The 72,089-nt window shown below is 34.9% G+C and overlaps 1 protein-coding gene across 3 annotated transcripts; it reads right to left on the reverse strand.

The window, feature by feature from the left end:
- Positions 1 to 12,554: 12,554 nt before the first annotated feature.
- On the reverse strand, positions 12,555 to 46,798 carry LOC145693427 (uncharacterized). 3 transcript variants are annotated; one of them, XM_081769410.1, is made up of 3 exons: positions 46,756 to 46,798; positions 28,687 to 29,154; positions 12,555 to 14,481 (listed from the first exon to the last, which is right to left on the reverse strand). In XM_081769410.1, the coding sequence occupies exons 2-3, from the start codon at positions 29,061 to 29,063 to the stop codon at positions 12,840 to 12,842; spliced, it is 2,019 nt and encodes a 672-aa protein (XP_081625536.1). In that variant the 5' UTR covers positions 29,064 to 29,154; positions 46,756 to 46,798; the 3' UTR covers positions 12,555 to 12,839. The 3 variants fall into 3 exon arrangements, with proteins under 3 accessions (XP_081625536.1, XP_081625537.1, XP_081625538.1); XM_081769411.1 differs by having other exon boundaries at positions 46,632 to 46,762; XM_081769412.1 differs by lacking the exon at positions 12,555 to 14,481 and adding an exon at positions 14,579 to 15,241.
- Between the last annotated feature and the right edge of the window lie 25,291 nt (positions 46,799 to 72,089).

The raw sequence follows: 72,089 nt of genomic DNA on the forward strand, positions 1-72,089 counted from the left end.
AGAAAGTTTATGTACCACACCTCACAAAATACAAAATACGCACGTCTCAAGACTGTCAAAGACTAAAAGGGCTACCAGAAAAGAAACAGGACCAACTACTATATCACCCGGTGGGAGAGATAGCGACAACGTGGATGTATGATGAACTGGGGCCATTCCCAAGCAAAGAGGGACGAAATAAATACATATTAGTAGCCACAGAATTAGCTACACGTTATGTTATTGCAAAGACAGTGTACACTATAAGTACTGAAAATATACAGAAATTTTTAGAATATGACATCATTCTCAAATTCAGAGCATTTACAACACTATTGGGACCAACATCCAGTACATGGTGCGGTTCATTTGCAACATTTAGCACAGAAATACGATTTCATCTATAAATATTCGCCAGCATATAATCATGCTTCGATAGAATTAATAGAGCAAACCAACAAAATTATAAAAATTCTCAATTTTTGTACAAGAACACCATACAGATTGGGAGAAGTGGCTGCCACACGTTATTTTTTGCATTAATACTTACTTACAAGGTGGGACCAAATATTCAGCAAGCTTCTTATTTTTTGGATACGAACCTAGGATCCTGACAGAATGCACGCTAGAATCTAAACAACACATACAAGTTGACTGGGATAAATTAGCAACCATTTGGAATAAAGTGCAAAATAACCTGGAACAGGTATATAACAAACAAAAGAAGTTTTACGATAAATAAAACTTCTTATAATCCAGGGGACCTTGTTTTAGTATATTACAATATAAGGAAGATCGGTTTACCTGATCACTTTACCATTCATTACGAAGGGCCAGTAAGAATTTTGGAGAAATTTAATCCAAATTTATATCGTGTGGAATTACCTCCTAAATTCAAGAAATTGCGGTGGACTGCTTGAAGCCATTCTACGAGGACCAAACAGAGGGAATACAAAATTAAGAAGACAGAGGCACAAATACAAGAAGAATATAACAAAATTCCAAGTACTTATCGGGAACTGAAGATAGACTACTAGCAGAAGAAACGAAAAAAGACAAAACAACAGAAAAGAAGCACCAACACTCATAATATCGCACTTCTTTATTTCAATTATAAACTGCGTCTCATTCTGTTATTTAACTTCACTACCTCAGTATTTCCACTCATCTAGTAAAATGTGAACTCAACATTTTTCTCTTTTTTTAGTTTATATGCAGGGTCGAAATTCAATACTCTCCTGTTTCTAACATTGCTTCTTCAATACGAAGTACATGATTGCTTATTACGTCACTTTTCTTTCCTATACAGGATGTTATTAAAATCAGGTTCATGACAAACATTATCCAGAGTGACTAAAAATTCACGATCTCTATTTTCTTCTTTTCTAATGAAAATTTTCCAAATTATAAACCAACAATTATCCTTTTCTTAATTCCAATAATAATTTATTTGTAACTCATCTATTGTAAGCCTCCTTACAAAACAAAAACTTAACTAATTGACTAAACATATATTTACCATTAGAAAGAATTAACTCACCGGCGACTACTACTAACCTTGAGACTCAACCAATAGACTACAAATACCGGATGTGACATAAACATAGATACCAATTTTAAACACTAATGAACTGGTATATATTTATTAATCACAGTGATGACACCTCTACCCGTCTGAGGGAAATAATAGTGACTACTTTGATCCTGCTTAGATGGATCCTGCTTAGTGTTATTATCATTACATATATACTATGTATAAATATTACAACAAAGTATCGTAGTGATTTTATATTGTATTATAGTGTCTAGTGTGTTATAGTGTCTCCAAATATATCGGTGTTGCAGTGCAACTAACATTCATACATGGGAAATGTGTAGCTTTTTCAAAAATAATCTTGCAGATTATTTTTTTCCAGTGTGGGGGTTGTAAGAATCCCACATCACGACAAAAGCACATGTTAATACAACACGTGTTATTGATTACAAACAATGAAGCCGACGAGAAATCAACACGGAAGACGAAAGGAGACGGACCTCAAGAAGAGCCTGAAGAGGACAAATAAAAGAGGAACCACCGAGGAACCTGGCATCAGTCGACCAACTGATCAACTAACCAGCACGTGGTCCGAGGTCGAAGTGGACTAGGGGTGCACCTTTCCTTAACCCGAGGTCGCATTGGACTAGGGATCCTCACTACAACCAAGCCTTACGAAGCTGCCTTGGGCTGAGAGGGCTTTCCCTCAAGACTCACCAAAACCTTTCAGGTGCCTTGGAGACTGCTTTGAGAGAAGGGGCACCGTGGAAAACACCAATCTCCCTTCATTGGTCAATAAGACGAAAGAAACTATTTACTATTTGTAATCAAAGACATTTTGTAATGAGCGATTTTGTAATAAAATTGGTGAAGGGAAAAGACTCGCCCAGACCGTCATTTAGTCTCTACCTATAAAGTCATTGCGATATATACAGTATATTACTTTCTTTCGACATATTAATTACTAATATTCCGAAACTTCCGAATATGTCAGAATATTCTGTAACTTACTTTTGTAAAACAGATACTATGATCTCAACTTCCCAAAATTGTTTTACTCACAGTTCAGAAATTCTCCAAGGAAAGACATAGTTAAATGTTTCTTGCTGTTTTACTGCAACCGCGATTATAAGTAATGATAATGATACCGAGTCTTCTTTGAAACTGAGGGCAAAACCTTCAAATTGAAAGGAAGCAGGATCTGGAATTCTAGAACAACAGAATATAAGAGTGTGAACTTACCAACACAACTTTTAAATATTGTAAATATTTGCATGCCATACCTTTGTACTGCGTTTGTACCGGTTTGTACCGTAAAAATTTTCGTATTTACCGGTCTCAAATTCGAAAAAATCGGAAAATAAAGTGGTCCTGCTAAGTTCACGTGAACATAGGAGGACCAGAATACAAATTTCTACAAATCTGAAGATATTTTGTGCGAATCGTTTCTACTACGTTTGTACCGTAAAAATTTACGTTTTTACCTGTCTCAAATTCGAAAAAATTGAAAAATAAAGTAGTCCTGCTGAGTTCACGTGTACATAAAGGGGCCAGTGATAAATTTCTACCAATTTGATTTTTTTCTGCATGAATCGTTTATACTGCGTTTGGCCCAGATTGTACCGTAAGAATTTTCGTTTGTTCCGGTTTCAAATTCGGGAAAATCGGAAAATAATGTGGTCCTGCTAAGTTTACTTGAGGATAGCAGGACTACTGACTAGTTTCCTCAAATTTTAAAAATACAAATATTCCAATAATAATTATATAAGAAGCCAATGGATACAGAACACAAAACAAACTTTATTTATATTGTAAATATAAGACCTGTTTCCACATCGACTATGATACTTAAAGTGCAAACAATATCTATGAACTAAAGTGAAGGGCTTATACACAATAAATAAAAGAAAGAAATTCACATCTAATAATCGATATAAATAGCAAGATAATAAACACTTAGATAGATCCTTTATGAACTGTATGGAACGTCATCCTATACGCACTAAAAGTACATGTGCTACTGATTCTGTATAGCATGCATTTAGTTCTCTATTGCGACATACAGAAGTTAAAGGAAGAAGTTGACAGTGTAACTCCAGATACAAATTCGGTTTCTATTATAAAACTAATGTCAACTAAGCTTGCTTGCAGAAACGTGTATAAGTTTATTAACAACGATTGCTAAAGAATATTTTGATACGGAAATTTTACAAGGCGGCATTTGCCTTGTCAATTGTGAAAGTATTGTTATAAATACACTAAAACAAATGTTTTATTACTTTCCATTCTGGACAAAAACAATAACTTGCAGTTCTCTCACTTGTACGGTACAATAATTATCAGATCGCATGTTTTAGTGCCAATAAATACTCACAATTAAAAACCCTAGACCTACCAACAGGGGCTGCTTTGTGCCCACCTCAGTATATATATATATATATATATATATATATATATATATATATATATATATATATATATATATACAGGGTTTGTCCGGAAAGTAATAGTACTGAGTCGATTTTAAAAAGAAAATATTGAGCCAATCCTTACAATTCTTTAAAAACTTTCAAAATAGGCACCTTCTGCGTCGATGCAGCGCTGCCAGCGCGATTTCCAAGCATTGAAGGCGTCACGGAAGTCATTCTCCGGAACAGCCTTGAAAGCCGCGGTGCAAGCTGCTTGGATCCCCTCTGTCGTCTCAAAATGCTTGCCTTTCATCGGGCGTTTCAGGCGAGGAAACAAAAAGAAGTCCGAGGGACCACATCTGGGCTGTAGGGCGGCTGCGGAAGCGTTGGGATGCCGGCCTTGGTCAGGTAGCTGTTCACAAGAAAGGCGGTGTGAGCCGGGGCGCTGTCGTGGTGCAGCTTCCAGTCGGCTCCGATGTCTGGTCGGACCCGATTGACCCTTCGTTTGAGTCTCTTGAGCACTTCCACGTAAAACTTGGCGTTGACGGTTTGTCCAGGAGGAACAAATTCATGGTGGACGATGCCTTTGATGTCAAAAAAGACAATGAGCATCGTTTTCACTTTGGATTTCTCATTCTTCCCTATTTTGGGCGAGGAGACGCCGGCGTGTGCCACTCGGAAGATTGCCTCTTTGTCTCGGGATCATACTCAAGGATCCATGATTCGTCACCTGTGATTACGTTTTTCAAAAATTGGGGGTCACTTTCACACATGTTCAAATTTTCTTGGCACAATTCCACTCGCCGCAATTTCTGGTCGTCAGTGAGCACTTTTGGGACAATCTTCGCGCACAACTTGCGCATGTTCAAATCACAACTTCATGAACCACAGTTTTTGGTAAATTTAACATCTGGGCAATTAAACGAATACTTAGTCGACGGTCTGAGTTCAAAACTTCACGCACACGAGTCACATTGTCGGTGTTTGTCGAAGTCGAAGGTCTTCCAGCACGGTCTTCATCGGCAACCTCTTCCCGGCCCTCCGAAAAGGCCTTGTACCACCGAAACACACAACTTCTTGCTAAAGCATCATCTGGGTAAGCCTGCTTGATCATATCAAACGTCTCTGTCGCAGATATACCGAGTTTAATACAGAATTTAATCGCGTACCTCTGCTCTAACGAACGCTGCATTTTCGGCTTGCACCACTCACAGAAACACGTCGCGCGAAAAAGCCTGTCCTGACTCTCCGTGTGCTCGGAGACAACTGACCAGCCGCTCGTTCGTTAGCTAGGAATGCCTTCTACCGGATCCAGTCGGTGCGCGCACGCTCCGAAGTACAGTCATGGCGGAATAAAATTAGTCCTATTACTCCCCGGACAAACCCTGTATATATATCATAGTTAGAGTGCCTCTTACAATTTGCTATTTAAGTTGATGGGCACAAAGTTGGTAGGAGAGGTGACTGATATTTAGTAGTGTTATTCCTAGATGGCAGTAGAATAAATAGCAGTATCTTGCCTTTACTTAATTTGGCGGTTAGTCTTATCCCGTGTACTGTTAATTTTGAGAGTTTCAGGTTAGTATATCTCATAAATTTACTATTTTAAGTTGGTGGGCACGAAGTAAAGCCTCCTCTCCTTTGATAGGAGATGTGACTGACCGTGTACTGCTCACGTTAATCCCTGTAGATTTTTGAGACAGTTTCTAATTCGTTTCTTTTGCAAGATATATTTAATCTTAACAGGTGGACACAAAATACCCTCCTCTTGGTAGTCCACGTTACCAAAATACCTAGGCTGTGCGAAGTTAAATCAATTAAGTATACACAGAGTAGAACAATGTCTAAGTAATCCGAACATAGGACATTATTTATTTATTAAAATACTACAGTACCAATTAAGAGCGGCCGAGCTCAAACCTCTGATTTACGGTTATTTGTGATTTCACGTTTATAACAAAGACAAATATTTTTAAAAGAGTGTACTTTAAATAAATTACTTAAAGAAATATTTTTCACAAAGTTTATCCTTTTAAATTATTGTTCAAGGCCTTTGCCTTTAATAAGCCTTCTCCGAAATAAATGCAAATGACTGTGCTGCCATCTTTGGAGCTCTTTTAAACTACGTTTATATGTTTGTGGCCAATCCTTTCGACAATGAGATCTCGGAAACTACAGGCTCTACAAAGATGACGCTTTCATTGATCGATTGCAAATTTCATGTAGATTGTCCAGCTCTAATTGAATATTTAAAAAACATGGGCACTATTTCCTTATTAGATTTGTACGGGTACATTGGAAGTGTTGAAATTAAAAAAACTAAAGCATCACATCCTAAGCATTATACATTCCAACACTACACTGTTGTATATAGGGGTTGTATATGTCTCAGGCGTGTTTCATGGCCAAATAATAATGAAAAAGGAAGGCTAACCATTTCTCCAGTCTAAGATGAACATTTTTTGGGGGGAGTGTTTTGCTCAATGAACACCATATATAACTGACATTATAATTAATTGTGTATGCAATGTATTTACTTATTACATACTGCATGCAAGAGGAAAAAAACACTGGTCATACATGAATTAGAAACTCCAACGGAAGCAGGCTCAAATCTTGCAAACGGTGCGATATTGAGAAAAAATAATCAAAAAAAGTCTCCCGTTTATGATACCCCTTGGCTTTTTTTAATCAATACGTCTTTCACTTGTGTCTGTAAAGTGAAATGTACAGATGTTGTGAGGAATGAGAAGGAGATTTTTTCTCATATGCGAATCATGCGCTGTGTAGAGAGCGCGGGTTCAGCTAGTGTGTTATAATTACAAACTTCATAGTGGTTGCGAGTGCGAGGGCTTACAGGGTATGAAAACGGTTTCATTTGAAACAAGTGTTCGTGCTCAATTATTCATTTATTGTTGCGCATACTTGACCAATCTATATTGTCCTACTTAAACAAGAACTTCCAAATATGTTTCATTTGAAAGACAAAAAATGTTGATTATTACAACAATTTTAAGCATGGTTATCGAAATTTTAGGATATATCTTATCTCTAATCCTAAATTCATGAAAATGCTTTTTGCAATTTTTCAGGACTTTAGGATTCAATATGTGTATGAAGTTCTTTTAAGCATCAGTCTTTTGTCTGTTTCCTGAAAAATCATTTCACTATTGTATTCACTAATGTTCAATAATTTTCGTTTTCTGAAATTGCTTTTAATATGGAATTTTATGCATTCACTGTATTGGCATATTGGACAAATGAAAAGTATTAGACAGTAAAAGTACGAGTAATTGATTCATCTTCTAAAATTCCAGCAAGTCTGCATTACGAATAATTCCAAAACTTTTTAGTTTTACTGAAGAAAAGAGTGAAATATCTTCCAATCTCTATTTCTGAACAATTTGTATATTTTATTTGCGGATGAATGTTAACAGATTTTGTGTATATGGTAATATCAATTCAGCGTTTCAATAGAATTAATAGTGTATATGCGGTGTTCAATTGGAAGTTGTAAGTGGTAGATATTCGCATTTTAAAAATACCCCTGGCAATTCTCTTAGATTTAAGGTTTATTTTATATATACTTTTAAAACACACACACACAAATGAAGTGAGATGAAATTTTTTGGGTGCACACATTCCTTTTATTCAAGTTTACAACTAACATTTGAGTTTAATGTGAATTCAAAAATATTTTCAATCAGAAATTAAATAGTTTTTCTTTACATTTAAAATTAGGAGAGCTAAGAAGTAGAATTTTTATTTTAGAGTATGATTAGACATTTTATAAACGGTAAACATGACATAAATGCTTACGTTAAAATACCTGTGAAACAAATAACTAATGTTTCTGCTGTAACAAAGATTATACAATATGTTTGCGTGAATTATGTTTTATGTATATTCTATTACGTTTTGTATGAATTTGGATTTTGAAGTAGTTTCTGAAGGTATGATAATTTTTTTTCTAAATTTTGCTGAACTCCGTTCTCTTTTTTATTCTTAATAGTAAATAGTTTACAAAACAGTTCACGTAACTGAAAATTTCTAGATGTATATTTATATTTTTTATTTGTTATATATGTATTTCGGTGTATTTTATGGTTATCTATTGTCTTCACTTTAAGTAAGACATACCATTTAACCATTTTAAATAGTCAATGTAAAATAGGTCTTATTTTTACAACGTACTCGCAAATAAAATTTGATTCGTGTTCTGTGACCGTTAAACTTTTGTATAATTATTATTAAAATTCACATATTCTCTAAAAGAAAGGAACTAGTCAATAGTCCTATGTTCATGTGAACTTAGCAGGATCACTTTATTTGTGGATTTTTTCCAATTTGAGACCGGTACAAACGAAAATGATTACGATATAATCAAGTACAAACGTTTCGTACAGAAAAATGTTCAGATTTGTAGAAATTTGTATTGTGGTCCTGCTATGTTCATGTGAACTTAGCAGGACCACATTATTTTTTGATTTCTTCGAATTTGAGGCCGGTACAAACAAAATTTTTTACGGTACAAACGCAGTACAAACGATCCGTACACAAAATCTACAATTTCTAGAAATTTGTATTGTGATCCTGCTATCTTCCACAGACTGGGAATGTGTCGCTAGTAAAGGAAAGATTAAAAAATTTGGTAATGGGGAGGGGACGAAAGGTAATATTTTCTTGATCAATGTTATGCTTATCTCATCTGCATCTATAGCAGTGGATTTTATCATCTTAATCGCTTTCATTACATCCTGTGAGGAAACATAAGTGAAAGAGAAAAAAAATTCTTCAAAACTACGGATTTGTCTAGTATTATCGGATCTTCCATTTATCTGTGATTTAGAAGTATATTCTAGAAAAATAATTAAGGTAATCGGCAGAGAAAGGAGCAACTACATCAGGCTGGCCTCTTTTACTGCTACGAATGCCAAGTGCCTTCAAATTTCTCCAAAGACTGGAGGGATTCTAATTTCGATCAAAGTGTAGGAAAATTTTAATTTCTCATTACCTACGGCTTGATTACATCTATTTCTGAGGATCCTATATTCCTCAAATTTGTCATTTGAGTTGGATAGATTTAATTTACGTGCTTTCTTAAATTTACTATACGCTCTGTTGCAGCAAGCCATGAAACTTCCAATTTCATCTGTAATCCAGGGCGAAGGAGAACGAAAAGCACGTCGTTTTTCTATCAAGGGTGCATGAATGTTTTGAAGATATAAAATTAACTCATTTAAATAAGATAGTTGGTCATCCACGGAAGGAAGAGAATTTACTAGATGCCAAGGCAATAACGCAGTATCACGCAAGAGTGCTTCATTACAAATATTGGCTTAATCTCTGCATAAAACAACTTTACGCTTGAATCTGGGAGTCTTTAATAGAATAGCAAAGTTAAGATCATGATGAGAAATGTCAGGTACTGAAAATTGACCGGAATGAAGAATTCTATCAACTATCAAGAATTTCCCCGAAATTAAAGAACTTTTCATGAATTTCTCTGACAGATTACCTAACATTTCCTAATTTTCTAGGTTTATTGGAACTCTGTTACAATTCTGCACACAAAAAGGCACTAGGTTTTTGAGTAATTACGTGAAGAAAAGGCAAGTACATCCAGAACAAGAAGGTGAATTTCTATTGTGAAATCTATGAAGCTATAATTCCATTTATACATTCCACACTGGTGCTTAAATTATCACAAAGGAAAGGAGATATACATTCAACAAAATATACACATACCGGTAAAATTGTCGTTCAAGAGACTAAAAATGTGCACCTCCAAATTATCAGTGAATTTTAACAATGATAATAATGGTAAGTATTTCTGGTCTTCACAACGGATGACAAATTTACAGAACTTGTATTATAATCTGAACTACCATACGTACTTAAGACAAACCGCGATTTTTGTAACTCTACACCATTTCCTTTCTCGTAGCATCCGGGATCAGAACTGTTGCTTTAGTTGGCTATAGCAAAATGGGAAACGTCAATTGAAACAAAGAACGCGTACTGTCACCACATGGAACTGGAATTTTGTCTTCCATCAGAAAAATTGAGAATGAAAGTATTTCATTTGTAACATAGTTGTCGATTTATGTGAAAAATGATGCTGCTGCCTCCATCAAATTGCACTTGTCATTTCCAATTGCCATTATCTCCATAAGCGACAAAAAATTACACTTTTAGCAGAAGACACGAGATTCTGAACATTTTGAAGAACGTAAACGTAGCTACTTTGTACTGACACTTGTGTGAGTTTAAATTTTTTGCCTTTCTAAAAGCGACATGATTAAATTGATCACAGTGTATATAGTGAAAACACACGTGAGGATTAAGCATACGTATTTAACGGTTTCAACACACTAAATCCTTAATAACTTACATATCATATGCTTACGACATATCGCTTGTAGCGCCAGTTACAACTTTGGAGTGGATACAATATATCGATAATGATACCAGCACAATCGAAAGTGTTGATTTCACTTTTGATCAGGGTGGAAGAAAATCATGATTTTTTTAAAAATCATTTTTGTTGATTTTTTTTATTTAAATCGATTTTTTTGATTTAAATCAAATCTTTCTCCTCGTAAATACAAGTCGCGAACTGAAGAAAAAACATTAGCAATTAGTATTAAATGCTAATTATGACATTTAAGTGAAAGTATTGGGGTTGAATTTTGAATTAATCCCCAGTCGTTAACCTATTTCAATCCCAAACAATGTTTCTTCAGCATTAAGGAAAAGTACAGCAACATTTATCAACATGACACTTATCTTTTCACGAAAGTTACTGATATTTCGCAGGGGCATATTATAAAAAATTGGAACTAGCTAGCGGCACGAAATACATATAAAGTACATAAATTTCGCCTACAATTAAGTAACTAACTCTATGGCCTATGGAACCCGGAGCTGCAATGTCACGTTTACAAAAGCTCTCCGTTGACTTCTATCCTTAGCCAACTGGATCCAATTTCTACTTTGTATTCCTATTTCTGCGAGATCCATCTTAATATGGCTTCCCATCTGCGCCTAAGTCTTCCTAATTATCTTTTTCCGATTGGTTTTCCAGTTAAGACTTTGAAAGCATTCCTACTTCCTTCTATCCTGGCTACATGACCTGCCCACCTAAGCCTCCTAAACTTGACGACCCAAACAATGTTGGGTAAACCGTATAAATTATGTAGTTCATCGTTATGAAGTTTCCGCCAATCCCCATTCCCGTTCCTCTTGGGTCCGAATATTCGTCTCCGGATCTTGTTCTAAAACACTTTCAGTCTGTTCTTCCCTCAGAGTAAGCGACCATATTTCGCAACCATACAGAGCAACAGACATGATTATCATTTTATATATTTTAAGCTTCAAATTTCTCGACAAAATTCGCGACGACAAAAGATTTTGAACTGATTAATGCCTCCTTTTAGTCGACATTTAATTTCTTCGTGAATAGGATTTTCGTCTGTTAATATTGATCCTAGATATTTGAAAGTATCCACTTTATCAAAAGTATTATTCGATATTTTAACGCATCCAAAATTTGCCGTATTATGATCCCGAGGAACTTCTATGTATTTAGTACATAAATTTCGCTTAGTTTTAATTTTTTATTATTTTTAGGAGAGGGGATTGGACCCCTTTAAATGCGCTCCTATTATCTGAAAACAAACAAATAGACGTGGACACAAGAGAATATTCGCTTTAAATGTCCATGGCGATTTCCCCGTTGGAATAGCTAACGATTTAATCCACCCTGCTTTTGATTACTAGCATAATCATGTGATTCAAACTTGGCATTATTCTAGCAATCTTTGTCACTATCTGGTTCCGCAAGAGGGTGGAATCAATATTTGAGAACTATCCGTAATAGTTGGCATCTCTACAATAAAGGAATAATTTTCAGCTCATGTACTCATTAAGGAGTGTTTCCGTGTATCTGTATTTTCGCATTTTATTGTAATAAAATTCTTGATATAACTTCAAGTGACTTGAACTTTTTTTTTTTTTTTTGCCAATATTTACGCTGTGATAACATGCTGACGGTTGTATTTTAAGATTTTCGTTCATACTAATGCATTATATAATAGTTCGAAGGAACTAACCAGGGTCACAATAGTTTATAAATGTACATTTAAAAAGTACACGTCACAAATTCAAACTCTTCCGCTATCATATACCTGTTCCTCGGTTTTCTGTTATTTTGTTTCCTAGTACTATCAATGATTATACCATTTATAGATTCTAAGTACTATTTTTGTTCATCTAAAATTTACAAACGATTAACTTCCTTGATTTTTCACTTATTTTCATATCTTAAGTAAATTAATTGACACATTTCGATGTGTTTCAGACTTACTAACAAACGTTCTGCGAAAGGAAAGTTTGAAATCAACGATAATCACACCTACACATAACTGCAAATACTTTTTCTTGTCTTACGTTTTAAACGAAACTATTTTTCACATTAGACAGGACAAAATGACTCTACATATAAATCAGATTAAACATGATCTTAAAACGGCATATCATTTGCGAAATTTTGCATACAAAATCGTGTGAATCACTGGTTCTAACCTAGTTTATAGAAAAAAATACATATAATTATGTGGACATGGCTCTTAAGAAAAAAATTTACCTAGAAATTATATTTAATACCTCCATCTATACACCTAACTATATTTTACAAAGAAAATATACACATATTTATAATTTCCACTTACAGCTTTAAAATACTTAATGCTCATATAGATTTTTTGAATTCAAAGAAAGGTTAAATTAGTTGAAACTCAAAAACTTCGATGTATATTTTTTTAAATATATTTTTTATTTCTGGACTTCTATACTCCAGTTTATTTTGTACCATTCGCAATTACTTTATGAAACTATATTAAACCATGGGTAACCTACTAAGTAAATTCTGATGCTATACCTCCTGACTTGCATCCATCATTGCATAAGATATGCGCTTGCAACATCTTTTTTTCAGTGAATGAAATCTTACACTCAGAACAAACATATTGTTTGAAGTGATGCAAGATATGTGAACTTAATATGTTTTTGGAGATGAATGATCTTCCACAAGTATCACAACAATATGGTTTTACTTTTGCATGAGTTAGTAAATGCATTTTCAAAGACTGGTGACGATGAAACATTTTTCCACACTCTTCGCAACAAAATGATTTTAAATTTAAGTGAAGGAGAACATGGTTTTTTAAGTTACTTTTGAGGCTAAATGTTTTGTTACATTCTGCACAAGAAAACTGTTCTACATTTCTGTGATTCGGTAAATTTCTTTTATTTCCAAGACTGGCCTCACTCTCTTTATAGTCTAAATGATCTCTTTTGTCGATAAAGCCACATTTATGTGCGTTCAATTGATATTTGTTACTAAACGACCCGCCGCAGTCACTGCACGAATATGGTTTCAGATGTGACGCTATGTGAGACATTAAAGAATATTTCCGTTTAAACGAACTTCCGCATTCATTACACCAATAATCTATTACATCCGAGTGGTTTACTAAATGCCTTTCAAACGAACTTTTGGCACTATAAGATCTTCCACACTGATCACAGAAATAAGGTTTCACAACAGCATGCGTTCCTAAGTGTCTTATCAGATCACGTTTGTCACTAAAAGATTTATTACAGTCGTTACAAGTATATCGTTTAACACCATCTGCTGCATGTTTCGATAGGATTTGTTGGTGTTGAAATGAACCTTTCTTACAAGAATACGGCCTTTCGCCAGTATGGATTAATAAATGTTTTCTCAAAGCACGTTTCGCTCGAAACGACAAATCACACTCCTCACATGAGTAGGGTTTCTCACTTTCATGGCTTCGAATATGTCTTTCTAAAAAACGCTTCTCATCAAATGAGCTACCACATTCCGCACAAGAGTATGGTAGAACAACATTATGTTTTAATAATAAATGGTTTTTCAAGTACCTTTTGTCAGAAAAACACACATCACAATTTTTACATGAATATGGTTTTATACCCCTGTGTAAAAGCAACATGTGCCGTCTCAAATAACGTAATTGAGAAAAGTAATTATCACATTCGTCGCAAGAATATTGCTTTATATCATTATGAGTGTACAAATGTCTTAATAGATTTCCGCGATTGCTGAACGTTGTGCCGCATATATTACAAGCTGTTTTACCTCGTTTCTCTTTTGTGTGAGAGAATACTCTTTTACCTGGTTGATTTGGAGCGGATGACTCACATATGTTATCTGAACACTGCTCCAATCTGTTACGGTTTGACGAAATTCTTGATGTCTTGAACTTGGAACTGAACAATGTGTTTCTATTTTCAGAAGACGGTTTCGCACACTTATTGCTGTAAGAATGCTTTTCTACGCAATCTACCTCAGTGAATGATTTGTCACACTTGTAAACACACATGTCAATATATTCATGTGTAAACAAGGGTTTGTTTAAAACAAGATCCGAAACTAATAAATCGATCGAATGTTCCATATTAGAAGCTTCTCCAAGTGTATTCCTAGGAGCATCATGAACGTATTCAACTTGATACCTAAGGAAGAAGGAAAACGATAACTAACATGTGTGAAAAACGAAAATATACTACTCAAGTCGTATTTTTAACGCTGAATAATATCTTAATATAAACTACCAGATATTCCCCAGAATAAAAGAAAATTACATGGAACGTAATAAAATATTCAAAACTAACTACTTTTCTCGTCATATATAAAAATATTACTACATACATAATAATATATCTTTAATATCAAATACAAACTGGCATGGTACATACGATAAATTTCCACATCCGTGTTTATTACATAATACTGTTTGATTTTTATAAATTAATTTTTGAAAGATCATTCAATAGTGGACACCTTTCGAAGGAATTGGAAACAAGTTACAGAACTTCTTCAGATCATGTGCACAGTTTGCGAAGTTTCCTGCCAAACGAATTTGTTATATGTGAACTTCCTGACATGAGTACAGAAGTGTAGGAGATGTAGTGGAATGGAGTAGCCATACTGTCTGAATATCTCATACACCTCTCCCAAAAGATAGTTCACCTGACACTATTAGAAAATCTTCTAATTCATCTTCAATTGACAAGTACAAACCAATGCATTTTGACATTATCGACAATATATCCCAAATCTATTCTAAGGGTAGAAGAATACTGAGTACACCATGATAACGTTCTTCTATTTATTAAAACAGGTAGGAGAGAAAGCTCTGTTTTGGACCTGATGAGCTGTACGCTTACTGATCAACTGGAGGAGTGGTGGCATCAGACGAAACTGCAAAAAATGCTAAAAAAGGAAAAACATACTATCTCTTAATTATTCTCATGTTACTATTATGACTCATATTTATCATGAGGCATTCTTTATGCAGTTTCATTTTCCGTAGTAAGGACACCTACTGCTGTATCGCAGTGTTGGGAATGCAAATATATAAACTAATATTCGTAACGCAAATATTTCTTATATTTCTAGATTTATGACTGACTACTTAATGTTTGTCTTCCAGTATGTAAAAAAAATTTCATACACTTCATCAACTAAGAATAGTAAACAACATGAAAACAATTATCTTAGATAACGCAAGTTGCATATGATTATAGATAATACCCGTCGTTTTACTAAAGGATATTCAAATTCATTTCGTGTTATTGCCCATGCATGCATCAGCAAATGTTGTTTGGGTCAATTTTCCACTAAAACTATTATTTTTTTCACCTTTACTACTCTTAGGGCCTGGATACAATTCTGGCACAAAATAATTGCACGAATAGTCTTTAACTCTTTTGATTAAAAATCTGTACAAATCTTGATAATTTCTCTTACGCTTAGTACTAAGCGTTGCATATCACTTGCACAATTTTTGGCAACGGTACTAGGAAAGAGGAATTATATTTTCGTTACAGAAATGGCTTGGGCTACAAAACTCGAATGATTCCTCCTTCAGCTCCATCATACTTACACATGCGTGAAGAACTAATAATCATCTTCAATAGCTAGTGACGAAGTATGATCGAATCCTAGGAAATTTTACTTCATTCGTATATGACAAAAAAAAAAAAAAAAATCAACGAATAATTACTGTTTTGTGAGTCTAGTATTTACCGAGAAATATTCAAGTTCTATGAAAAAATCAATTTATACCTGTAAGAGTTTAGCATTCTCCGAGAAAAATTAGCTTAAACACACATCGTCATTTGAAATATCGACTTGCCAGTTACAAAATATGATGAATTATGGTATTCATTTATTTTTCATAGCATTTTACATAAATCTGTAATACTTAGACAAATGCTTATACAAATTTGGCTGACTTCTTATATTATATCATTTAGTAAGAAATACCAGTAACATATTGATGTAACAATTCATCTCCTAACTGCAGACCAAATATATTTTAGTGCGTTAGCAATGAAAGCTACAAGATACCAGAATAATTTAAATAAATAGTTTTTATGCATATGTGTAGATGTATTATAAAAAAAGTTCAACCAATAAAAATGGATACGCCAGTAGCAGTATTCGAATAAGTACGAGGGTCACTACGAAAGTTTTAAATTACACATTGTTGTGGCACAGTATTTGAATTTCAACAATTAATTTGGTAGTGGTATCCAGAGCGAAGAAGCGAAATAAGCTTATCGACGTGGCCGTATCGCCTTCACTTGTTTGTTGATGTCAGCAATGTTCGGCTGTCTAGAATGGAACTCGGAAGGGAACATTTTCGGACAATGATCCTTTACGATTTCAAAAGTGGTTTGAACGAGACACAAAGCCTTGACCATTTGCAGGGGGCATTTGGGGACCTTGCTCCTTCCCGTGCTACAATTTTTCGGTGGTTTGGTGAATTCAGAAGAGGCCGGACATCGCTTAAAGATGAAGAGAGAGCTGGATGTCCGGCAACAGCTGTGTCAGATGTAAACATTGCCGCTGTGGAACAAATGATTCGAGAAAATTCTCGAACAACTTTCAAGGACATTGAATCTACAGTGAACATTGGATCGCCACCAGTAACAAAAATTCTTCATGATTATCTTCGGCTCAGGAAGTTTTCATCTCGTTGGGTGCTTCACATTTTGCTGAACAGCAGAAGCGCATGCGTGTGGAATGGTGTGAAGAAATGCTTGCAAGATTTGATGGAGGGAATACTCGACGCGTCTCTGATATTGTTACTGGTGATGAGACTTGGATCTATCAATTTGACTCTGAAAATAAACGCCAGTCAACAGTTTGGATCTTTCCAGACGAAAATCCACACACAAAAGTGAAGCGACCGCGAAGTGTGGGGAAGAAGATGGTCGCAACTTTCTTCTCCAAATCTGGCCATGTTGCAACTGTTCCACTTGAAGAACAAAGGACTGTTACTGCTCAGTGGTACACCACTATTTGCCTAACAAAAGTGTTCCAGAAGCTTCGGGAACAGCGTCCAAGAACTGGATTGCGTGGGATCCTGCTTCATCATGACAACGCGTCCGCACACACGGCCTACATCACAATTCAGTTTTTAGAATCTACCGAGGTCAAACTTATGACTCATCCGCCGTATAGCCCTGATCTGGCCCCGTGTGATTTTTTTTTCTGTTCCCCAGGATCGCATGCATGAGAAGAGATTTTGCAGCCCTGAAGAAGCTGTAGTGGCTTACGAGAATGAACTTTCAACACTTGAAGAAAAAGACTGACAACACTGCTTCCAAACGTGGTTTTCGAGGATGCAAAAGTGTGTACAGTGTAATGGTGAATACTTTGAGAAAATGTAAGTGTTAAATTGATTTTAAGTATGTAAGTTATTTCACATCTCAAAACTTTCGTAGTGACCCTCGTAGTAGCACTTCTGCTCAATGCAGTCACTATTTCCTTTAATTTTTTAAAAATACCTCCCATGTAAATTGTAGCTTCTTGATTTCGTTTTTGTCTTAATATCTGTTTTCTGTGAAACGGAAGTAAAGTTTCTGCAATGTCTTCATATAAAGCGAGGAAAATGGGTTACCTTGGCACGAAACGTATTGGCTACTCTAGATGATTTAGTTTTAGACCGTGAAAACTATTTCATAATTTTAACGTTACTCTGTACCTTCTACGATAATATGATCATTTTCAAAACATACTTTAAAAATTCTGATTTCCTTACCCCAGAAAAAAAATACTCAATACATTTATGTATATACACAGAGAAGAAAGAATCTTAAAATTGTCTTTGTATACTGTTAGATCATCGGAACAAGACATAATGATATTCATTTTGAAAGTTGATAATAAATAATGATAAATGAATGAATGAATAATGATAAATGAATGAGGAAGGCAATTAGCGACGAAGGAAATACGTTACGACTGTTATGTATTTACATGGGTGATTCTGTAGGAAACTTTAAAATAAAATACTAAACTCGAAGACAATTACAGAAGTTTACAAAGGAAGTAGATGAAGGTAAGTACATAAAACCTGGCAGTGATGTAAAATTACTGGATCAATTTCTGAGTGTAACAGTGAAAAATGTGGTAGAAAGGAAAGTTCGTAACACATTGGAACAAATAAGTGTATAGCAAGTTTAAATTAAAAAGAAAAAAGAAAATCAAGAACGTGCAGGAAACAGAAAACATTAAAAGTACGGACGAACAAAAAGTAGTTAAAAAGAAAATGGAAAAATTAAAAGTATATCCTAAAACTACTAAACAAAAAAGAATAGAAATAACCATGCAGAGGACAATTAGCAACGTAGAAAGAACAAGAAAAAGCCAATAGCGAGAAATGATAAAAAAAATACATCTTTAGTAATGAAAGAGTTACATCATCTAACAGAGAGAAAAATAAAGGTCAGTTTAGGGAAAGGGTAAAGATGTAAGAAGAATAAAATGACGAAATACTATACAAAAAATGAAAGAAAGAAAACAGAGATAAAAGAAAAGCAATATACAGTACAATTGAGAGAAACAAAAATCATAAAAAAAAGAGCTTAGCATAACGAAGAAGAAGGAAATCAATATTGCAGAAACTAGACAGAGGTAGGCATTAGATAATAGAGTATAGAAATACTACAAGAGGATGTACGATGAGTTGAGGATATAGAAAGAAAGAATAAGAGTAACAACATTAATGATAAATTGGAACAATGGATTAAGTATACGCAAAGATGGGAAAGCATTCTGACTACAAGAACTGCAAATGACGGAAGAAAGAAAAGCTAGAAGAGAGAATAATGATATAATACGATAAACTGTAATTCTCCGAAACTACAAGACACTAGAGCTTACATAAGAATTAAACTCCTACTTCTCCATTCTTAATCTCAATAATATCTCGGACTAATTACTCACAGTGTCTTGAGACAGTGTGACTGAAAAGTGATGAAAAGAATGCAAATCCAATTATTAAATGCTTAAGATATCATATTTTAATACAGCTAATTAACCTTCACTTAGTTGTTGGAAATGTGCTTGGGTGAGAGATATAGAATACAAAACAATCTGAAAAGACAATACTAAAACATACTCAAATTTTAGTTTCTAACCGCAGTGTTCAGAGCAAATTTTATACCTGGTATAAATCTAAGGAAACGAACAATTCTTTGCTACTTCTAGCTATTAAATGAAGTGAATGATGCCATGTTCAATTCTGAAACTCCTCTCATATAATTTGTTTGAATATGTTTCGCATGCTCTCTAGATTTCCTTGTCTTAGCACGAACACATTTCGTAATATAAGTTTACGACTTATCTCGATAATATAAACTTCATTTTTAGATGCAATTGACTTTAATCCACTCAATTCGGTGTCACTTTTTGTGTTCAAGTCGTTTAAAATATTTACTTCCATTAACAAGGTGCAAACTGTTTTAAGTAGGGATGTACCTGTTACACATACTGAAGAATCTGTGATTATGTTTACAAGTTTTCGTGTGTGTTCGGTTACTTGTCGGTTATTACAACTCGATCTCGTTCGTGCAGAGATTCAGTAAGTAAGTTGAAAGGAAGAGACGCCGTTTTTTTAAAAAGAGAATAGTTCCACTGAACAGTTTGTCTTCTATGGTACTGAAGTTCTTTGAAGGTGGTGGAACAAGTGTGGACTTAGAACAGAATAGAAGAGGATGCATCAGGAAGTAAAAGTGTATAAGGAAATACAGTATAAATCTGTATTTATACTGTCTCTGTAAGAAATAAGTCACAAGTGAGAGAACGTTTTATACAAGAAGATAGAAGACTAAGATATATCTATGTAGATAAAATTTAGTATGAACATTTTTTTTCCTTTTACCATAACTAGAACATAAATGTTGGTATCGTGTTACGTGTGGTATAACACCGCGGATACCCTGTTAATATTACCTGTTAATATTAAACATTGAACAGCCGTAAGTGAACACATGCTGTAGTGACATATTGAAAATATATTCTGGTTATGGGCCCAGTAAAATTATCGTGGACGGCTTTACTGGCGTGTTAAGTTTGTTCTGCAGATATACAGTGTTGAATTTACATACGAAGTGCAAGTTTATACTCAGTACTCAAGGTAAAAGTCGATGCACTGTAGTAGTTTTTTTTCTTGAGTGGTGGTAAAACGGTACTGTACAGAAATATGCTTTCTAGATAAGACAATTACTGTATTTAGAAATTAGTATTGTTTAGTAGTAGGCGCGAAAATGGATTTGTTGAAGAATATAAAACCATTAACAGGTGAGAAAGATTGGCCCGTATGGTAACGGAAGATCAGGGATTTGTTAGAATATCATGAAGGAACTCTTTAAAGTAATTGATTGCATATTACGGGACCCAGAAGCATTAGAAAAGGGTGCTTCGGAAGCTCAAAAGAAAAAATACAGGAAAAATTCCAGAATAAGAATCTGTTTTCAGTTTTAGCAGCTCAGGATAGAAATTTAATAGTAAGTTTATGTCCTCAGCTATGGAATGTTGCTTAACAGTAGACAATGAAGTGATTGTACAAGGAAAAAGGAATGTACAAGGCAATTATTCAAAGCTCAGTTTAACCTGTGGTCTTAGAAGACAATGCAGAAATAAATGTTGTATTTGTCGGACTGCTTTTTACAGTTATACCATTCACGGTGGTCAGGACAAACAGTATATTAAAGAGTTAATGAGAAGAGAACTGAATATTTGCGTAAAATATAACAGCATGTTGTATGAATCATGTGTATATGGGAAAGCACATAGCTTACTCTTTAGCAATCGAAAACCGTCATCAACAGTCGGAGATGTACTGTCGGCAGACGTAGGTAGGATTTTTCACGAATCGTTTCAAAAGTACAGATATTTTGTAATGTTTCGTGATGATTATGCGAAATATCGGTTTGGTGTATTTGTACATCAGAAATCTGAGGTAAATGAGGCATTGCGACAAGTATTAGCAAGTGCTAAAGCTGAAGGTCATGCCATTAAGGAATCTCTTAGAGATAATTGAGGAGAATTTGATAAAGCTGAAGTACATACAATACTGAAAGAGAACGGCATTTATCAAAGATTCACAGCTCCCTACACACCAGAGCAAAATTGTGGTAGCGAACGAGAAATGAGGACCATAGTAGAAATGGCAAGAACGTTTCTCTGTTCCAATCCAGAAGTACAATTTCCATCAGAAATGCGGGAAGTGCTCTGTGCATATTCCAGTACAAAGAAGAAGGAAAATGGACAAGAAGGCAAAACAAGGATACCTTATTGGATATAATGGAGATGAAGCATATCGTATTTGGATCAAAGATGAAAAGATAGTAGTAATATCTAGAGATGTTATCTTCAAAAGAGAATACAAATGAAGAAACTTCAAGAGAAGAAGTCCATCTTCGAAGAAGAGAAACTCAGATTGAAGATACTATAGAAGAAAAATCAGTATCTTCGTTTCAGGACAAAGAAATTCGAACTGAAGATGAGATCGATTCGCACTTACGTCCCACGTCCGGTAATGAAAAAGAAATCGTTACTCAAGAAACAGTACTTAGAGATCGTTCAGTTACGAAGGCCGGCAAAATATGATGATTTTGTGATGTCACTGAAAGAGATTTTCAGTGAAATAAACTATCCCACTTTCTATGATGAAGCCGTTCGAAGTAAAGAGAGTTTTGAATGGAAGAAAGCGATGGATAATGAGATGGAATCATTACAGGAGAATGAGACATGGGAATTACGTAACTTACCAGAAGGAAAGAAAACAATTCCTTGTAAATGGGTTTATAAAGTGAAGTCGCAACCAGATGGTAGAATTGTAAAATACATACCCAGATTAGTTGCGAAAGGATTTAGTCAAAAGCAGAACGTTGATTATAAACAGACGTTCAGTCCAGTAGCAAAACTTGGAACCATAAGAGCAATTTTAAGTGTAGTAGCCAATGAAGGTTTGCATTTATTACAATTTGACGTATCAACAGCCTTTTTATATGGAAAACTGGAGGAAAAGTTATATATGAAACAGCCAGAAGGGTATGAAGATGGATCAGAGAAAGTATGTAGGTTAAGAAGAAGCTTATACGGATTGAAACAAGCACCTCGTTGTTGGAATAAACGCTTTGGTGATTTTTTGCTCAATCAAGACTTCAAGAGGAGTGAAGCAGATCCATGCCTTTTTATTAGGGAAAGAAAGGAAGATAAAATACTTATTGCTTTGTATGTTGATGACGGATTAATTGCATTCTATGACAAGAAAGAGGTTGAAGAATTCATGATAGAACTGAAGAAAGGATTTAAAATAACTGTACAAGAAGCGAAATATTTCTCAGGACTAGAAATAAAGAAGTATAGAAATGGTAACATCATGATACATCAGAAGTCGTACACAAAGAAATTATTCCAAAAGTTTCATTTTGACTGATGTAGAACTGTGTCTACTCCGATTCCCAGAATGAAGACATCAGATGAAACAGAAACGGAAAACAAGACATATCCTTATCGTCAAGCAGTAGGTTGTATAATGTATTTGGTGTTAGGAACAAGGCTTGAGCCTATAGTGTAAGTGTATTGTCAAGAACTTTAGAACATCCTTCAGAGACAGATGTTATGAGGCTGAAGCGTGTATTTAGGTATTTAGCAGGAACTGTTGAATTACGAATTGTTTATTTGCACAATACGAATCCAGGGATATTAGAATGCTATAGTGATGATGATAATTCTGGATGTGAGAAGAAAAGAAAATCAATCACTGGTGTACTTGTACTATATTCAGGTGGAATTATTAGTTGGATAAGTCAAGGACAAAATATGGTGACGACAACTACTACTGAAGCGGAGCTAGTTGCAGCTACTGAAGCAGCAAAAGAAGTTATTTGGTTTAAACGTCTTTTTCAAGAAATCAGACAGTCACTGCAGATACCGGTAATACAAGTAGATAACAGCGCAGCTGTGAAATTTCCTGAAAACCCTGAATTTCAGAAGAGAACTAAACATATTCAGACGAAACAGTTCTTTATACGAGAGAAGGTTACATTAAATGAATTAGAAGTAAAACAAATTTCTACAGAGAAACAACTAGCCGATTTACTAACGAAACCACTTATGAAGAACCACTTAGTGTGTCTATGTAAACACATAGGACTAATGAACTAAGAAGTTATGAGTCGATGTACGTAGCTGTATATATTTTATTGTGTTCATTTGTATTTAGTTACTATTTCTTTTTCACAGAAAACTCGTCAACAAGGGAAAGTGTTACACATACTGAAGAATCTGTAATTATGTTTACGTGTGTTCGGTCAATATCGGAAGTTGTCGGTTATTACAACTCGATCTCGTTCGTGCCGAGATTCAATAAGTAAGTTGAAGGGAAGAGGCGCCACTTTTCTAAAAGAGAATAGTTCCATTGAACAGTTTGTCTTCTATGGTAGTGAAGTTCTTCGAAGATGGTGGAACAAGTGTGGACTTGGAACAGAATAGAAGAGGATGCATCAGGAAGTAAAAGTGTATAAAGAAATACAGTATAAATCTGTGCACAGGACTGTCTCTGTAAGAAGTCAGTCACGAGTGAGAGAAGTATTATACAAGAAGATAGAAGACCAAGACATATCTATGTAGATAAAATTTAGTATGAACAATTTTTTTCTTTTACCATAACTAGAACATATATGTTGGTATCTTGATACGTGTGGTATAACACCGCGAATACTCTGTTACTATTGAACATTGAACAGCCGTAAGTGAACACGTGCAGTAGTGTCATATTGACAACAGTACCGATAATACTTTTTCACCGATATCGATACAAAAGAGGCCGATACTGCCGATATTAATACCGATACTTTTGCACACATTTGTTATATATTGTCAGGAATTTTCAGAATGAAATGATAACACTGTAACAGGGTATATTAGATATAAGGCCAAAATTTGACATACAAAGACAAAAAGCAGAATTTCATATTAGGTTCCTCACAAAAAATATATTTCCTATATATTTAATCGACCTCACGTAAAATGAATTAAATAGCAGCAAATACTTATATACTGTAAACTTAATTCTGAGAGTCAGTGATTGATATTTAGAGTGTTAATGTACTTTGGCAGCTACATTGCATTTACTAGACTCTATTACATACACACAGTGGCGGCGACTGGACATTAAGTGTGGGAAGCAAAACATGATGTGAATATCTGTGTACCAATGTTAGTTTTCCCGGTTGTTTCTAACACTGTTTGACCAAACGTTGTATAATTAATAGGATACTATTTTTTCAGTTAAAATACCGTATATCGTATACCATACTTTATTAAGTAACTTGACAAGAGCAACTCAAGTAGATATTTTTAAACCCCTTTGTAATCTTAAACAACGAAGATCTAAGAAGAGATGTGATTCCTTGCTCATGAACGTTTTAAAATTCTGTCTGGAAAATTGTGTGATTTGGCCAGTGGCCAGTTAGTCAGTTGCCACCGGTCATTATTTGGTACCAAAATGTTCACCATCCTCTTAGGTATTGATCAACACCAACATAATCTTTCTATGACTTACCGTTCCCAAGATATTGGCCAAGAAAGTTCCGATTTCAGGAGAGTTAAGAAAGCATATCTCCGGAACGGTAGGTCATAGAGAGATGATATTGGTATTGATCAATACCTAAGAGAATGATGAACATTTTGTTAACAAATAGTAATTGGTGGCCACTGGTTATATCTACGGTGATAAAAAGTGACAGCTCAATATAGTTAATTCAACAGATTCCCGAATACACAGGTTCCAAATATGTAAATGCATTACCTATGGAATTTACTCAAATACATTTAACATACAATTTCATACAAATTTTGAAAAAAAATATATTTTTTTTTTCAATGTTCGTTCTGGCAATGCTCTTCCAGCATTCTCAACTGTCTGTTTCTTATTTTCTGTTCAAAGAAAGGACTTTCCTACGTCTGCGAAAACGGGATTGTTGTCTCTGCTATGAAAAAAAAAAAAAGAAAAAAGAAACATTTTTCTTTCACCATCAATTTATAACTGCGGAATATCATAAATGCTGTAGGCAAAACAATGAAAAAGATAGAAGCTTATTCTTATTACTCTTTTTAATAAATATTCCTTACTATTAGAAAGAAAAAAAGACATTTTATGAACTGTCAATTTTTGTAGAAGAATAACTTGTGAAAGACTTTTCTTGTTTTGCGTAATGTTTTCTTAATTTGTTTCAAAGTAGCTGACTAATATCGAGATCTTGTAAGAAGAAATGAAAGTACGCTGGAATTCTCCAAAAGCTTAATTTTTGAACCATTTTCCGTGGCAATTAAAACGCAATTCATGTAACTTTCTTAACTTCACGGGAACGCCACGGCAAATATTATATAGCACCATTTTTTCTATGTACCAGTAATATGTAAAAAAAAAAACTTTACATTTCCAAATGCAACTATATACATTAGGAGTTACTTCAAAAAGTGGGGAGCAACTGCCCTCTCCAGTCCCCTAATCGCTGCCCCTGCATACATATAATGCAAACTGATACTACCATTACAAATTTTTATGGTTTAAAAAATTATGCGTGATGAATCAGGTGTTGCTCTGTATACCATAAAAAAATAAGAGGGTTCCTTAAGCGAAGTCGAAAATGGTAAAACTATTTATGAACTTTAGAACTAATTGCTTTTAACCAGTAAGTAGGAGAAAATAATGACAAAGTAAGCGTCTTGTGGGTTTCTTTTATAGCATTTTCTTCTCAATCGAAGAAATCTCTTTTTCGTTTGGGACTCAAATGACGGGATTGTTATCCTGATCATGGGTGGCCGAAGAGGGTGGGCAGGATGAATCCCCCTCAGACTTACGAAAATGTGTACATAATATAACAAACCACGTATATTAAATATCAGACGTAATATAATATAGCAACCATGAAATGGGCCTACCCTAAAAAATTTTCTTCGGGCGCCCATGATCCTGACGTAGGATCTTTGGGATTTCTTCAGCACTATTTTGATAGGGGGGACTAAAAACATCAGTTGAGTACGAGCAGTGCAAATCAAGGCGTACACATCCATGAAGAAATCGATTGTACATTTGATAATATTTTAGATCAACTTTAAAAGAAATCGATGAAATATAAGAGTCACTGTTAATATTAAACAAATTGAAAATAGTTCGGAAAATGTATCGGTAAATATCGGCGTCCATTTGCCGATACCGATACTCTCAAAAGTGGCCGATATCACCGCTACCGATATATCGGTACGTCCCTAGTTTTAAGACTTATAAAGAGTAGTTTCGTGGTTATAATTTTGGTTTAGTAAGATATATAAAAGAAAAAATGAGCCACAGAACTGAATACAATTGATTAAGTTTAAGAGGAAAATTAATCAAATATCAACCATATTAGAAAGTGGTTGGTCATAAGTTACATATATCAGTGAAAATATAGGCACATAGATAGCGATGTGTATATAGAAGAATACAGAAAGAGAGAACAAACATTATGAGGCAGAGAAGAAAGAAGTAAGAACAAAACATTTAAGAATGAGCTCAAATAAACAACTAAGCAAGATCTCTGAAGAAAATGTATGGAAATGGCCATCATTTTGACTTCAGAGTGGAAGACATCTCAGAAAATATAATGGTAGCGAAACGAAACCAGAATTGAATATCTTGTATCTGAAAGACACGATTTAGTTTAACGTATAGCAAAGATAGAAGGTGAGTCAAAGCATGCATTAAGTATTTTTAAACGCGAAATCTAAACGATTGACAACCATTAGAACCCAACAAGACGAAACTGTCACCTAACAGATCCTGCCTTTGGGATAGAAATTCATAAGTAGTATAACACTCGACTGATTTCTATCTTTATGGCTGATTTCAAAAATAAAATGGAGGTTACAGAAACACTACTTCTATTATTGTATTGGATATACCACCTGGTATTGCACGGCAGAAATAATGTCTAGACACAATATTTGAAAATAAAGGACTTGGTAGAATAAATATGGAAGTTGCACCTACCAATTCTGGTGCAACTGATATGTGTAACGCCAAAGAAAATGAAAGACCGAGTAGAATAAATCACGTCCAGCAACCCCTGTCAAAAGGCAGAATTGAATGAAATAAATAACAATCAGCAACACTTCTGGTGTTCCTCTCTGAATTCCCGGTCCACCACAGTGTTTCTTCCAAGATTATAAGTTACATGTACGTCAACTTGCTTTTAGAAATGAGTTACATATTAGGTTTCATCTTCCTAACTTAAAAAATGTGCATTTTTTACACAAATTTGAAACTACATCTTTTCCTTTTATCACTCCCCCTTTAGGATACGAAACAAAAGAAGTTTATAGGCTATAGTTTATTTCGAAAAAAAAAAAAAAAAAAACACTTTGAAGTGTGCTAAATAAATAATACACATTTGTATACCGGACAAACACACAAACTTCCTTATATAGACTTTAAGAACAAAACTCCTTGTATGTAAAATAAACATAATTGACTATGATGCATTATGTAAATGTAGTTACAGAAAAAAATCTCTCAAGATACTTGCAAGACTGTAGAATGGAATAAAGGGACAAAATTTTATTATCGCCACAAGCAACTTACGTTTTCAACGGACATACAGCCAGTTTCCAGAATATATATATATATATTTCTTCTTAAACGTCCTAATTATATAAATATACTCTACGGCATTCGAAGATTCAATTTCGCATTCGCAAAGCTCTCCAACTATACTCTTGGCCAACTACATCTAGTTTTTACTTTGTGCCCTTCCATCTGTGCCTAGGTTTTCTTAATCATCATTCTCCGATTTGGATTCTAATTAAAATTCTGAAAGAATTCACACTTTCTTTCACTCTGGCTACCTGACCTGTCTACCTGAAGCTCTTAGACTTAATGACCTTAAATATCCGGTAAACAATATAAATTATGCAGTTCCTTATTTGGACGTTTCCAAAATTCTCCAATACCATCCATCTCCAGTCCCAATATTCGCTTTTCGATTTTACTTTTAAAATACTTTAGCGAATGAAAACAATCATTTTATAGCTTCTAGTAACAAGAACCAACAACGTATTTACTATATACAATATATAGTCAACGTAAATATTCATAAATATGCGACCGCACTAAACGTTCAGCACTGTAATACATTATACACGTATAAGACCTCGCACTACAGCAGTTGTCAAGGGAATATACAATTGAGAATACGATGTCATAAGGAAATATGTCCTCAGAACGAAGAATTTAAAAATCTGACATGTCGATCAGTTAAAAAATGTACTAAAATCTAATAATGAAAGACATAACCACGAGATAAAAATATTACCTTGGAATTTCACATCCATCTTTATTATTCGCATATTGAACAGTGGAACTGGAAAGTGGGTCATATAATTCACTATTATAGCCTTCTACTTTCAAATTACTTTTGAAGAATAACGCATTCATTTTGTTCTCATGTTCTATTTCCTGCTCTTCACCTTCTGATTTTACCGGCGAGGGAGGAGGTAAAATATTATATTCGGTTAGATATTTTATGTACGTTGGTAACTTCACCTCCTTTGTTTCGTTAGACACTGGTAATACAAACTCCTCTTTAAATGCATCTTTAGTACTACATTCCTTATCGCCAAATATGCAATCCACTTCGTCCTTCACAGAACAGGTTTTATCTTCCATTATGTTAATATCTTCTAGCAACATGAAACTGAGTTTATAGGTGATAGCATGTATACTTTATTAATCTGAGATTTTTATTCTTGTCATTTGGTTATATACTCTCGTGAAGCAGTACCTAAAAAGAAAAATAATTAAATGCTTTTCATAGGAACAAATAAGCTACACACTTAATAGATAAAATAGCATTAAGAAAGAAATTCGATAAAGGGAATACAAGTAATGCTTGGAACAATACACTTTAAATTTTAGACTTACCACAAAAATATATTTGGTTATTAAGTTACATAGAAAATTGTGACAGAACATGCGAAAGCCCTTTTGAATGTTATATCCTGAAGAATACTAATAGGACTCTTTAAACATACACATATTACATACGTATATACAGGGGATCGACAAAAATATGAAAACAGCTGGAATAAAACCGGTAGCCATTTTAAACACGATGTGCATTTGAATGGTAGATGTCTCTCTGGTAACCGGCACATACTGTGAAGTATACAACCTGGCCAATCGAACAGATGAGTCATTTACAGTTGAGCGACCGGTCCGAGCACGTCATCATGAATCATGTCTGAGCTGAGGTAGGTTCAAAGAGGGCAAACTATGGTGCGCGTATGGTAGGAACTTCCGTAACGAAAGTAGCGGAAATATTTGGTGTATCATGGGGTACAATCTCGAAGATCATGATTACCTACGAGTGTTTCGGAAAACCGCATCAGCGAAGCACCAGCGTTGACGAAAGTGTGTTGCGTGACAGAGAGAGATCTACATTGGGTAGGATTGTAACCAAGCAGATCACTACGGCACCAAAAGTCACAGCTGAGATGAATACAGTACTTACAAACCCTGTTGACGTCAAAAGTCTCCACAAGCAGGGCATATATGGCAGATCTGCATTTCCAAACCACTACTAACTATATGGCCATGCTACTATACGGAGGCAATGGCGCAACGCCCATAGAAACTGGACGATGGAGCAGTGGAAGACTGTCATCTCGTTGGATGAGTCTTCCTTCATTTTTTTTTCTCTAACCGCTGCCCGAGTTTACCTCGAGAGAAAGCCAGCACAAGCGTACGATACACTGTCTGTTACCAAGAGTGAAGCATAGCGATGCTTTAGTGATGATTTGAGCAGCCGTATCCTGGTATTCTGCTGGACTCATCACCCTGCACGGGTCCTAATGAATTCTTAACCCGACTACGATAGGTCCCATACTTTTGGAGTTATGGACCTTTAAAGTTATTTTTTTTCGGCAGCCTATAACTTCAGAAGGAAGCATTTGTGCACCCAGGTTGGTCTGTACTTTTTGTCTTATCTTAGTATCAGGAATCACTCCCAAACGTTGTCGGTGTTGTTTTGATACACCCTACTATACATATATATATATATATATATATATATATATATTGGTGGTAAATATACTTTCGGAATTATAAGTTGTATTTCTGTGTTAAAAGTAAGTGCATCGCAGCATGGTATGTCTCTCGTACACTATTTGATTATTCTGTCACTTATCCTAATGCTACCAGTACCGCTATTCTTTCCCCACAATTTTAGTTTACTTTTCTAATTTCACTTCGGTTTTAATGTAGCTATGCTCAACAGCACACTTCAAGAATTCTATGCTAATGCATAATTGATAAGTAAATCTTAACTGCTCACTATAACCGCTTGGAAGACATGTGTATTGGCTTCCTTTAATCGTCTATTTAACATTGTTTTGATGTCCCTCTTTTCTGTTCAGGATAGCTTTTATTTATAGTAACTCTTGCACCAAAAACATGTGCACATTGAAAGATATATAAAAGAACATTAATATTAGAAACGACGAAAAACTATTAATACTAGAAAGTTGTGGAAACGACGAAAAGACTACTGTATCTAGGAAAACGACAGGAAATATACTCGTATATTCTTCACTAGTTCGAAAGTGTGTGTATTTGTTTCGAAAAAGAAAACCGATGTAGAATTACTTAACAAGTGGATTAAATCTTAGCCCAGAAATGGAATCCAAAGGAAAATTTACTGGGTAGTTGTTGTGTTACTAGAAATACATACGACGTTTACAATTCCGAAACTATGTATCTTTCAGCAAAGCGTGATATTAATCATTTAAGTAAGAAATAAGTCCGGGGGTATCCTATTGGATAGCTCCTAAATAATATAAATTATCGAAACGTTATTGATCCTAGACCTCAGTAACTGTGCGCCTTTCATTAAACGAAATATTATATTCTTCCTGCTTCGATGCCAGGATTTTTATTTATTTATCATTATTATTATTATTACTCTGCAATTTATACAGTTGCTTTTTCATAACGTAATAAGGTAAACTTGCGTAACTTAGACAGTCAGGGTCTGAATCTACTATGAACTGGGAGTACACTGATGTGTCGTTCACGTGAAGTCAAGTGGACTTAATTTATGTTAAGATACTTAAAATACCTTTCTAAATATCTATATAAGTATAAAATATAACAATTATATATTCACGTTAAACTTAATACTGTGTCACACCTAAGGCACCAAAAGGATGAATCCAGCCAATCAGAAACTAACAAACTATATAACAGGATGCATCATTGAATGTTAGTGATTCCTGAAAGAAATTACATCCAGTGCATCATAATGATGATGATTTTGGAACGTGGAAAACGTATATTCAACTTACAGTAAACTGAAGGAGTAAAGATATAACAATGTAGTTTTGAAATGTTTGGTGAAGACAAGTAAAATTGAAGAAAGCAAAAAAAAAAAAAAAAAAAAAAAAAAAAAAAAAGTTTTGATTAATGAATTCTAAAAGTTAAGTCAGACATGATAGATGAAAATGGAATACTGAACAAGGTGAATACTAAAATACTCTAGTGAACAAACTTCAGTTTTTGTCCATCTGGGGTCAAAGAAAAACACCTCCACATAATAGTGTAGGACATCTGATCGACAACACTATTTTCTAATCAATTTATCTTTAGGGTGTAGATTTTCTAAAACTTCTTCTTCACACTATAAGGTTTAAGCAGAACATGATGCAAATTTACAAGTTCCTAGGTCTATTGATTTGAGAGATTCGGCGTTGAGTATAAGATAGAAATTACTTTCAATTTATTTATATTCAACAGCAATTTATTGCAAACCATTTGTGTGATTGAACAAGATACTTACGTAAGCCCTGGGCTGATATTTCTTTCTTTCTTTTTTTTTTTTTTTTTCATAAAGTAAAATGTGCAATCATTTGTAACTTTGTCCTACTTCTTAGAAATATCTCATATTATTGTCATAGTGTTGGTACTTCCGATGTACATTGACATCTCCGTCTCACTTGCGTTATTTCCGTTTTAGAAACCTCCACTATTCCTTGCAATACTGACCCGATCTTAGTTTATAACACTCAATAATAAATGTAGTATTATGCCTTCGTTTAACATATAGATTTGAAAAATGTAATAAGCTGGCGGTGTGTCTTTTTAAAAAATACAACTTTATGTTGGACTGGCAAAACTGGGAATTGGATGGTATTGAAAAGTATGTCCTCCTGCAGATATTTTCATGTTGCAAAATGTAATCAAATTTGCATAGTTTAAATGTTACAAGGGCATTTCAAAATAAATAATCCATCCTATAAATAGAGTGACTGATAATTCGCACTCTTCCTCGACAGAGGATATTCTACATATAATTTGACCAAATATGTCTTAGGAACTGGTTGTTGGAAATTAGTGGTTTCGGAGTAATTTGTAGATTTATAATTTCTTTAAAATTTGCCGACTTATAACCAAAAACTTGAAAGTATGAACAAACTACTCCACTCTTGACTACCAAATTGATACTTTTCTAATAGCTGACAAATAAAATACTACTGTAAGAAAAAGAACACGTTTAAAATTACAAGAAATTCAGATATCAGTGGTTCATAAATCGCAAATTTTGGGATTATTATTGTTATTTTAAAAAGCTTTTCATATCTAAGGGAAGGACGAAAAAAAGTCAGGACACTTCGCATACAAATTGCTAAAATGACTTCCTCATTTCATACACATTCCACAAAAAGGTACAAGTGTTGTCATGTTTCCAAAGTTACCTACAAAAAAACGCGCTCTAGTACTATTTTGAATTTGATTCATAAATTAATTTGAGCCTCAGAAAGTTGTTAGTGTAGAGAACTAAATGGGTAAAGCTGGACAGTAATCATAGTAAAACAAATCGGAAACAAAAACTTACAAATTACAAACTTGGTTCGAATTGCCTCCCTTGTTTCAATATTCAGACACGTATCCTACGATGTACCTCAATCAATGCCACTTGCGTTAAGAGTGTGTCTTGTATCTGCTGGCCAGCCTAAAATTCCTTCTCTCAATTTTTTACGAATGCTACCGGTGTGCGATATCCTCTATCTCTCATGTGATCCTAAATGTAGAAGTCACAAAACCATAAACCTGAACTTCGCACCGGCCAGGCACTTTCTCACGTTCAAGTGAATTTTTGAATTAAAATCGAAGTACCGCAAGGTGCGTTGCGTATGTGCGTGTTTCTTCTAACTTTCACAAATTGACAGCATTTGTACTTTTGTGCAAACTTTATGAAATGAGGTAGTCATTTTAGCAATTTATGTGCAGTCTTTTTCTTTCTTTTTTTTTAAAAAAAAAAGTTACTTGCTTTGAAATGTCTTCAATAAATAGTAGCACGATTTGCGATTTATGTCCCATCACAATCTCACCTTCTAGTAATTTTGAGTACAGCCTTTTTATAGTAGTACTTCACTCTTCAGCAAGGAGAAAAGTATCAATTTAGTAGTTAGAGTGTAGTAGTTTATTGAGATTTTGTAGTTCTTTTTGGTTGTAAGTCGGAAAATCTATAATAATTAAAAAAAAAAAAACCACAAATCTCCAAATTACTCCGAAACCACTGATTTTTGACCCCCGGTTCATAGGGATAATTTTTTTGAACTTAATTATAAAACAACCCCTTTTAATGAATAGATCGCATTACAAAGTCACTCTATATGTCTAGACTGCGTGGGAGAATCAGTATGTAAAAAAACAGGTTTTCAGGAGGTGATTTTTTATTTTTTAAACATAAGTACGAATCACTTATATTAACAGTACCAAGACGTGATTATTCAACTCATGTTCAAAATTGACTTATACCAAGTTAACTGGAGCTGGAGCGTGACACACAGACCTAAAATTTTGACTTATGTCATTTTGGCGAATTTCTAGCTTATACTGTTTCTTTCGTGCAGTCTATATATATATATATATATATATATATATATATATATATATATATATATATATATATATATATATATATATGTGTGTGTGTGTGTTTTGATGAACTATACTTGCAAACTGTTTCCTCACATTAAAGTGAGATTACACTGCAACATGCATCATTTCCAACATGAGAAATCGTTGAGTAGCAGTGAAAAACTCATGCATACATCAACCAACAATATATATTTCAGTAATGTGTTGTGAGTGCGCAAGTGGTCCTCTACTTGACATATTTCCTAACAGAATTTTCAATGCTCTGACCTAAAGATGGTCCCAAAGGCATAGGTAAGGCTTGACAGCAATGAATACAGACTGAGTCGAAGGGAAGCTGAATTGTTAGGGATTGCAGCACCATATTTCCTTGCGTGCAGAATGACACGGGCTGCGATGTATTGTTGCGCGATATTTAACGTTTTTTACACGTAAAAGTCTCAAAACAATACATCGAAACTTGGGCTATTTGAAATACAAAGAACCGTGCAACTGACGGTTCCTAATACTTCCGACTTTCCGGCGACGCATTAAGTGAGTACTGCTGTCAAGAGATAGCGTATCTGAGAAATCTGTTGGGAGCATATGCGGTAATAATGCTTTGTGAAGAATTTCTTTAGCACTCGTTGTAAATTGCTAAAATATCTATATTATGGTGGAATTTGTGTGTTTTCCTTTACATTGGTATGGATCACCACTCCACACTTTATCTTGTTCCAAGTAAAACGTGTTATATATATATATATATATATATATATATATATATATTTCATACGTCTGGACGGCTCTAACTCTGACACATGTACTTTCTTCCATTGGACGATATGAACTTATTTTCTTTTTCTTATATGAAATAATCACCTCTTACTGTTAGTTGATATACTTCTGTAACATGCTGTATATTAGAAAAAATGAAATGAAATCTTTGAGTTTTACGTCCCACGATTATGCCGGTTAGGCTAAAGGAGACGGTGATGATGAGTAATGAATGAAATGGTGGAATGAATAAAGTGGGAGGAAACGGGAGAACCCCGAGAAAACCCACGCACACGTGTTTGTCCACCACAAAGTTCACTTGGCGGGGGCTGGGATCGAACCCGAGACCCCTAGCACCAGAGGTGAACGCTCTACCACTGAGCCCCCGCGGCCCCCGCTGTATATTAGAATGAGACATGGTAAAAATAGAAAAAAAAATAATTCAAATGAATTAATGATTGGGGTTGAATGGGGACAACAAACAGCAGCATGGCTATTTGTCCCCGCCACGAATAAATTCAAATGTGGATAGAGAACTGGAAATAAATAACTAAAAGTAAACGCATTCGAAAATTACTGATTCTGTGAGGAAGAGATCAAATACAAATAAGTAAACGAGGCAATGTATTATTCTGAAAATATCTTTAATGGGCTTTTCTTTATTTGTTATAGAACTATGCTCTCCACTTTAATAAATTTTAAAGAAAAACCCAATACTGCCTTTTACGTAATGTACTCTCCCTTTCATCCATTATATTGAATTATATTTCTGGCGCATACAATAATAAAACAAAGAAGTGACATTTAACAATTATCGTGATTTTCATCCTAAATTAAACATGATACGGTAGTTTATCATTAACTAATGGTAAATTACATTTTGTAGTTTAACGTCCCAAAGGTAGGCACTAAGGCTAAGAGAGACGAAACGAGAAAACATGCGCACGCAGTGTTTGTTCACACAAGCCACTCTAACATTGAGCCACCGCTGACCCCAAAATTATATTGCGTTCCTACATGAAAACACGACTCCATCACCATAGGGACATATCCCACATATATGGTTCAAAGTTCCCTAATTAGAGTTTAGAGTACGTATGTTTGTGATTAGCAACATTTCCATCGTCTTTCTTGGGATAACCGGTTTCCTCAATATTTATATTATTAACAGACTTTCACTCAATAACAATAAAAAAAAGTAGAAAGATTAGTTTTCAAGCCTGCTCTTACCTACATTTCTTACTTATTTGTATGTATTCAACTTCTTCAAATAAATAAAATATTTTTTTTTTCATCGTAACCGTGTCGACATAGTTTGGATAATTTATAGGGATAACCTACTGAAGTATAACAAAGTTTAGTTGTGAACTAAAGTGTCGAAATAAAAATTGCTGACACAGGTAACTGCAGAGCAGATATAAAGAAAAAATATATTATCGAATCTAATATTTTTCGAGAAGTTATTTTCTGTGCATAAATTTTCCCCGTTTCATGCCTCTAATCCATGCACCTAACGAATTATAAAAATGTTACAACGTGTTGATTTTACTTTGATTACACATCGATATCCTTCAATGACATAAAATTAAAGTTTTCATTCATATTTCACATATCAAATTTTGACAGTAAAATAGACTTTTTTTTTTTTTAACATCAATGTCTTGAATCCTTCCATAAGAGAAATAAGTTGGCGTTAAAAACTTTTAAAGAGAACACCCTCACATTACATAAGGCCTTCAGGTTGCAATACGAACACACGAGAAACAGTAGAACTAAGAGATATCACCAATACGCAGTAATGAATGTCATACAAGAACAAGTGAAGGAAATCATACAAAGAGACTAACAAGTTCAGCAGCCTTGGTATAGAAGAAACTGAAGAAAGGATGTACTGAAGCAGGTTAAGATATCACGCAAGTGATAAGAAAGCTAGCATTTATTTGTATTAAGATTTAATGTTTAGTGAAAGTAGCCTGACTTCCCTATTCCGTGATGTTATTAGCATCCTTTGCTTCCTACACCTTTTGATTCCCAATGTGTCAAAAAAAAAATCCCGTCTCCTATTGTCATTTAACTGGCTTCCTCCTTATTGCCCTAGGAAAGATTTAATCCATCAATAATGTATATAAAGACCAAGATATTTATCTTTTGATAATATTGAATTAATGTGTGTGTCTCTTGTAAGATTTTCACATAGAAAGAAGTCGCATCGATCAAACAAATTTCATATACAGATAAATTCATCACATTTAAACGAGTACGAAGTGGTATATTCTACTTTCGACTCGTCAGAGATTGGGAGGCTGGCTGTTTTTAAGAACACCTTGCCAGTATACAACTAACAATATGTATTGGTTATGCGGGCCTATACAAAACAAGAGGATAAAGGTAATGTCCTTTGTTAATTATTTATTTCAAACCATCTCTCTACCCTCAAGCATTCTGGGTAACAGTATATTCTCAGCTCGAAGAGCGGATATTTGCACTATAATAAAACTGTTATGTAATCGGAAGCACTGAACAAGATGGAAGGCAAGCTTGTAGTTATCTAATTTACAGACATAGCCACCAAGAAAGAGTAATATCTAAGAAACTTATTTCCACACACATTAAGTTTAGGTAAAATTAATAATAAGAAAAATAACCATAAATACCATCTAATCTTCAAAAATGCGCGTAGAGAGTAGGTTCAGTTCAGTCTCTGCACACATAAAATGGACTTCGCCCATGTGACTTCAATTCCTCAGTCCCATATACAATTCCTTATATCCACTTGTTCGACTACTGTATGGGAGTTAGGAAGAAAGTTTCCAAGTAGACCCGTAGCTCAAAGTATGAGAAGTCGCTAACATAACGGCTCAATAGAATTATTTGTATAAAGAGACGGTAAACAACCATTACATGGTGGCAAACAATTCTTTAATTAACTCAGCAGGGTGAGGTTAAAGTTAGCAAATCTCACCAGAAAAGCCAGTTGCTTTTCTAGGAAAGTAAAAGATCATTTCCGTAAAAAATTGCATAAACTTCAACTAATGATGCCGCTCTGAAATTCTTCAACTACACGAGAAACTTTCAAAACCAATTGACAGAAAGACAATTACCTTGCTTGATGTATTTTCATGTTCTTTTATCTGGAAAAAGTGACAAATTTCTGAAAAAATATCAGAATTCTACTTGAAAGGTCGAATGAATTAAATACTGACTTGTACCCTGCAGATGTAATTGGATATTTTGAAATACCATTCGTTCAAGCCGTCAAAATTCTCTCAGAGAGTGTGTGTTTTATCTAACGCAATACACTTGGAGAAAAGTACAAAATACTGCGATTTCTATTTTGTGTAATGAAAACGAAAATATTAAACTATTTTGTTGGATCTTGGATATGTTAAATAGTCGGATGTTCACATTGTAAAGAATTTGACAACTGGGCGAATATACAATATTCATGAAGTTGTTGTTATTGCGCTAACAAATAAATTGTGAATTATTGTCTATCAGAATTATCGACAGAACTACCAGAATACGAGGTACGGATTATGGAAGTCTGGAACCATGGGAGGACTAATGACCAGGTATGTGATCTATCCAAATTTAGTAACTCGTACATGTATGAAAATTGTTAAGATTATCCCAAAACATTTGTATGTTTTATCCGTTTATACGAAACCTTTCATAGGATTTTGTCCGTAACACGACCTCTGAGGTGGCATTATGTCCGATATACTCGTTTGGGTATGTCATACGTCCACCAAAGAACGCTGAACAAGGAAGAACATGTAAGAATTCTTTTTTCTATATTTAAAACAAGTTTTTTTTTTTTTTTTTTTGTGAAGAAATTGCATTTTAAGTAACACTGAACATATGTGCTTATTAAACTCAGTTTGACAGAAGGCTAAGTTACAACATAAGCATTCTGCGGACAATAGCGTAATTAATAGAATATTCCCTTTTAATTTTAAACTTACAGTTATGTTAGGTACACCATAATCGGTTATTAGCATGTTTTCATTAAAATTGTTTTCCAACTAACTTTATTTTTTGGAAAACTGAAAATATACTTATTCAGCATTTGCACTGCTTAATATTACATTCACTACTCAATTATTTCAAGTTGTCGATTCCCTGCTGCGATTAGTGTAATTTAAGATACATTTTATGTACTCAAATCGCTTGTAAACGGATAATTAAATTAAAAATTAAATTATGACTGAAATAAACTGTAATGCTCAGCATTTATGCAATTGTCAGTTTGTGAATTTGCAGCTTTGGGTGCAGGTACCGTCAAGTCCGTCAAATACAAATACTTTTTGCTCTACTTGTATCAAATGATTAAATATGATGTTCTGGACATTACTCTGTCGCATACTCCAATATCTGCGTACCGATTGATGATATCAATTTTAACAGATGCATCTGCCTTGAGAGTTCTAAAGATGTATTCAATCCACGCTATAAAAATGACTATATAAAAAACACAAAACCAACTTGTGCTAAGTGGAAACTAGAAGCGAGAATTCTACCTAACCACGTCAAGGTAGCAACGCAACAATGGACTGATTTGAATTGACATCCAGTTCAGCAGCGGGGCTATATGAGACATGGAGCTACCAATTAACGTGGAATACCAACTACATGAGTTCCCGCCGGGAATGTAATCCGGCTCTCCCACGCCAAAGGTGCGTACGCTAACCGCTTAGCCGCGACGGAGCTCACCGCAACAATAGAGTTCGCGGGATTACGTCCGTAGTAACTAGGCGTGTCAGCGACAGAGTGATTATGCATAAATTAAGGTAGTGAAAAAGACACTTGATATCACATAAAAACACATGGCATAAAGTAAGGGCTTGCCCAAGCGGGTCCAGCCCGAAAAAACCCGCTGGGTTTTTTCAGGTTGGACCCACCCGGGTTTTTTGACCTTTCTGTTAGTATATTATTGGTACAACTAAGGTGATCACATTGAAAGTTATTTTTATCAGATTTTGAACTTTTTTGGGTGAATTATATGCTTTCATGTTAAGGTAGTCAATAACATTCAACTTAAGACCTTTATAAAGTTCTGAATGCACTGAATGAATGAATTTAAAAAACTCAGCTTGAGATAATTGTAGAACAATTAATGTGTGGATTACGCTTATAGCCAATTTGAAGTAATATAAGCAATTTTGTATTTTAGAAAATACTGTCCGTGAATAGTGTGCTTCCTGACTCAGCGCCGCCGAGGGACGTTATCCCTCATACGTTGACAGGTTTAAGATTATAGGTGCCGGTACCAACAGAAAATATGTACATACATTAGTAAAACTATTAGTATTATTTTTTACCTTTCACGGTAACAAAAGTATTCAGTAAAATTTAGTTTTCCAACAACAGTTCAATTCAGTCATTTGTTGCTACCCTTGAATTAAGCATTCTGTAGAATCAACACCAGCAATAGCGTAAAAATTCTCATCAAAATTAAGAAGCCTAACGCTCGGAGCTCCCAAGACTACGTAACGCTTACTATTTTAACTGCTGAATTCAAACCTCAGCATTAATGGAAGTTTCGATGTACCGTAAAGCAAGCTGCATCTTCAAGGAAAATCCGTCGTGAAAGAAGTGTTCGGGGAAATTCCCGCAATTGAACCCAGACGGCATCGGAAGTGAACATTTCAACAATAAAACTATTTATTTTACGCTGGAAGAAATTTAATTTTATTTATGACATTTTGAAACATTTACTTTAATAAAATATGAATTATAGGCCTATCTTTGTTAACTGTTTTAAATTAATTTTTAGGAAAGAACTATCTTGCAACAAGTGCTCGGGAAACTCCCGTAATTGACCGCACAAAGCACTGAAAGTGAACTTCAATAATAAAACCATTTATTTTACGTTGAAAAATATTTATTTCATATAATACATGTTGATGAATTTTGTCTTAAATTAATATAGCTATTTGGTATTCATATTTGGTGAACGTCACAGGCTCCTGGGATGACTCGATCTACATCTGTTCGTTTGTGTGCCCGTACCACACAGTGTTCAACTTCTGGTCTTTTAAGTTTCATGATACAAGCTGGAGATACTCTAAATTTTCTGTATAGATTTTTTCGGCATACCAACATAAAATTACAAAATGGTGCCTTTGTTTAAAATAGCGGATATCCATTCTACAAAGGGCAGTTTTCGGGCTTTCAATTTAATTTATAATTTTCAAAGTAGAAGCACGAGAGATTAAATTAGCTGTATATATTTTGGCGACATAAAATTTTAAAATGGCTGCCATTATTCAAAATAGTGGGTATCCAAGGTACAGGGTGCAATTTTCGGACTTTTTAAGTTGAAATTTTGAGGGTAGAAGCACATGACATTCTAAATTTGCTGTACAGATTTTCTTCGGATCCAATATAAAATTTCAAAATGGCGTCCATTTTCTCAAAACAGCAGTGAATAGAAAATTGTTGCAAGATGTGACAATGACAATCTTGAAAAGTAAATCATCTTTTAACATTTTTTACCGCAAAAATATTGAAATATTTCGAAAAACACACAATTACATCCGAGAAACTCAATTAAACCCGAAAAAACCCACATGGACCCAGGTTGATTGGGTTTTTTTCAAACCCTGCATAGAGCACATGTAATTGTTTCATACGGTTTCACGTCAGTAACCCTATACTTGTAAACATAAAATACAATTTCTTTACGTCGTGCAGAATATTCTGGCAGCGCGATTTTAAATTCTAAAAAATCTTCTTTTATACACACACTCATTTTAAAATAATTTACTAATTTTTTGACACACTATTGTCCTCCAGTACCAGAATTTATCCGTATCTTTTACAAATATGCTCATTGTATTGATAATTTGCACCGTCGATTCTAATTGATAACATGTGCCTGACATAAATGTTTCTGCAAGAGTAGTAATTCTAAATTACCAGCCTTTCTGTATATACATTCAGGTTTGTATCATACACAAATAAAGATGCAGATTTACTGTACAGAGCAACAATCTGTAAAATTTACTGACCAAATATGTAGTAATATTTTAATCTAATCTAATTAATAGACTATTGTGTAAAGAATTTAAATATGTTGTGTTCTTACGTGTGAGGTGCGTATATACGTAGAAATACATTATAGTTCGGTGAATGAAGTTTATAATTTCAGATTATTAAATATACGATATATACATACGTAGATAGTAATATTAGATATATAGCATACGTTTTTAGCGGGTAAAGGACTTCTCTACATTAATGAAAATCGAACCTGTTGTGCACGAATTCATTTAGAAAGTAGCTGAAACCAGAGTATACAAACTGAAGTGAAGTATCGTTGTTATTACGGAACACACACATATACAAGCAATAAAAGTATTTCGGATATTACCTACAGCATCTTTAGTAACGGACAAAGACATAAATCAATGGTGTTGGTGTAGTTTTGGCGCACGACATTTTGGAAGATTTACAGGTGAATTGAATACTTTGTATGAAAAGATATTCCGTCAAGTGGGGTGAATAGGAACTGTGTGGTGAATAGGAACGAAACTTTCATGTTTTAATTTGTTCATTCTTACGTTTCATTTATGCAAGATAAATTCTATTTTAATTGTCTGAGACACTCTTCATAGCCTAACCTTGCTGTACGTGCAATAATAGGTTTTGCGGCTTGCTTTGATATTTTTTTCTCCGCAACTATTTTTAGTCGCATTGTTGTTGACAATTGTGAAGTTAGCTTAACTTTGTTCACTCCAAAGGTGGCGCTCTAAGCAATTTGTTGTATGGTACTTCAAATCATTTGTTTATGAGTGCACTTCGAGGTTTAACGTGCAAAACTAGTTTCGAAATAAGATAATTTGATTTTAACACACTTCTGTAAATAACGACAGCATTCTTGAGAGTGGCAGGTGAATAGGAACAGAATGCCTCGAGTTTATAAACCAGATCCCCGTGCCAAAAAGTATCGCAAATATTCAAAGGATCTGTTGGAAAAGGCTGAAAGAGACATTATCGTTAACAGATTAACGTACAGAAGTGTAAGTGACAAATACGACATACCCACAACAGTTTTACACAGACATGTAAAACATTCTAACGTGAAGTCTCAATGAGGTCAAACAGTGCTAACAAAAAATGAAGAAGAAATGATTGTTGACAGAATTGTAAAGTGTGCAGAGTGGGGTTATCCCCTAGAAGTGTATGACATAAGGCTTATGATCAAGGGATATCTGGACAAATGTGGGAAAACAGTTCCAAAGTTCAAAAATAATTTTCCAGGGAAAGAATTTGCTCGTGGTTTTCTTCTACGTCATTCGGCGAAATTGGCAGTTCGGCTAAGCCAAAACATCAAGAAAGCTAGGGCTTCATTGTCTCCTGAAGTCATAAATGCATATTTTGACAATTTGGAGAAGGAGCTTAACAGGATTCCTGCTGAAAACATTGTAAACTATGATTAAAGTAATCTTACAGATGATCCTGGAAGATCAAAAGTTGTTGTTAAACGTGGATGTAAGTACCCGGAGAGGGTGATGAATCATAGTAAGTCAGCTACGTCCGTTATGTTTGCAGCATCAGCAAGCGGAGTTTTGCTGCCTCCATACATGTCTACAAAGCGGTAAACATGTACAACACATGGAAGCTCGGAGGACGTCCGGAAGTAAGATATAACTGTACCAGATCGGGTTGGTTTGACAGTCGCACTTTTGACGATTGGATACAAACTGTCGCCCTCCCATACTTCAGAAAGTTAAATGGTCCTAAAGCACTCATCGGAGACAATCTCTCGTCACATCTGTCACTAGAATCAATTCGTCTTTGCTCTGAAAATAACATAAAATTTATATTCCTTCTCTCCAATTCAACACACTTAACTCAACCACTTGATGTTGCATTTTTTGCCCCTCTCAAGAGGAAATGGCGGGAACTCATTTCCAAGTGGAAAAGAGGCCTTGGTATCCGAGAATCAGCTCTTCGGAAAGATATATTCCCAAGGCTTTTTGCAGAGCTTCTGACAGCTATTGAAGAACATTCTACTGCAAGTATAAAGTCTGGTTTTCGCAAATGTGGAATATTTCCTATAGACAGAGATCAGATTCTCAAGCAGCTTCCCGATGCAGATCCTGAAGCTTCAGGAAATATTGCAGCGTTGGACGGATCACTGTTGGAAATGTTCAAAGAAATGCGATATGGGAGTTGCATTCCACAAAGAGTTCGAAAGAAGAAATTGTCTGTTGAAGCCGGAAAAAGTGTTGCCCTTCATGAGGAAGACCCAGATGACCTAGATTCTTCAGAAGACGATATGGAGGTAGAGGAAGAAGCAATGGAAAGTGACTATGAAGAGGAAGACAAGGGGAAGCAGGAAACGTTTGTATCGGTAGTAACAGATGTTAACTATGACGACATTTCAGAGAACGACTGGCTGTTAGTGTCTTTTCCTGTAGCTGAAACATCCAGAGCTATGAGGCCTAATGTTGAAAAGTTGTTCATCGGTAAAGTTCTTTCCAAAAGAAATGGAAGTCTTACAGCAACGTTCTTGCGCGGCAAATCTACTAGGGAACACAGTGGATTCGTGTATGGTTTCCCCGACGTTCCAGATGTATCCGATTTTCATTTTGGGCAGGTAAAAGGGAAACTTTCGCTGCCCAAGCCTTACTGTAGAGGAATGATGATATTTCCCGTCAATTGCAATGCTGGTATCTGAACTGTAACTATAGTACGGTATTGTCAGCTTCTCATTATGTTTGTGTTTATGATATAAGTGTCTTTGAATAATTCCTTTTTCAATAAATATTTTTAAAAACTATTTTTTTGTTCCTATTGATATTTCGGGCAGTACAATAGGAAAGTAAGCAAAAAATAAATGCTTGTTCCTATTCACCCCACTTGGCAGGTGAATAGGAACAACCAATATTTTTTTAAATAAAACATGTAATAAAAGGAAAGGGGATTTAATATTTGTCACAGTTCTATTGCCCCCATAAAGACTGTTATTTGAGACTAAAACTTTATTTTTATTGACCAAGCAGTTTTAAAATAATTTGGTTGGAAGCTGAAAAACCGTTCCTATTCACCCCACTTGACGGTTCTGCAAGCGACAAAATTTTTAGAAAGTAATACAGCTGTATATCAGGTTTACAAGCGTAGGGTTACCAGTGTAATGTGAAAGATGACTCTATTAGGTATTATTTTTCGCCGGTGGTGTATCTCTGCACAATATACAGAAGTTGCATTTACAAGAGTTACAAGAGTCAAGCCATGACAATGCTATTGAAACTCGCATATTTGCCAAAATCCACTTCTTTTTCAGTCTTTGCTTACACGTATACCCACAATCGCTTACGTGCCTGCTCCTTTCGAACGCACCCCGCGCGGGCACATCAGCTGAGCCCTACGCTTACTCGGTTAGATAGCATTAGTGCTTTTTAGTGACCACCTAGCACAGGCTGGTTTGTGCTTTTGCACTAGTTCTTAAGCCGCAAATCCGGAAATCGTATTTATCCACAAATCAAAAAGAATTGTAACTTTTCAACAATTATCTCTAGTGGCCCATTTGAGTTTTATCTACGCCAAGTGACATATTTTCATGTCGCCAGGCACAAATCTTTTACGAGACAATGTAAAGTAAATTAGTGACAAACTTACAATTTTTTAAAAATTATTTCTAGTGGTGCGTCAAAACTACACGCTGCTCCCTATGGATGTACTTCATCGCTAACGTAACACCTCCCGTGCTGCAGTCTCGGAGTTAGATACAGAGCATTCATAGCTACTAACTAGCACAAGTTGGTTACTGTCGTTTTTACAAGTTCTTATCATGCATATAGTATACTGAAGCTCCCCTGAAATGAATCTGTACAAAGGAATGCAAGTACATACTCCAAAAAGTCCACTTACTGAAAAAACACACATCGTGTGTATATATATATATATCTATACTGTATATGAATTTAAACCCAAAAAAATCCATTCAAAATGCGAATCTTGTAGTATTTCTACCGCTTAAATTAGGCGGAAAACAACTTACTGGCACAGCCATGAAAGATACTAATTACAATAGATACAAAGGAAGAAACGTGGGTGCAGTGGTCTATGCGGAACTACAGACTGTAAAATGTGCGAAAAAATTTCGGAAAGTCTTCTAATTTGCGTAATTTATTTCGAGAACAGAAACCGACGAACCCCGGCGGGGATCCTAACGGCTGTTATTTAGCTTTCGGGGGGCTTTTTTTTTTTTTTTTTTTTTTTGCAATATTCTATTCACATTCGGTTAGCTTATGTTAATATTAATTCAGACAGTATTGCCAAGCGAGCGTCAGGGAATTTAGGCGGGATAGAACCCTGCAGAAAACGTTTAGTCCCCTACTGCTAAACATTTACTCTTCTAGCCCGTTCCTATTCCAACTACTACCCCTACCCTTACTCCAATTACTACTTATACTATGGATCCGTATATTAAAACTGCACGGAAACGTGTTCCAACAGCAGCACTAAATACCAAATAAAATTAAATGGGATAAGGCGCAGAAAATTGAGGGTGCACTGAACACAAATTGTGAGACACGTACTGTCATATTAACTTACTCTTGGTATCTTTTTGTCGTAACACTACGGTATTAATCAGTTATTTTAAAGTTTACAATTTTAGATTATTAAATAGATACCGGTACAAATAAGTTGAATAGTAATGTATTTATACAATATATACCTTAAGTTTTTAGATGCTAATGGACTTTGCTATGCGCGCCCAAGTAAAAAAAAAAAAAAAAAAAAAATTATTCCTGCTCAGTGTTGCCAACAGAAATGTATATTTCCTACCAGATTTTCTGTGACATACAACAAAAAGCAGCATCAAATAAACTAGAAAATTACGTAAAATATTGTATTGTATTGTTTTATTTCGTCCTTTTTTCATACATTTAGCACTGTATTACAATGCATATGAAGTGGACGCGTCATTTATATATGAATACAAAAGTAAAAGAAACAATAATAGTGAAAATTACACACCCTAGGTTAAAAATTAAGCCTTAAGGCGGATTTTCATATGTCCTTTACCTCCGTGAGTTGCGAGCGATTGTGCTAAACAGCCAATGAAATCACGCATCGGAGATGGCGCGCTACACTCGCGTCAGAGTAGAAATTTGTTCAATTCTGACGGAAGTAGCGCGCGTGCACTATTGTATTCACTGACTAACATGGCGGAAGTCGCAAACTTTCTATTTTACGCATGCGCATTAGCTAGGGAGTAGAAATTTGGCGCAATACACGCACGGATGTATGAAAACGAAAATAATTTACGGTGAATACGCTACATGTGATGCTTCCGTTCTAACGCGGGCATGAAAATCCGCCTTTACTTCTTACATCTTATTACACTGTTCATTTTACATGACATCATTGTTAAAAATAAACTTAGCACTTATTACTTGCAGTGTATTTAGAAATCCTCCAACAAATATCTAATGCTAAAAGCGAGTAATGGCATTGATTTTGGCACTGTACATCATGTATCATTTTTATTCACTTAGCAGTTCATGTATTCCTCTACCGAGTAAAAGCAATGTTGTAATAAATATTTCTGGAGTTGTTTTTTAAATTTAGCAACAGAGTCCTGAGTTTTTATTTCTTTCGGGAGTTTATTGTAAAGCATGATACCCGCGTATTTACACCCTTTTTCATATAATACTGTTGTGTGTTCTACAATAGAAAAGTGTTGTCTCTTTCTTGTATCATGATCATGTTGCTGTTCTACTCGCGTAAGGTCACCTTGTAGGTGTCTCTTTACAAATATCAATAGATTTAAAATATACAAACAGGGTATTGGAAGTATACGAAGTTTTTTAAAATATTGGTTTGCAGTGATCTTTTGGTTTAGCAGTTGCCATCATTCTTATTATTCGTTTCTGTATCGTAAAAATTACTTTGGCCTTGTGTGTATTTCCCCAAAATATAATACCATATATTAAATTCGATTGGAATCCAAAGTAAATTATTTTTAAAGTAGATTCTCTTAAAACATTTTTAAGTACTTTAATTGCGAAATATATTTGGTTTAAATTCTTACTAAGCTTAGTTATTTGCACATCATAGGAGAGATTTTTATCTATCCAAATTCCTAAGAACTTAGTTAAGGTTACATATTCTATTTCGTTATTTTGAATTACAATGTTCCTAGGCTGTGCATGTTTGTTGCGCATTTGATGAAAATTGATTGCTGTGTCTTTTCAATATTTAATTTAAGCTTATTTTCTTTAACCCAGTGAGATAGTTTACAAAGGATTTCATTTGCACTACCTTCAACAACCTCATTTGTTTTACCTTTTACTATAATATTAGCGTCATCTGCATAAAGGGATGTTTCTGCTGCAGCAATATTACTTGGTAGGTCGTTAATATATATCAAAAATAATAGCGGCCCTAATACGGATTCTTGTGGCACTCCACATGTTATTTCTTGTTTCTCTGATATGTAGTATGTAGCTTGGTTTGTCTCCCTATTATTGAATGTAATTTCCACTACTTGCTGCCGATCTTTTAGATACGATTGACACCATTTGGATGCAATGCCTCTTATTCCGTAATCTTGTAGCTTTGAGAGATTTCTATGTGACACTAACGTAAGTCAAATGCTTTCGAAAGATCCAGGTAAAGACCTATACATTTCTCCTTACTATCTAAACTTTTTTGTACACTGTCCACGAAGTTATATACTGAGGTTTCCGTTGATTTCCCTTGTAGGAAGCCATGTTGCTCGTGTGTTATTAGATCATGTTTAAGTAAGAAAGATGCTCTCCGGACACTCATTGTGGTTTCTAAGATTTTTGAGAAAATTGAGAGAAGCGAAACAGGCCTATAATTTTCAAGCGCTGATTTGTCGCCTTTTTTATATATTCGTTTTACTTTTGCAATTTTTGATATACTAGGGAATTCTCCACTTGAGAACGACATATTTATGAGGAAACATAGGGGGGCAGCAATATATTTAATGCTTTTCTTTACAATACTTGGCGGTATGCCGTCTACGCCAGCTGACCATTTACTTAAAAGCATCGGGGTTTGCTTGTGCAAAACTTGCTTTCTCACTACTCCTGATCCTTTGCAACTATACATTTTGCTTTAGATATAAGCTGGCATATTCCCAAGTATTTCCAACTCTATGTATTTTGAACTAACCTATAGTTTCTCTACAGAATGTACGAGCTCTAATTCCAAGCAAATATAACAAAACTGAAACGGCTAGTTCAATGCCTTTTTGAAGCATGACGGTTAGGTAAATTATAGGATACAAACAGTATGGTTTAATTGTAATTAAAGGCAAACTATTAATCATCATCACAAATACATAGTATGCGAAGTGGAGTAGCCAGAATCTCTGAGGGAGCTCACACACAATCACAAATATAAAGCATTCTCCAGAATCATGGCCACCAATCTGGTAGGCCAAGAGAGCCAACACTACCTGCTCCTCGCAAAAGATAGCTTGGGCTCTTCAGTATCGGGATATCAAACAACGAAATAGACACACAGAAACAGGCCAATTGAGTTATTTTAAGTCCTTTTTATTTGCATCTTCAAATGATATGCGTATACACTCAGGCCATATTCACGAACGGACGTCTGAGTTCCGGACTCAAGATGACAAATTTCTAGGAGCGGAGAAAGAAGCTTCCCAGGAGAAAGAAATACATGGAGCTATACTAAAAACAATGTTGATACGACAATGGGACCGAGTTTTTTCGTCACAACGGTGCTGAGGCAATTGCTTATTGGCTTTAAACGTAATCCGCGCATTTCTTCTGTATGACTTACTAGCCCACACATTAGGGGGGGCCTGGGCCCCTTAAGGTTTTTATAATGCTATAATTCCCCTCGGAATCCTATATTTCTCCTCGTATTGCTCATTGCACAAGCATTGTATCGCACAAGTGACTAACTTTGGCATCCCCATTTCGGAATACCATCCTACGCTACTGAACTCATACAGATGGGAGGTTACATTGCTGCAATCTGTGTGGAAAAACGTTTACTCTGGAGTCCTATTTAAAGGCTCACATGATTATTCACGCAAAAGAGAGGGAGAACTCTTGCAATCTGTGTGCCAAAACGTTTACTTGTAGAGCTGCTATGATTTGGCACATACTAATTCATTCAGATGAAAGATCACATTGTTGCATTGAATGCGGTCTCATTCTGTGAATTCTCATTTAAAGAATCACATGTTTACTTATACAGGTGAATTACCACATTGCTGCATTTTGTGCCGCAAATCACTTAGGCTGAAATATAATTTAAAGGCCGACATGCTTTCATATACAGCTGAAAGAAATTTATGCATTGTCTGTGGCAAAACGTTTATCGTGAAAAGTGAGTTGAATAGGCACATTATTATTTATACAGATAAAAGAAAGTACTGTTGCAATGATTGCGACGGAACGTTTAATCGAAAATGTGATTTAACATTCATATGCATATTCACACAAAAGAGTTGCTACACTCTTGCAATTTGTGTGACAATATGCTCACTCGTATGAATATTTTCAACCAGCATTTATTAACTCATACAGATGATAAATCACATTGTTGCATTGTGTGAGAGAGAGCATTTGGTCTGAAATGCCAATTAAAGACTTCCATGACTATTCATACAGGTGAAATACATATTCCTGCGTCGGTGTGGCAAATCTTTTAGGCTGAAATGTAATTCTTAATCTCACATGCTTATTCATACAGGTGAAAGAAAACGCTTTTGCATTCTGGGTGGTAAAGCCTTTACTGTTGAAAGGTGACTTGGATAGACACACGATTAATCACACAGGCAAAAGGTCACTCTGTGGCACTCAGTGTGGCAAATCATTTAGTCAGAAATATAATTTAAAGTGTCATATGGTTAAACATGAGAGAATACTTTTTCGAATTTAAAGCGACAGCTCTCTTATTCTCAATGATCTAGGACCACATACATACTCATACAAGTGAGAGGCAACATTGCAGCGCTCACTGTGGAAAGCGTTTATTCTGTCCTATAACGCTCAACTGTTTATTCACACTGGTCAAAGAAACCATTCTAACTTTTAATGTGTCCAATCATTATTTCTCAAATGTAATTTAACAGTTCACACAGTCAAACAGGTGAGGGTCCATCTAGTATTCAGTGTGAAGGTGAATTCAGAAAAATGTGAAGACGCACATCTATTTTCATAATGATCAAATTACACATGGGTGGAACATTACTAAAGCATTTATTTGAAAATGAAGTCTACGTACTCTCACCCTTAATTGCAGAGGGAAAATAAATCATTTTTGTATTCAGTGCAACAAAGCCCTTACTCGGAAGTATAATTCGAACATCAGTGTGCTTACACGTACATGTTAAAGTTGACATTGTATCTAGTACGGCATAATATTTATTTTGAAATGTAATTTAAAAGATCACGTGTCGTCACAGAAACGAAGGTAGATATTCCCACATTCTCACACTCAGAGTGGTAAAGTATATTAGACGTAATATAGGTAGATAACCTAATAGACGAATATTTACTTATACAGCAAAAAGACCAAATCTCTTCTATTTTTGCGGCTAAATTTTTATTCTGAAATTTAGTTCAAATATACTTACGCTTATTCACTTAGGCCAGTGATCCCATCCTTGCATTTAGTACGCAAAAGCGTTTTGTTTATAAAGAATATTTGAATATGCAAATGCTTGCTCATATGTATGAAAGCTCACGTCGTATTAAAGTGCAAAGAATTTGTTCTGAAATTCTAATTAAAATTTGTTTAATTTAAAAAAAAAAAAAACATCCTGACTTTTAGAGGAGAAAGAGGCCCTTCTTGCTTTGAGTGTGACAAAGCGTTTATGGTTAAACGTGGCTTACAAGTTTAAATGCTTAATTACACAGATGAGACGTCATATCCTTTCATTCAGTGTACAGAATGATTTAAAGACAAACATAGTTATTCATACAAATAATAGTCAGCTTTTTTACATTCATTGAGATAATATATTTACTTTGAAGAGCAACTTAAGAAGTAAGATACCTCTTCATTGAGATGAAAGTTCGCAAAGTTACAAGGAAGATATTAAAACATTTAATCAAATACTTAATCCACATGCACAAATGTCACACAAGACATAACGTTGCCTTCCGTTCAGTGTGGTAAAGCGTTTATTCAGAGATGAATCATTCATACTTGCCCACCCTTATTGGTTTTATGCATGTGATTGCAAAATGTCTCACAGTGCACTTATCAAAAATGCAACTAATTTTACGTACTTCATTCACACATGTAAGAGATCATATTCTGCATTGGGTGTGACTAACGTTTACTCTGAAACGCAACTTCAAGACCCATATACCAGGAGACTAATGTGAACTTCCGCTTTTTTAAAATTTGATATGGCTTAATGTTTACTTACAAAAAGTATTGGAGAGAACCGTATAATTGACCATAAAAAAGGCAAATATTTTTCGTATAATTAACCATAATAAAGGCAAATATTTTTGCATTCAGTGCTTTAAATCGTTTACACAGAAAATTGTTAGGGAACTGTTTTATTATATAGCTTAAAGACTACATTCTTGCATTCAGTGAGAGAGAATTCCAAATGCTACCTAAACACATGAAAGACCATGTTATTCCATTCAGTGAGAGAAATCATTTATTCCTAAAAGTTTCTTTAAGATAACTCTTTAAGGTTCCTGTGAACTCCCCCTTGTCCGAGCACTTCGCCTTTTCGCCACCAGATGCTCACTTTTTCATTTAGCAATCACTGCTGGTACCTCTACTGGGAAGAACTGAAAGATCGTACCGCTCAGTTTGAATGTGTCCAGGATATCCACACTTGAAGTGGGCGGGGAGAGGAATCCAACAGTTTTTTTTTCGTGCACCTGCAGTCAGTCAGAGTCTATTTATACAAGCCGTGTTGTTCAGCCCCAGGGCAAAATCTCAACCATTGATGAGTAACATAAATCTTTTCTTTTTGCAGGTAGGAATAGAGTTTTGTACGAAAAACGGGAATTAGGTTGCAGAGAACGTCATTCACATCGCGTTGACAAATTATCTTTCGTACGTTTATCACATGAAACTCTTTTCTTTTTTTGATTATTACCAGAATATGAGATAAAAAGAACCTAAATGGTTCTTTGTATACAGAAAACAGACAAACAATACTAATATTTTCTTACATATCAGTATTATATGATTTTTTTTCTGAAGTGTATGATGCATGAAAAATGGACAAAATGAATTTTGACTTTTCTATTTGTCCCTATCCTTCTGAGTAGAGAGAATGATGTGGCGCAACTAAAGGGTCTGCAGGGCCCGCAACATTGAGAGGCCCAGAACAGAAAGAGGCCCATTTCAGTTTCGAAGTTAAACTTTATAATGTTAAGATGTTAAAAATTATGTGATGTTCCAACTATATCTCATTTTTACCTATGAAGACGGTAACACCTGAGCGATTATTTAGTAAATTAAATGCCAACAAAACTTTTACTGACCAGCGAAAACATTATGACCACTCGCTACTTTTTGAACGAAATCATCGGGCTGAGATAAGAGCTACAAGGCATAACACAACCGCGCGCCAAACACGACAAGAATCTCACTCGATTAGTCAGTGTGATGCTTGTGCCTTGAATGGGGAAGGACGACGATATATCAGGGTGACTAAGTGGCTGGGAGCTTCATTTCGGAAACAACGCGACTTGTCGAGTTTTCGCGATCTGCCGTGCTTATGTATTTCAAAGATGGGAAAAGAACAGTGAAACCAGCATCGAACCAAACAACAAAAAGTGGGACGACCACACCTCATTAAAAATGTCGGATGTCGTAGACTCTCGAATTTGGTATAGCAGAATAGACGAAAACTATAGCACAATATAATAATAATAATAATAATAATAATAATAATAATAATAATAATAATAATAGTAATAATAATAATAATAATAATAATAATAATAATAATAATAATAATAATAATAATAATAATAATAATAATAATAATAATAATATGCATTTTTTGCATATGAGCAAGTTGTGACTCACTAGATAGAACATAGAAAGTCAAAACTGTTCTCTGTAAATTTTACGTGACTCATGAATGTGGAAAGAGGGGGTCCGTTTAACATTTTTGCGGGGAGGCCCATTCGTCCTTACGCTACTGAGAGAATGTAAGGTAAAATAATAACACCAATATATATATATATATATATATATATATATATATATATATATAGATATAGATATAGATATAGATAGATAGATAGATAGATAGATAATCCTGGCGCAACAGTCCCTTGTGATCTGAGCCTGCAGCGGGCTTATGTTAGTAGTAAGCACAACCACACCCAACGTCGCCGGCTGACTAGATTGAAGTCCGCTATCTTTTAGTTTCCCAACTTTTCTCTCGATATTTGGTCAACACAGAAATGTTTGAGTGCCACACCAGGAATTAATCCCTGGACGATGCACACCGTATCACTTTCGCTAATCATTTGGTAAAATTCAGGTTAGGGTGGTACTGAATTAATTTTGGAATATGCCATTTCTCATAAGGTAAAGTTCAAAAGTATTGTGACATAATTAAAAAGCTCATTATCAACCACGTATTCTTGCCTCTAATATCTCTAAAAGTTTTCGAGTTATGTGTCAAAAATGGTTGAAACACTTGAAGTTAGTTTAGTAACTTGAAGAAGATAGTGGACTTATACATACATGATTAGAATTGCTCCAATTTTTATTTTTATTCTTCTTTCTCGTAAAGAAATACAAAATCATAATTTCAACCATTTTGGTACAGTTTTCATAATTTGAAGCGCGAACAGCCGGTTTCTTTCCTTACGTTTTGAACTTGGGATTTATATTCTCCTTGTCACTTATCGTGAAAGTCATATAATAACATGGGTCACAAAGCTAGAATATCTTATGCGACAGAGGTAATGACAATTTTTGTCATTTCATCTCTCAAGATCTGTTAAATTTGACATTTATTGAATGATATCGGTTTTATAATACGAATAAATTTTTCGCAATAAGGTGCGTATAGTGGTCGTAAGAAATGGCAAAAGCTACCACTGACCTTTATAGTTTGACTCATGCTTTTTCGATCATGGTATTCCTCTTAAATTTTGCAAAGGACAGTATCATTTTAATTATCTTAACCTAATTTCCTAAAGCATCTCATTCGTACGCTAAAAGAAAGATTTCTATTTTTTATGTATAAGAATTCAGGGGATGCAAATTTATTCAAAATTCCTTTACAATTAAAGCCGCCTAAACAGATATTCCTTCGAGATTTCTGTATTTTGAAAACAATTCACGATTTCAGTTCTTTGTATTTACTTGTTTCCATGTTTATTTATATCAATACTGTATGATCAGTTCCCAGAATTATTTTAGTTCCCCGGTAAATCCATTTATAACAAGCTCCAAATACTGCTACAATTTTAATGTGGTTTCAGGAGAATCTGCATATCTCATCCTTTTGTTACTCTCTATATATTCATCTACTACGTAAACAAACATCAGTGAAAGAAAGAGGCTGAGAGCTAACATGTGCTCCGCGAGGAACGTTGTCATACCTTGCACTGATATATCTAGAGAGTCTAGTGTTGCCACAAGACGAAACGAGACAAGACGAGACTTCTGGCTGTGTCGTCTCGTCTAGAAAAGATGTGTCCGTCTCGTCTCGTATCGAATGGTTCTGTCTCGTCTCGTGGCAACACCAGAAAGGCTGAGGCCCACAAAAGAGCTGTTAAACCAAGTGGTTAAAATTATAACTTTTAACCTAGTTTGGTTAACAGAGCACAACACAAAACACGACTGCAATTCTCCAGCAACGACTGCTTAGTTTCGACTGAACCCGTAATTACTTCGATAGGAACATTTGTCAATACCGTCAGTACAGACGAAAGGCAAGATTTCCCCATTTATTCTGATATCCTTTTTTCAGAACCCCTGGCGCCACTTCAACAAATAAGGAGGCCTATGTAACTTTCCCATTTAAAAAATGGTTTATCTTCGAATAACAGCATAAAAGGATAAAAAAGATAAATTTTATTGTCAAATCAGAATCTTTTTCGAAACTCAGTGTCGAGAAAGGCTGACACGTTTCTGTCTTGGTTCGGAACGAGAAAGACCATGAAACAATAGTTAGTTACTGATAAAATTGCCACTTCTACGCATACTTATACTTCTATTAAAGGATTTTTATACGTAGATATCTCCACCAGCCCTCGGAATAAAATCTTCTGAAACACTGATCTCAATGAACGCTTTACATTGTATTTGAATCTGGAGCACTATCACAAAATAATTAAACTTGAATCGATTGAAAAATGGAAGTGAAAGCTGTTTGTAAGAATCATTTTTAAAAAAATGATTAGGTATTCCCTGTTCTTTGCAGGGTTTGAAACGTTGAATCATTTGGATCATTTGAAATAATAAAAGATGGTATACATTTCGAAGGCAAATAATTTATTCCGAGTTAATAAATTTTTAAGCAAATTCAGAAACTGTGTTTGTATTTTTCGAGACACGAGACAAGACGTTTTACGAAACGTTTCGTATTGTATCGTGTCTCGCTTCAAAGAGTCCTGTCTCGTCTCGTTGCAACACTAAGAGAGTCTTACGCATTATCTTTCCAAGAAAATGAGCTAGAAACTTGAAAAGCACATTCAGTCAATTGTTATCATAGAATATACTATGGGCATAGCCGCTGATGTGTAGAAGGTGACACAGGCGGAATTTGTTTTTGGCGAGTTGGAAAAGTGGGGCTCTATTATTTGGATTGGAAACATTGGTTCAAAAATATTTTACATTTAGCATACATACATATACACATATCATACGCACACACACACACATACGTACATGTGTGTTACATATACTTTAATTAATGTGTGGATCTAAGGACAAGGTCCGGTTCGCCCACCCAAAAACCGCCTCTGGGAGGTGGATTGAAAGCGCACCCCTGAAACATAGAATTATGCTAATCGTAATCTTCTGAGATAGACTACCCCCCGAGGAATAAGTAAATAAATAAAAATAGTTTATTAATGTTTATCTTCCGTATACGATTAATTGAAAAATTTTAGTGTCTCAACAATGAGAGCCATATACAGGTGATCCTGCGTTCCTGGCGGAACTTCCCTAGTTGCGGACAAAATTTCATACTATAAACTCTTTTCGGCTCTCTCCCTCACGGTAGTTTTTTTTTAATCTATTATCTACTCCCTTGGAGTAACTGTTGCTCTGTATTTTCACGGGCTTGCAACCGTCAGAATGAATATCTTGGCTGCCTTCCCAGCTACCCAATCAGCATGCAATAACAATCAAATCCCACACAAACTACTCTACCCATCAAATATTTTAACATGGAAAGTTCTTTTACGCAACGTATTTCGTTTGTTTAAAGTGGAATAGACCTAAATACATTTTTTTAATGTTCTTCTGGAAATTCGATAGCGAGACCGCTCACATCAAAAAATGAGAGAATTAGTGCTCTGACAATCTGGTAGAAATACAACATGCCATATATACATTACTGTGATTACATTGCTATTTATTCAATGATTATTTTGCTTAGAGTTTTCTTACTCTCCAGGGTACTCTTCAAGGATATACAATTACTCTTCACTTATGTCGCGAAAAAATATTCAGCTTGCAAATTTATTTCGAGAACTTCTCATTCCCTAATACATGTTTATACTCTCAATTTGTGCGTACAACCGACAAACTTACACAGAATCTCAACAGAGTTCAAATGTGAGGTGTCTGCTGTGAAACAAAGGTCAGTTATATGGGAGGGGATTTTAGAGTGCAGCTCTAGGAACACTGTGGGCTTTTAGAGTGTAATTCTAGGAACACTGTAGGGGGCCATCCCGCTCCACCTGAGACAAAAAAAAAAAAATGAAAAGAATGAAAAGAAATCTGGCGGCACACAACTAATTCACACTGGTTACAAAGCAGGCACAACAAAGTTCTGAATGAAATATGTTTATTTTTTTGCACTATTCCATTTTCCGAACAATAACATTTACCGATGACTTGTTAGCCCCTCCACCACAGCCACCATGAAAACAAATTCAATCGGAATTTGGCCAGCTCGTTTGATCACGAATAATTATCGTTTGATCCCAAGCATAATGACGTATTACACACAATTTGGCTAGGGCTTGTTAGCCCTTGATAATCGGCATGTACCATTCCATAGACATTTCAATCGTAAATAGGTAAGCAAAGTTTCGTTAGTTTCTGGTAGAAAGTATGACAGATAAAGTTGATTGTTTATTTAACAATGGTGGCCTCTAACAATGAAACTAACAACAACAACTGAAATCGACAAGTACCATTTCATAGATAACTCAGTGGTAATCCGATGGGTGTGCCAAGTTTGGTCAGTTTCTGGTACAAAATATAGCAAAGTTGATTCTTTGTTTAACGATGGTGGCCTTCAACAATGAAACCTAACAATAATATGTGGAATCAACACATACTATTTCCTAGATATTTCAATCTTAAATGGGTGTGCCAAGTTTGGCCAGTTTGTGGTAGAAAGTATGTCAGATAAAGTTGATTGTTCATTTAACAATGGTGGCCTCTAACAATGAAAGTAACAACAATAAGTGAAATCAACACGCACCATTCCATAGATATCTCAATCGTAAATGAGTGTGCCAAGTTTGGTTAGTTTGTGGTAGAAAATATTACAGATAAAGTTGATTGTATATTTAATAATGGAGAAATCCAACCATTGTTTATATAACAATGTGGCCTTCAATAATGAAACTAACAACAATATGTGAAATCGACACATAGCATTCCCTAGATATTTCAACTTTAAATGGGTGTGCAAAGTTTGGTCAGTTTGTGGTAGAACGTATGGCCGTTAAAGTTGATTGTTTATTTAACAATGGTGGCCTCTAACAATGAAACTATCAGCAATATGTGAAATCGACCCATATCGTTCCATAGATATCTTAATCTTAAATGAGTCTGCAAATTTTGTTTAGGTTGTTGTAGAAAGTGTGGCAGAAAAACTTGATTGTTCCTTTAACAATGGTGGCCTCCAACAATGAAACTAACAATACTATGTGGAATCCACACGTACCATTCACTAGATATCTCAATCTTAAATGGGTGTGCAAAGTTTCTTCACTTTCTGGTAGAAAGTACGGCAGATAAAGTTGATTGTTTACTTAACAACGGTGGCCTCTAACAATGAAACTAACAACAATGTGTGAAATCGGCACGAACCATTCCATTGACATCTCAATCGTAAATGAGTGTGCCAAGTTTGGTTAGTTTGTGGCAGAAAATTTGACAGATAAAGTTGACTGTATATTTAATAATGGAGAAATCCAACGATTGTGTATTTAACAATGGTGGTCTTCAACAATGAAACTAACAACAATATGTGGAATCCACACGTACCATTGCCTAGATATTTCAATCTTAAATGGGTGTGCCAAGTTTGGCCAGTTTGTGGTAGAAAGTATGTCAGATAAAGTTGATTGTTCATTTAACAATGGTGGCCTCTAACAATGAAAGTAACAACAATAAGTGAAATCAACACGCACCATTCCATAGATATCTCAATCGTAAATGAGTGTGCCAAGTTTGGTTAGTTTGTGGTAGAAAATATTACAGATAAAGTTGATTGTATATTTAATAATGGAGAAATCCAACCATTGTTTATATAACAATGGTGGCCTTCAATAATGAAACTAACAACAATATGTGAAATCGACACATAGCATTCCCTAGATATTTCAACTTTAAATGGGTGTGCAAAGTTTGGTCAGTTTGTGGTAGAACGTATGGCCGTTAAAGTTGATTGTTTATTTAACAATGGTGGCCTCTAACAATGAAACTATCAGCAATATGTGAAATCGACACGTACCGTTTCATAGATATTTTAAAGGATAAATTAATGCGCCAAATTTGATTAGTTTTTGGTAGAAAGAGCGTAAGATAAAGTTGATTGTTTATGTAACAATTTAGAAATCCAAAGATTGTTTATTTAACAATGGTGGTCTTCAACAATGAAAGAACAACAATATGTGAAATCGACACATACCATTCCATAGATATCTCAATCGTTCATAAGTGTGAAAAGTTTGCTTAGTTTGTGGTAGAAATTATGACAGATAAAGTTAATCGTTTATTTAACAATAGAGAAATCGAACGAATGTTTATTTAACAATGGTGATCTTCAACAATGAAACTAACAACAATATGAGAAAACGACACATATCTTTCCCTAGATATTTTAATCTTAAATGTGTGTGCAAGGTTTGGCCAGTTTCTGGTAGGAAGTATGGCAGATAAAGTTGATTGTTCATTTAACAATGGCGGCCTCTAACAATGAAAGTAACAACAATAGGTGAAATCGACACGTACCATTCCATTGATATCTCAATCGTAAATGAGTGTGCCAAGCTTAATTAGTTTGTGATAGAAAGTATGGCAGATAAAGTTGACTGTTTATCTAACAATAGAGAAATCCAACGAATGTTTATTTAACAATGGTGGTCTTCAACAATGAAACTAACAACAATATGTGGAATCCACACGTACCATTGCCTAGATATTTCAATCTTAAATGGGTGTGCAAGGTTTGGCCAGTTTCTGGTAGGAAGTATGGCAGATAAAGTTGATTGTTCATTTAACAATGGCGGCCTCTAACAATGAAAGTAACAACAATAGGTGAAATCGACACGTACCATTCCATTGATATCTCAATCGTAAATGAGTGTGCCAAGCTTAATTAGTTTGTGATATTAAGTATGGCAGATAAAGTTGATTGTTTATCTAACAATGGAGAAATCCAACGATTGTTTATTTAACAATGGCGGCCTCGAACAATGAAACTAACAACAATATGTGAAATCGACTGGTACCATTCAGTAGATATCTCAGTTGTAATCCGATGGGTATGCCAAGTTTGGTGAGTTTGTGGTAGAAAGTGTGGCAGATAAAGTTGATTGTTTATTTAACAATGGTGGCCTCTAACAATAAAACTAACAACAATAAGTGGAATCCACACGTACCATTCCCTAGATATTTCAATCTTAAATGGGTGTGCAAAGTTTGGTCAGTTTCTGGTCGAAAGTACGGCAGATAAAGTTGATTGTTTACTTAACAATGGTGGCCTCTAACAATGAAACTAATAACAATATCTGAAATCGACACGTACCATTCCCTAGATTTTGTAACGTCCATTAACCAGATTATATCCGTTTTTGCTTAATTTTTGAACTGTTTATTTTATATTTGATTGTTTTAATTTTATTAGTTGTATATGTTAACATTGGTGACGGTGGCGCCATCTATCGTTTTAGACACAAACTGTTTGGACGTTCTGAATAACCTTAACTGTACTTGTAAAATCAGCGATAATTTTATCAAGTGACATGGTGTTATTACCCTGAGATGATTTAGAAAAGGATGCTAAATCATACAGATGAAGGATTGCATTATTAGATTCATTCTAACAAATCGTTTACTTAGAAAAGTACTTTAAAAACCCTCTTATTCATGTATCCTTTGTGATCTCAAGTGTTAGACTTGGTTTTACAAACATTTCAGTACAAGGAGAGAATCTAATAAATCTTGCGGCATCGGCATGAGAATAGAATAATAGATTTCTTCTGATTAGAATGTAATATATCTGGTAATATTCAAGCAAGAAAGACAGAAAACAATCTTTTATTCGTAAATTAATAGGATGAAGTAGGATGATTTTACAAGCATAAAGACGACCTTATATTTTTTCTATTGGTTAAAGCTATTAATAGGTTTATAGCTGAAAATTAAATTAAATTTATTTTCATTATAGTTCAGAAACAGTTATACTCAACAAACTGGAATTGAATTTCTTTCTATATGGTCAGCACATTTGCTTTTATCATATTTTTTCTGGAATTAAAGATAATTACAAATTATTAACTCTTTAGAAATAAAGTATCCATCTTTAGTTCTAATCAAAAAGGAGAGCATGATTCTAAATGTCGCTATGCCATTACATTTGTTTGCCTAAATATGGAAAAATGAATATATTTGTACATAAACACGTGAAAGAAAAAGTGGCAAGGATTTGAACAATTATGTGATAAATTATGCGATGGTTTGTACTGCAATATACTGCAAAGAAGTGCAAGTTATTAAAAGTTAGCACAGGCATTCTTTCATATACCGTACTGTGGCTATAATGCCTTTTAAACTGATTAAAGTAGCGATAAACGTTGTGAGTACCTCACTGTACCACGCCTCTTTACCTATTTGTTTATAAATGAACTAATTACGTTATTACTGCATGCCAGAAGTTAGATTAAATCCTGCTTTTTCTTTCCATATATTTAATTTAGAACGATTAATGCAGACATATCATAACAAATTTAGCTACTGATCAAATTTAATAACGCCTAAAATATCCTATCTTACTTGTTAGAATCTATTTCTGATAGAAGCCCCTACATCAAACTTTTTAAGTATATTCCAAGGATTTGCACAATTTTTTGTCATATATACGCATTTATTAATTTAATACACATAAAATTTCATTATGAAGAAAATCATCTTCAGAGTCCCGTTTAGAATATCCGTCTAATGGTTGTATATGATTTGAGTTCAGAATCACGTTCAGAAACAAACCTACAGGAGTGGGCTTATAGCTATATGCGAACCACATGAGCTCCAACCTGGAAGTGAATGCCGTTTTAGAGAAATGTATCTGACAATCAACTGGAACTACGGTTGTATTACACGTTATATTGGGGAGCAGTGATTAAAATGGTTATTAATTTCGTGGCCTGCAAGTGGTCAGACCTATAACCCGGATAAATTACAGACTGTAACACATCGTTATCATATGGACAATTTCTCTGAGGCTATTAATCTAATTAGCGTTTCCCGCTGGACTACTGCACTTCTGATGTACATAGGTCCTGGTTCGATCACCATGAGATAATTAAATTTTATTTTCACCAGCATTTACTTCTCTTTCAGCTTAAAGGCAATAACCGCGTAATAATAAATTAATTTTTCATTAACGATCGTTTCACTTTTTCTATGTAATTCTAACAAATGCGATCCTGCCGTCTCTCTTCTCACTTAACCTGCATTTTGTTTTTCTCTTGATGTCTTGATACATAACAGAGGCTTAAGCGATTCATTTCCCTGTCGCCTCTCTTAAGATTTCTTGTTTGGGAAAGACGTCTAGATGCCGACGTTTCCAATTGCTGCGTTCTGTAATTGTTTGGAATTAACTACGAACCAAGCACGATCATTAGATTTTGTAGTCTATCGATCTTAAAATCGAATCATCAGCCAATTGCCAGAACTTGATCTATCATGACCAGGAATCGTCACAAATTTGTGTTACAGATTGCACCTTTTCCTCTAACTGAAAAATGTAGATGTTTCATCTCGGTGAACCTTTAAACTCTCCAAAAATTGTAAGAAACTAAATCTACTTGTAAGGTGCTTAATCTTAAACCTGGGATAGATAATTTCTGTGATAGAATTTATTACTAGAATAAAAATTCGAAATAATAAGGGCCTTAAGGAGCTTTATTTCATTTAGATGAGTAACGCAGACGGCTAGTCATTCTTTGTCATTTTATTATTCTTGCGTAATTCTAATACGCCAAGCTCACACAAAAAATAATTCAAAGTTCATGTTTTATTGGAAACACTTTGCCTTACATCATTAATTGTTACTTCCATTTTGTTTTATTCATTATTCTTGTATGTGAAATGACAACTAATTTATTCTTCTTACTTTTCAGAATTCAGAATTTGTCATCTTCTCCGCTCATCCTTCAATCTTACGCAAACCCGCAGACTTATTTTCCACAGTTCAGGGACTTGTGAATAGTAGCAAAGAATACAGACATCCGTTTTCTCCGTTTTTCTTCCTATCAGAATTTTTATCACAAAAACACTTGGAGCCTCTTCCGGTCTGCCGATAAAGGAATCAAGAAGTCCACAGGTAACTTCCTTAGACTAAAAATCACAGCAATTAGGGCACTTCCTTACTTGACCTTGTCTGTTTGTGTAACACAACAATCATTGTCCTTCCTTCCATTTACTTCTCTTTTCAACTCATGGGCAAAAGAGTGTCAGCTCATATTATTTACCTCGCCCTTTCTGGCCTAAGCTTTCCTCTTTTGCAATTGTCATACAATTCACTCCTTCCTACATCACAATATCGCAACAAATGCGTCAATTCTACTTCAATATTTGCCCTTATTCCTTGTCTGAACAGCCTGTAAGAAAGGAAAATATATTTCTCCATTATTCGCCACCATCATTTGTTTTTTAAGACAATAAGATACGAGGAAGACGATCACTTACTTCTCATATTTCCTGCCGTTGAATATACTGTAATTGTTACGGAACGAAAGTGTTTCTTCGGTTATTTATATGCTTTACACCTTTATAACCTATCAGTATTTTCCACAACGGGAAAATTAATTTTTTGTCAATTATGGGACAGCGTGTAACTAAAAAAGACAAGAAAATATGCAAAACAAGATCAACGTAATTTTGTAAATTAACGTTAAAAAATCAATGGAAAGTTATGCTTATCGTATTCCCACATTCTATCCAACGGCGGATACTACAGTGTGTTTGAAAAAGAACTCCCTAATTTTAATGTGTCCTAGAATCTGTACAAAGTGACATACATTATTCTAGTTTGTGGTTTGATTCATCAATTCTCCAAGTTTGGCTTCCCTGTAGTTGTCAGGTCTGCTTGACCTTGAGACGGCACCAGAGCTGCTTTTTTCCTCTGTTTCCTCAGTTCAGTCCAGGCAGGTGTGCAGTGCAGAGCAACTCAGCAACAATGTGTATTCTGCAACAGAAAGCGCAGTGTGTTATTTGGCTCGTAAAAACTGAATCAGTTATAGCAGTGCAACGTAATTTTAAACGTCAGTACGGTGGTGAACCACCTACAGCAAAAACTATCCGTCATTGGCTAAAGTCTTTCAAGGAAACCGTTAGTGTTTTAAAAGCAAAATCACCAGGTAGACTAAGAACTTCTGAAGATGCTGTTGATCAGATCCGTGTTTCTTGTGTTCGGAGCCCGAAGAAGTCATTAGCCAGACGTAGTCTACTATTTATTAGGAATGCCTAAAGGTACTGTGTATGATGTTGTGCGTAAAAGACTTAAGTTGCGCGCCTACAAATTGCAACTGTTACATGAAATTAAACCTACTGATAAAATCGAAAAGTGTGAGTTTGCTGCTGACTATCTACAGAATTGAGAATGATGTCATTTTTTATAAAAAGAACCTCTTTTCTGATGAGGCCACATTTCATGTCAGTGGAACAGTTAATCGTCATAACTGCAGAATTTTGGGGGCAGAACATCCACATGAAGTTATTCAGCATCAACGTGACTCTCCCAAACTTAATGTATGGTGCTTTTGATGGAAGATCTGTGATTGGTTCTTTCATTTTTGTAGAAAAAACAATAAACGAGGACGTTTACTATAACATGCTGACCGAGTACGTCTTTCTCAAATGGACGATATTGAGGCGGAAAAGGGGCTTGTGTTTTTTCCAACAAGATGGCCCCCCGCCTCATTACAGTAACCATGTGCGTGTGGCTCTTGACACTCGCTTTCCAGGAAGGTGGATAGGCAGAGCTGGCCCAATACCTTGGCCACGACGAAGCCCCGACTTAACCCCACTGGACTTTCTCTTTTGGGATCACATAAAAAAAATGTTGTGTACAGTGAAAAGAACAGAGATATCAGTCATTTATAGGAAAGAATCGTCGCGGCGGTTGGGACAGTTACACCTGAAATGTTGGTGAATATGTGGCGAAAAGTGGAATATCGTCTCGATGTGTGCAGGGCCACAAATGAATCCCACGTTGAAGTCTACCAACATTAAACAAAACTTGAAGGAATTCTCTTTCATGATATGTACTCATTGATATAAGTTTTCATTCATTTCCCAATTAAATTTATACTTAAAACTAGGGAATTCTTTTTCAAACACCCTTATTATCAACATTGCAATTTCAGATAGCGAACTTGAAGGCTTATCCCATTAGTTTATTTTTCTATTTTAGCAAGATAGAGATGTGTGAGACACAATATATAAATTTTATAATCAGATCCTTCTTTTACTCTTGTTCTAGGACGTTGAGAAATGTTAATTTTTTAGTGCAAAGCACTTGTCATCAATCCTGTATGTTGCTTCCCCATGCCGTAGGCATCGGAGGACCACCGATGGGCAACTAGAGATATCTCGTCAAAAATTGGCGACCCCGCAGCGATGATCTGCGGTGGCCCCACTTGAAAATTATACCACCAGCGGCAGAGACGCGAGGAAACGCCAATGAACAAGAAAATTACTCTGCAAAAATATGTCAAATCGCCTACATGCCTAATTTTTTGCATTAAGGAGAGTCTAGAAACACTTTTAAAAATTAAAGAAATACGTGCCCCAGAGTAGGCGCGAACCACCAACCTCTGGATTACTAGGCGCTTGCTCTTCCGTCTTGCTCACGGAGGCGATGGAGGAAACGTCGCTTGTAGAGACATAAATCGTTGAGGTATTTCTAATTTAGCTAATCAGAATGCTCTTGTAACCGTGTATATTCGACGATAACCGTTTGAGATTAGATAAAATCCGTTCGCCATGTAATTTTATAACAAAATGACGCGCGTCTATTTACTTGATTTCATGGTTCTCCCATATTCACTTTCAAATGATCGGCTACAGTTGTCATCTAAATTCATACAATTATACGCACTCATCTCAAGATTTTTCACTTCATGTTGTAGAGGCCTTGACATGTTGTTATTCTTGACCCCCGTAGCTCACTTTAGGAACAATTCGTCAGGAAAAAATAATATATAACAATAACCGCATGCATATGACTGGCGATAGTTCGTGTTGGTCCCTTCGCGATTCTCCATGACGAATCGAAGAAGCGCGGACCAAAATGGAGTCCTCGCTGCTACGCGGTGGTAACTTCAATACTCCGACTCTAGATATCTCTTTCGATTCAACGAAGCCCTGCCGCCAGTGGTATACTAGCGGCAGCCCTTCGACGCGTCGTTATAGCGACGACCGACATTTACCCGCCAGTGGGCCACTAAGTGTTGGCGACGTTTACGGCATGGGGTTACAACTTCTCTAACTTATAGAACGTTATTTTTTTAAACCTGTTTCTTTAATTTCCTATTGAAACAAGCACTGATCCGTACAAACTAAATTGTAAGAAAAAGAAACTGCTTTTGCTCCCTCTATTTATTCAGTTATATTTTAATGAAAAGTTTCCTACTGTGACTAAATATATTAAATATTTTTACTGTTTCCTTTGGGTCCTGCTTTATTTGTTAAAAAACAGAACAAAACAAAAATTACATACGGCAAAAGATATATTCTAATAATCTGCGAATCTCAACGCATAGCAAGACAGGGTCTATTTGCATTTTTCGCAATTTTACATTACTATAATGGCTTTGAAAATTTTGCGAACTGCGACGCAAAGCGAAAACATAAACCTAACCACAGCTCCCTGTTTATATCGGAAATTTAAATGCAGTTTTTGCTTTGTGTTTGCGCAAAGCGTTACAGAATGAGACTCCTGAAGTTTCCTTATATCCAATAAATGATGAAAAACTACTTACAAACGAGAATAATACATAGTTATGTCTTTGGTTCCACCCTTAGGATGACTGAAATGTCATTATGGGGCGTAGAGTGATTATTATATATATTATTATACAATAATCACTCTACGTTATGGGGTTTTGGAGTTTATAGAAGGAATTTGTCTTTCTTCTGTAGTCTATATAAGATCAAGTCTTTATGTACATTTCATTGATTTGATAGAAAAATGAATTAGAACGCTAACAAAATTCTAGTAACTCTATTTCTGTTAATAGTTCATTATTTCAACCTTATACATTACGTGATTTTCTGAGTTTTGTTTTCTTAGATTTTATACACGTCAGTAAGGGAAACTATACACTACGAGATAAATCCTAGGAAATATCTTAGGATTTATCTTCGGAAAAACTGTTATGACAAATCTCGTAGGAAATCCTACCATTTTGTGCCATACACGTGAGACGTTTTCCTGTCTGAACGAATGACGTTTTTCACTATTATGAAATAGTTCTATTTAATAAAAGTACAAGATTGACGAATTACTATGCTAACTACACTGCACACCCTACTAATATTAATACCAGACGCTATATTGTAAAATTGGATACCTCTGAAAAGCATAAAAATCAGAAGGGTGCTGGTGTATTCTTGGCGCACCACATTTTAGACGATTTATAGGTAAAATTCAATTCTTTGCATGAAAAGACGTATTTATAAAGAACAACTTCTGCATGGAATAGAATTAAATATAAAATAATTCATCTATATTTTGCGTTTACAAGTGTAGGTTTACTAGTGTAAAATCACTATAAATGTTTTACTACGGATGAATAAGTGTTTAGCAGGAGTCCAGCTATTTTTCTAAGAAATGTTACAATTTCGGTAGTTTCTGTTCACATTAGTTTAGATTAGTTATGAAAGAAAACGTTGTCCGTTGCCATAGAAACCGCCGTTTCCAGGGCAACAGATCTTGTCACGGTTAGCCAATTGTAAGAAAACGGTAAAAATAAAAAAAGCAGTAAACGAAGAAGAGCAATGTAGAGGAGTCGCTAAAATTAATTCTCTTTAACGAGGGCGATTACGAAACATCACCTACTAATTGAAATCCTGATTATTTTCCAATAAAGTAAATTTCAATAAACTTTCTTGTTATTGTTCGTCCCTCAATGCATACTCATCTCATTGTTAATTATCCCATATCGGACTCCCGAAGAAAACTCATCGAAACAACTTATTGACCGTGCCAATAGCGACTACTCTCAGTCATGACACCGTTTTCTTTCATTCAGAAATAGAAAAGAAAGAGAAGAAAGTAGAAGGGTAAAAGAAGGAGGTAGAAAAAGGAAGAGAAAAAAGATAGAAAACAAATAGGGTATTTTAATAAGAACCAGATTACTGGATAATTCCGGAAATATAGTAAAAGGTCGGGAAAATCGTTGAAAGACGAATCATTCTAAATGTTATTAACGACTACTCAATTTTGGAATGCTTCGGAATAGACACATGTTCCCTCATACCATCCAGACCTAGCTCCAGGCACCACGATCGTGGGGTTGCCCAGACCTAGACCAGGAAACGAGAAAATCGAAATCATTTTTTTTGTAATGTTATTCCAACCGATAATTGATAACCATCCAGCATCTGAACTCTGTTCTCTAGGATCGACCACACATATGAATTAGCCGAGAAAGAAAGAAAAAAAATCAAACTTATAAACTCAATATAAATTTATGTATCGTATCAATAAGAGTTTCAACTTCCTGGAAGAAAGATGTCGTATTTAGGCTCGTGCTGCTATTTTCGTTTCACTCCTAGAGCCGATTTAAACCATTAGTAGCGGTCCTTCATGACCTAGGTTATTTACCTTACCACATATATTAAAACATGACACATACATTATAGATGTTAATATAACAAATGATATCACTAAAATTACTTAAATTAAATCTATCATGCATTCACACGCTCACTCACTCAGGACAGTGTATATATGTTTAAAGGAAACCAACTAACTACAGGGATACAAATAGTTTATTACATTCATAGTGAAAAAAAAGAAATAATTATAAAAAAATATTAAAAGCACAAGTTCTTGGTTATATATCAATAGAATACATAGGGTTATACTTTAGTAAGTCTTTATACATTTGATCATATTGACAAATGGAAAGAAAAAAAATAATTACATGTATTATATCTTAGGCATGCTAAAGCAAAATTATGATTTGCGACATACGCAAAGAAGACACTTATTTCACTTTAAAAAAAATATGGACAAAGAGGAAAGAAAAGAAAAAAACTTTTAGGTGTACTAGAACTTATGAGTCTCTACCTCATATTGAGAAATAAAATATTAATAATTCTGAGCGTTCAAATCACAAATCACGCACTACTCGTAGTGTCCAAAAACATTTCGCTCCATTTAACTTAGTTTGTGTTTATATATATATATATATATATATATATATATATATATATATATATATATATATATATATATATATATATATATATGACTATTGGTTTATAAAAACCATTCATCAACTATATTTAGTTTGTAACTCTTAGCAGTTTATATCTGCACTCGCACATTGGGACGTTTATACCCATCTAGGGATTTTGAAAATCACTTTCGCCAGAGGATGTTTCTCCTCTTAGACAGTCCATTCACAAATTTATTAATTGGATAATTTCAAGTTATTTGTTTAACACTGGGACACGTCATGAGACCTTTCCTTTATCCAGGGTCACTTTTGTATATATGTATACATGGTTCGGATTTAAAACGATCTTCCACAGGTGTACGGAGTATGATGGTTTAAATTGAGGATAAAAAAAAACACTGGTCAAGTCACAGGATACATATGCAGGTGAGAAGGATTAAAGGTACACTTTCCACAATGGTTTTAGGTTGGTAGTTCAGGGATAATATTCATTATGATGTGGGTTACGTTTAGACCTGCCGTTACTTCTCAACACATGCCATTAAATAATTACATAGGTTATCATTTACATCTATTCAGAAGAAAAGGAAAATTATTTCAGTGCACGGCGGTATTCTTGACAAAATCTATATTCTTATATTCGTCGGAAAACTTACTGGTAAACTATAGCAACCAATACACGTTTGGGGGGACAGACACGAGCGCTCTTACATATATCCATATAATACATTTAATATCATACTTTTACTTTAAAATCATATTCACATACTAAGTACATGTACATTTCGACGTATTCATTTATCTCTCTCTCTATATATATATTTATATTTAATAATCGCGCACACATTTTAAGTAATAACCCCAACAATAATTTTAGAAAAGGTTGCAAACATTGTACAAGAAAACAAATGACTTCCGACATTACATATAGAAAAGAATTGAATTTTTTATCTGATACCGCGCGTCTATAAATTTTAACTTTCATATATTCAATTAGTGCTTAAATAATTTTAAAAAAAACTTTGTGAGGCAGGCACGTAACACAGAACATTCCTAAAGATATAACTAGATAACCTAAAATACAATTTCTGGGCCCAGGTTAACTACAAGATAAACGAAAACCAAAACAGAAAGGAAAGTGACCAATGGATTAAAAAAAACTTAAAGGGACGACGGTGAAAGAACGTAATTGAAGTGTCGTCAAATATGAAGTCGTTATTCATTTTGGCAATAGGTCAAAATGTGATGGAGGACCCAATCATTATCTACTTTATCCATGAATCGTGTCTTGCAACGTCTCAGCTGGTAATTTCAGATCAGAGTTGTACGTTAAATAAATCGTAAGCGACAAGTTCAAAACCGGGTGGGAGGTTGAAATTAAAAAAACTCTAGAGAAGAAGTAGAAGAAGTATAGGTAAAAAGAGAGGAGACAGAAAACTACAACTACGAAAGATAAGTGGTCGAATTTACGTATACAACATACTATAACCAAATATTCTCTTTTATGCCAAAAAGGGTTCGGCTTACCAAATAAATAGCCGATAAAAGATCTCTGCGAAGATGAGACAAGTCTGTGTCTCCGATGGGATTTTCGGAAAGACAAAGGCTTTAGGGAAATCCCACCACTCACCGTATCCGGTCAACACCCTTGCAGATCCCGGAATCCTCCGGAAGGTTAGAGACGGCGTTAGTTTAGAATTTCAAAAGAAAAAAATCATCCGACCTCTTGGAAACTAGAAGATTCCAGAATAGTAATGAAATTAGAGTAATAGCTAAGATATCCCTAATTAGTGATTTGCCAAAATAAAAAAAAATTAAATAAACTGGATTTTGGATCGGTGATTTCTATTGCCAAACTTCACCGATAGCTCCCCTTCGCAGAATGCGCTAAATTCTGAGGCATCGATTAATTTCCATCACTATCTAGTTTGAAAACTAAGAAAAGAAAACG

Source organism: Thermobia domestica, chromosome 8 (genome assembly GCF_964235325.1).
Source record: "Thermobia domestica chromosome 8, izTheDome1.hap1.1, whole genome shotgun sequence".
In the NCBI taxonomy this organism is placed as follows: Eukaryota; Metazoa; Arthropoda; class Insecta; order Zygentoma; family Lepismatidae; genus Thermobia; species Thermobia domestica.

What these genes read in the sequence shown, in the direction of transcription:
- LOC145693427 (XM_081769410.1), bottom strand. Translation starts at nt 29,063, where the DNA reads ATGTTGCTAGAAGATATTAACATAATGGAAGATAAAACCTGTTCTGTG. An exon ending in GATGGATGTGAAATTCCAAG is followed by an intron (nt 14,482 to 28,686) that starts GTAATATTTTTA and finishes CTTCTTCCTTAG; the next exon opens with GTATCAAGTTGAATACGTTC.